The 58696-nt window shown below is 42.8% G+C and overlaps 1 protein-coding gene across 3 annotated transcripts; it reads right to left on the reverse strand.

The window, feature by feature from the left end:
- Window positions 1-990: 990 nt before the first annotated feature.
- Window positions 991-57062, reverse strand: TXLNB (taxilin beta). Of its 3 annotated transcripts, XM_053289609.1 has the most exons (11): window positions 52807-52894; window positions 45857-45889; window positions 41303-41741; window positions 30316-30407; window positions 27555-27725; window positions 23250-23444; window positions 22196-22315; window positions 15537-15611; window positions 6685-6777; window positions 4623-4718; window positions 991-3740 (listed from the first exon to the last, which is right to left on the reverse strand). In XM_053289609.1, the coding sequence occupies exons 3-11, from the start codon at window positions 41736-41738 to the stop codon at window positions 2928-2930; spliced, it is 2091 nt and encodes a 696-aa protein (XP_053145584.1). In that variant the 5' UTR covers window positions 41739-41741; window positions 45857-45889; window positions 52807-52894; the 3' UTR covers window positions 991-2927. The 3 variants fall into 3 exon arrangements, with proteins under 3 accessions (XP_053145584.1, XP_053145594.1, XP_053145574.1); XM_053289619.1 differs by lacking the exons at window positions 45857-45889; window positions 52807-52894 and adding an exon at window positions 56970-57062 and having other exon boundaries at window positions 991-3614; XM_053289599.1 differs by lacking the exon at window positions 45857-45889 and having other exon boundaries at window positions 52807-52918.
- Window positions 57063-58696: the final 1634 nt, after the last annotated feature.

Genomic DNA, 58696 nt, shown 5'->3' on the forward strand with positions numbered 1-58696 from the left:
GAGGCCAGGGATGGAACCTGGGGCTTTCTACATCTTAAGGACCATACTGCCACTGAACCATGGTCCTTCCTTGTTAGTTGTCAGGAAGATGAAGGAGCACAAGTGCATAGTTTACTTAGTTGTCAGGATTTTTCTCAGGAAACATAAATAAACACAAGTCCAACCAGCAGTGTTACGAGTGTAATTGATTACTAGGAACTGCTGTGCTTTAATGGATAAGGGAGTGAGCTGTGAGCCAGAGGTCCTTGGTTCAAATCTCTCCTCAGCCGCGATCTCACAAAATGGCCTTGTGCCTCAGCTACCCATCTGTGACATATGGAAAATAATGCTGGTCTATGTTATTAATGCTGATCTACCTCATTGGTGTTCTTCATTGGCTTGTGTTTTGTGTTTTCACACAGCAGGTGAGTTTACTCCGAGTTCGAAGTTGCTCCAAAAAACCACACAAAAAGTAGATTTATTTTTTACCCTGGTTATAAATCAGGCTACACTCTACCGTGCAATGAAAAACCCAAATCATGTGTGAAGTGCTCCCTGATAGCTTGCAGGGTAAAAGGTAAAGTGTGCTGTTGGGTCTGTGTCAACTCCTGGTGACCACAGAGCCCTGTGGTTGTCTTTGATGGAATAGAGGAGGGGTTTACCATTGCCTTATCCCACACAGTATGAGATGATGCCTTTCAGCATCTTCCTACATCGCTGTTGCCCAATATAGGCGTTTCCCATAGTCTGGGAATACATACCAGCAGGGCTTCAAACCAGCAACCTCTGGCTTGCTAATCAAGTCATTTCCCGGCTGTGCCATTAGGTGGCTAGTTTGCAGGGACTTTGGGGTAAGTTTGGCCGATATGTGAATGCACACCCTCCATTCCGGATTGAGGTAACGTATGTCGTATATTATGAACACTCTAAAGTACTGTATCAATACCGAATAATATTATTAGGCCTGAAGTAAATTTCTTTTCAGAGTCTCTGCAAAAAACCTCTCTAGAGTGGCATGACATTTTTTTTTTAATTTTAGAAAATGAACAGGAGACCAGGAAAGCAAATAAAACATTTTAGTAGATCTAGAAACAAATCCAGTGTTTAAAATATTAGTATTAAGGTAACAACAAGCAAAATAATATTAAATTCAGGCTGGAATTCTACAGTTATAGTTAAGATTTTTTTAAAAAAAATAAGTTTCTATAGGTGAAGTTATGCAGCCCATCATCCAGTATACAGTTACAAGTTTAATGACCATTTGACTGAGTGGGACATAAGGACAAATAACTGTGTGCCGGATTGTGGCTATACATGTTTCAATAATAATAGTAAAGTTATATAGGGCAACGTTATCAGAACAAGCCACATATGTGCATAGTTTGCTTTTTAGTGGAATTACTTACTGTATAATACAAAATATGAATATAAGAGCATAGGTATGCAATTTTAAAATGCCACAACACATATGATAATTCTTCAAAAGAACACCCACTACAAAACAAAAGATAAACACTTCAGCAATTTTGAGGCTTTCCAGTTCCTACCATATTTGTTCTGTTGAGTCTTAAATCTTGGGGTACCAGTGAATTGTCACTTTCTATAATTCTACATGTTGATTTTTCATGTCTTGCTGAATGTGGCTAATAATCTGATCTGACCTAAGAGCAGATTCAGATGCGCCAAAGAAGCACACATAGATCAGTACCACTTCAAAAGCTCCATGAATAATTGCTGCTTTGAAAGTCACCCAACTTCAAAAATTCTTTGTAAATAGAAAGCTAACATGGCAAGGAGGCTTTTTTAAAAAATGAAGTCGATAACAGTTTTTCAAACACACATCTGTAAGGAACCAGCAAAGAATCAAAAGCTGCAACTCTTGTGTCTGAAATGCTAATGCTTTTGTGAATAGGCTATGATTTGAAGCAGAGGTACTCCTCCACACCCCCTGGGGGCCCCAAATAATCTTTAGTCTGTCCTGGGTGGTGTGCTTTGTGCCCTCAAGAACCTAGTGTTAAAAATGATGTTTAACTTGCAGTGGGGGTGGGTGGGGTGCGGGGGGGGGGGCCTGGGGGGCTCCAAAGGACTTTAGGTCCAGGCTCCAAAATTACGTAGGTGCACCTCTGATTTGAAGTGACTTAACACCACAATCCTGAGCACAATTATTTGGAAAGGTACCCTTGATTTCAACGGAACTACTTTTAAGCATCTGATTTTGGTTCCAGTTTAGTGACCTAAACAGTAACCATCCCATTCCCTTAAAAGTATTTTTAACTTTAAATTCTGTCTGGCAAGTTCTGTGTAATACCATGGGGGGTGGGGGGCTGTACGGTACTTAAGCTGCTAGTTTCTGGAGTCTGGGGGTTGTCTTTGGAGGGAATGGCTTGAAGATCTCAGCCTAAACACTGTGTACCTTTTTATTTTCCTACTTTTGATTATATTTGAAGCCCTCCCCCTTACTACTTTACACTTTCTAGTTCTGCCAGCTGCCTTCTCTTCCGACACATATTTCTTCCTGTATTTAAAATGACATTGTGCTATTCTTGCAAACCAAAACAATACTACCCATTTTTGCTTTGAGAATATGCTGAATTGCTGTGTTTTGAGAGTATGCAGAATGGAAATATGGAGTATGCAGAATCTTCAAGTAGGAAGAACTTCCTGCTTAAAGAGCCATTTCCATGCTGCACACTCCCACTGTGCTGAGAGTGGGTGGGGGTGGGGAAGGCTCACCATTCTGTTTTAGGGGAGCACTTTGCTTTGATCAGATGTGCGGAAAGGGCACCTTGCACATCCATTTTTAGTGATGGAGCTTGATGACACAGAGGCGCCCCATGATCTTGAGGAGCAAATCTCAGTGTATGTATTTAAGTTACATCTTTGCTTAAAAAAAATAACATTAGGAGAGAATGAGAGGATGGTGTATTGGAAAGAAATGTCTCATCATGCTAATCGACTCCTTCCATGTCGGCATCAGGCAATTGCAGCACTGGATGCTCTTGAACAGGTTGCCCTAATGTGTCTCCTTGATGCGCCTCTGCTTTTGGCATGGATACTGCTGGCTGCATGGAGGGATTCCCTGATTCTTGATGCAAGGGAGAAGGTAGTGCTGGCTCTGGGGGACAGAGACTCTCATGTGACTCTTCATTCTCTTTGTTGGTAGCTACAAGGGTTTCTGGGGGAAAGATCAGGCCACATGCTTGTAGGTCATGTGACTCTTCATCCTTCTCTTTGCTGGTGGCTAAGAGGGATTCTGGGGAACCAATCAGACTACATGTTTGCAGGTCGTGTGACTCTTTATCACTCTCTTTGTTGGTGGCTATGAGGGGCATTTCCATGTGATGGGTCACCATGAAAGCTGAAGCCAGATCATCCAGAATATTTTCATTAGTTACAGTCACTTTAGCATCAGCTTGGTTAGTAATAGAGGAGCTTGTATCAGCATCAGTGATCAGGCTGTCCTCCTGTCCAGTCTGCTGTTCTTCCTCTTCCTCTTCCTCTTTCTCCCCCGGAAACTGTGCTTCTTTTATTTTTTTGTACAATACATTCCTTTCGTCCTGCAGTGCTCTGCAAAGATTCTCTAGTCTTTGAATTTTCACCACAAAGCACTCATATTCTTTGGCTCTCATGGCTTTCTGTGATAGAACAAGAACAATTTTTTTGTGCAATACATCCCTTTCTTCCTGCAGTGCTTTGCAAAGATTCTCTAGCTTTTTCATTTTCACCACAGACTGCTCAGTTTCTGTGACCCTCCTGGCTTTCTGTGACAGAACAAGAAAGCAAAGGTTGGAGATTGCCAAGCTGATAAATGGCACAGAACCATCTCAGGGGCCAGATTAATTTTCCTTCCCCACTTTGTTCTTTATGTTAAAAACCTTGCTTAAAAAGTAACCCCAAGATCATACCATTGCTTGACCACTTCTGCAAAGTGTGTCTGCTAAGGTCTTTTACAGATATTGGTCTTTTACAGAGATCAGGCTTTTGATGCCCTGGAGCCTTTTTTGCAATGTGTGTATTTCTATGTACCCAGCCAAGTGTTACAGAAATGAACATTTACTGGCATGATGGGGTGGCGGGAGGGAACGACAAGGAAGTTCCAGCTATAGCATGCAGTGTATATCCTCTGATGTTCTCTTCTGCAGTATGTGGCCAGCCCAGCTCCATTAGTTTGCAAGGACTGCATTTAAGGTCAGGAACTGAAATCTTGTCATTCTTTTGTTTGGTTTGTTATTATTTGCTTAACTTGCTCAAAGAAAGTGTGCTGTTTTTGCACACTCAATGTCATATATAAAAATTTATTAGAGTTCATGGCTGTATCCCAGAAGCCACAAAATACCCCAGTAAATATCCCACTTGTTCATCCTTTCAGCTGTACAGTCTCAGAACTAGGACTTACCTTATAGCCTTCTTAAATGCTTCAGCCCCTAGCTTCCCACCTGCAACAGCTATCTTACCCCTCTTTGTCACTCCATTTATTAGGTGTCAAACATTAGCTACAAACAAACATGGATTTACAATTCACTTGCCCAAGACTTTCCACAAGTGACCATCTTTTTACATCTCTAACCATTCTAACCACATCAACAAATGTGGTGATACTCTTGCCTCTTAAGAAAAGAATGTTCAGGGACAGATTTTCTCACCTCTTCAATCATGTCCAATAAAGCTTTATTGCAGTTCTCAAATCTGGATTTCCATGTAGCTGTGTCCTTCTCTAACTTTTTCATCTTCTTTGTCATCTAGAGAAGAGGGAAAATGCGAAGTTCACAGTAGGAATGTCCGGTTTTCACTATAATTATAAAAGTTCAACTTACTTTCCTTGTGTTTATGTCAGTATGGACCTATCTTAATAGTTCTTGTATGGACACCACTTAATAACTGATTGTGCCTAGTAGTCGCAATGAAAAGTTATTGGCATCAAACATGAACATTTTTTTATGTTTAACAGTATAGAAAGGTGTTAGTTAATATTTCAGCAACCCTGAATGTTTGCTGATTTTGATTTGTGGGTTTGAAGCAGTGTTACAGGGTAAACAGAAATATTTACTGAGAACCCACAAATAGTGTGAACAGTCACCTGTTTTCTTTCCTGATTCTGTTGCATGTATAAACTGGCTCTAAAATCTGAGAGCCATTTCCATACTGCAGTGATGAAACTTTGCAGTTTCAGGATTGCAGGATGTCAGTGGCTGGTTTCACAATAGTGTAACTACTACTCCCCTCATTGGGATAGGAAGCAGTTCTCATGGCTGACCTACCACCCAAGAAACTGCAGATCCAAGAACGCACATGCTGCTGTGCAGTACTCTGCAGCCCACCTGTGTTGCTTGCGGAGGCAGGGCTGCTTTGTGCCTACCAAGCTTGCAATTCTCCTCCCACTGGGAATGGTGGGAGTGGCGTCGCAATGGCACTGACACAATGCGTAGCAGGCTTGGAGCAGCCCCGCCTCCACATGCAGCACAGGTGTGTGCTATAGAGTAGCAGTGTGCGCACCCCTCTTTTGGCTCTGCCGATCTTTGTGTGGCATGTCAGCCCATGTTCCTAGCTTGCCTGTCCCCTCAGCTGCTTCACGTGCACACAGTTGCATATAGTGATGCCCACTGAAACTAATGGGTGCCATGTTGCCCAACTCCACGCACAGAGCTCTTCCTGCTGAGCACTGCTGATCTGCAGCGCAGTCCCATCGTTGGCACTAACATGCACACAGAGGCGCAGATGGTGATCCAGCTGCCCTCATTCCCTTGCACAGTATGTCAGCCAGTAATAGTAGATTTCTTAACTATGCTGAATTAAGGAACTGAAGTATTCGGATAGGAAAAATGACTTCCCAATAGATCCTGAATGAGTGCATCCAGTGATCAAAACTCTCCAGTGATCAAGGAATTCAAAGTAGTGTTTTTCCTGAAACTTCTAACCTCTCAAGGAAGTAGAGCATCAGTGATGGAGCCACCACTGGACAAAGGGGGAACAAATGTCCCCAGACCATTGGGGTCTGGGGGCAGCTATGGCACCCCCTCGCCACCCTCCCGCATCCAGCCGGCAAGCGAAGTACTCACCAGCTGGGATCACAATGTGCGGCCCCTCGCCTGCTCTCAACCAACACTTATGTTCTCACTTGCAGTGTGAGAGGGAAAGCAAGCAAGCACCCAGCTGGGAATGGGCAAGAGGCCACACATTCCCTTCTTCCTGGTGCTGCCCATGCCCGCTCATTGGCATGTGTCTGGCACCAATGCAGGGGCCATGGCTAGTGTGGTTGAGCAGCAGTCTGTCCCTGGGCCACGGCCAAGCCCACTATGCTGCTTTGGGACATGCATGTACCAATACAATCCCCCTGTACAATGAGAAGTGATATAGTATGGAAAGTCTCCACAATATGGTGTTTCGACTTATTTGCGCAGGCCAGATGGTTATTGACTAGATCTTAAGCCCCTTGGGTTTAAAAGAAGGAAAAGGCCTCAGTTACTTCAGTTGTGTTACTAAATAAGAATTGGTATCAGTAATATAGAAAATATCAAAACTGTATTTGGTTCCTAATAGATCCCATCATGTTTCACCACAAAATGACTGGTTTCTAGTTGGTTGCGGGAAGCAAATATGTATGTCTTGATAACCAAAACTAAAGGGATCTGCAGAAAATTCAGCATTCTTCAATAACCAAACAGAGAGCATAAAAAATAGATTTTAGAAATGTAAGGCACGACTCACTTTCTCCATCTCCTGCTTGAAGCTGGCAAACACCTCGTTGCTTTTTGTCAGTGTTTTCTGGAATTCTTCAAACCGTTCAGAATAAAGAGTAAGCTGCATTCACAGGGAAAAATTAGATCACTTTCACAAGTCTCATGTACAGTATAGCTTCATGATAATAAAGATGAAGCCCCAAGCCTTCAAATTATTACACAATGATTGCAAAATAAGTATTAGAAAACAATTTGGTTATAGAGTATTTTTTATCTAATGTTCTCAAAACCAAAATTGAAAGACAAAAGTGAGGCAGAGAATTATTATTAGGTCTTTATTTACATGGAATACAGTCAGGCCAGTATTTTCTTTATGTACAATATTTAATAATATTCTGCACTTTCAGTCCCCAAGGGGTCCTCCCGAGGCAGCTTACAAACAAATATTAAGAACAAATGTAAACACAATATAAAAACCACAAATACAAAGAGCCACTACTGCAACATTACAAAAGGAAAGAAAGCATTGCACAAAAACCAGTATTACAGTGCATATGCAGCAGCCGACCAGTACTACTAACTCAGTTGCCAGCTTTTCACCATTCATAAGGTGAGCAGTGATTGGGCAAGGCAGGCCTGCCTTCATGGTCATGGCACTAGGACCAAGAAGGCCTGTCCTTTGTGCCACCACCTTCACTTATGAAAGCAGGGGAACATGGAGCGGGCAGGGGCATAGCTACCATAGAGATGAGAGGAGGATTTTCAGGGACTGTCACCTCCTTCACCTCCCTTTCACTGGGTGATTGGCCCAACTCGTGCCAGTCTCTCTATGGCAGCTGTGTTGATTCAGTGTGCTAACATGGCAGAGCTGCCTTGATCCCATCAAGAACTGGTGGTCCCTTTTAAGATAGGCCTGTTCTTGCTGGTTTAAACCAGCAATAAAGCAGCAGCCCTGGTTTACCAATTAGATGACATCATCAGGCCACATTGGCTTTGCTGGAGAGTGGCTGGTGTGGAGTCGTGGCCAAGAGCAGCCAGAAGCACTTGTGTCCCAACAAGAGGACCCAGTGAAGGAGGGCAGCGAAGGCAGGGTGCCCAGAAGTGCTTCTGGCCATCTTGATGGCTGCACTTGGCCCCAACTCCACAACAGCTACTCTCCCGCCAAGCCAATGTGACCTGATGATGTCAATATGGCCTCAAATCTTGTCCCAGGGTCCCCTCCAACCTTGCTGTGCCACTGGGAACAGAGTCTCATTGACCTGAGCACACATAGGAGCATAAGAAGCTGCCATATACTAAGACCAATTGGTCCATCTAGCTCAGTATTGTCTACACAGACAGGCAGTGGCTTCTCCAAGGTTGCAGGCAGGAATCTCTCTTCACCCTATCTTGGAGATGCCAGGGAGGGAACTTGGGAACCTTCTGCTCTTCCCAGAGCAGCTCCATCCCCTGAGGGGAATATCTTACAGTGTTCACCCATGTATTCTCCCATTCATATGCAACCAGAGTCAACCCTGCTTAGCTAAGGGGACAAGTCATACTTGCTACCACAAGACCAGCTCTCCTCTCTTAGTGTATATACATAAACAGGTATGTATATGTGAGTCAAGGTAGTCTCTTCAGCTATTCTGGCTCCAGATTGATTGGAAAGTGTAATCATTTTCCTTTGCATTTACTAGGTAATTTATTATTATTATCTCTTGTTTACACAGTCAGACAGGTGTTATTGACTGGTTTGTTTTTATCCAGACATCGAGTCCTTCCCAAGGACCTGGGATGGCTGAATTTTATTGTCAATGTTGTTGCTGCAGTTATAGATATCATCGCAGAATATAGGCTGTTCCCAGTAAAGCTGCTTTTTGTAATTGGCTGATGGTGATTTCTGTGGCCCCTATGGTGTTGAGGTGCTCTTCAAGGTCTTTTGGAACTGCACCCAGGGCGCCAATAACCACTGGGATTATTTTGGTCTTTTTCTGCCACAGCCTTTCAATTTCAATTTGTAAATCTTTGTATTTTGTTATTTTTTCTATTTCTTTCTTTTCTATTCTGCTATCCCCTGGTATTGCTGTGTCAGTTATTTTAACTTTTTCTTCTTCTTCTCGGCTACAGTTATATCTGGTGTATTGTGTGGCAGATGTTTGTCTGTTTGTAGTCAGAAGTCCCATAATATTTTTACATCTTCATTTTCTTCAACTTTTTCGATTTTATGGTCCCACCAATTTTTGGCTACAGGTAGCTTGTATTTTTTGCAGATGTTCCAGTGTATCATCCCTGCTACCTTGTCATGCCTTTGTTTGTAGTCAGTCTGTGTGATCTTTTTACAACAGCTGATTAGGTGGTCCACTGTTTCATCTGCTTCTTTACAAAGGCGGCACTTGCTGTTTGTTATGGATTTTTTGACTTTAGCTTATTATTATTTTATTTTATTTTATTTTATTTTTACATTTATATCCTGCTTTTCCTCCAAGGAGCCCAGAGCGGTATACTACATACTTGAGTTTCTCCTCACAACAACCCTGTGAAGTAGGTTAGGCTGAGAGAGAAGTGACTGGCCCAGAGCCACCCAGCTAGTATCATGGTTGAATGGGGATTTGAACTCGGGTCTCCCCGGTCCTAGTACAGCACTCTAACCACTATACCACGCTGGCTTTGAAAAGCACATCCAGGGAGAAATTTGAAAAATTTGAATTTGAAATTTGAATTTGAAAAGCAGATCCAGGGAGGTCTCGCCAGCAACCTTCTGCAATACTGGGGTGTGTACAGGTGCAGTACTTTGCCGTTGCCATATTCCACCCTGCCCCTAGTTTTCACGTTTTAGGAAGATCCCTGTCCACTCCAACGCCCAATGTGCATACCTAGACCATGTGTCAGCTCTTCACTGAGGTGTGATAACAAGAGGAGACAATCATTTATAAGTTGTAAGTAGTAGGAAAGAATAATAATTTCCAATGGGTTATGTTCTTCTGTTACCTCTGGCCCAAGTAAAGCAGGTGTTGAGTTTTTGTTTTTTTTTAAAATAGAAAATCCTGCAAAACCTATTTATCAGAGTTGAAAGTAGGGCAAGTGTACACATCTTGAGCTGCAAACCCTCTTTCAAACCACCTCAGCTTTCTGTAAAAAGCAATCATTTTTCTCCAGCCTGCATATTCTTACCACCCAAGGGAAACATGACTCCTTGTGTGTACAAATAATACAGAGCAGTTGGTTTGTCTGTTCTTGGGGTTATATATGATTTTTGTTGTCCCCCACCCCCTTTCCCTTGCCACTAGGACTCTTCCATTTCAGTACACCTGTTTGTTGCCATTCCTCGTCTTTAAATTGGTCTTGCATTTCATCCTTATGCTTAACGCCATCTTCTGTCTTTGCTTCTCCTATTTACTTCTTTTTTTATTCTCTCCTGAAGCCCCTCTTTTCTATTTATTCATTATTTTAATTGCCTTCTTGTTGCTACTTTTTCTACCCACACCTCCTAATTCTCCTACTCTGGTCTGACCTGATAAGCCCTTTGTCTGTGGACTTGGCATAACACCATAAATAGAAAGATTCCAGTCTGGCAAAGAACTTAATTGCAATATGGTTGGCTGATGGGGAGGGGCCAGAAGAAGGAGAGAAAGATGGAGAACAAAGTAGGAATGCTAACTGACAGGGCCATACTTCCCAGGGAGAGGCCAAAGCACATGCTTCACATGCAAGAAGTCTCAGGGTCAAACAATCTCTGACATCTCCAGTGAAAGGATCTTGGGGAGGAGGGCTAGGAAAGCCTCCCGCCTCTGCCCAAGCTGCTGGGAGAGCTGCTAATCCGAGTAAAGCATATTGAGCTAGATGGACTAATTGTCCGATTCAGTATAAGGCAGCTTCATATGTACTGCATAGTTGTAGTAGTCATGAGGTAGTTCATATAATTTGCCTTCCAGCATGGGATCCAGCACAGCCAGCAGTTTCTTGAAAAATCTGAGCTTTCTGTTTTAAAAAGAGCACATTTTTGGATGTCAGATTGCTGGATATCAGGGTACAGTCCTCCCTCATCAACTGCGAGGGTTCTGTTCCTGGAAAACCTCGCAGTTGGCAAATTCACTGTTGCCAAGCAATAGCAATGCACTGAAAAGAGGGGGGTAGGGGAATCGTGGTCATGAAACAATACAATACAATACAATACAATACAAGAAGTTTCCACAGCAGTTTACACAGATATAAATAAAATGGCCACAAAATACAGTAAAAATTAGGAAAAAATCACCCCTGACCCCCCAAAATCACCCTCTGACCCCTGACCTCTTGAAATCACCCATCTCCCCCCAAATTCCCAAAAACTCCCCCCCTCCTACCAATTTCCAAAAACATCTTGCCAAACCATGGATACTCAGGTCGTGGTTGGCAAGATGGGTCACAATTTCCCTGTCATGGATACTCAAATCCGCAATAGGGAAGCCCGCGCTTGGTACAGGATGACTGTACTAAATCTTAAAGAAGTGATGGCAATATCTGCTGAAGGCTCTGAAATAAGTTCTGGGAGAGACCTATAGAAGTCTGTGTTGGAAGTTAAAGGACTTTGCGCTGTCTCTTGTCTCAGACAGTGGAGGACAGACTAGTAAGTCAGAGGGCTAGAGGGTCAAGACATTGGTCATCCCTTCTCTACTGCTCTGACACTATCCCTTTGGATATATAGATTGCTAATCTCAGGGATTAACTTCCTTCCTCTCTCTCTTCCCTACCTGCTCTTCTACCTTGCAACACGGCAAGCCTCTCTCCCTGCACCATGTGTGCAGAGAAGATGCAGAATACATCTGCATCCAGCTAGATAGATAGATTAGAGATCCTAACTCCTCACTTTCCTATCTAGAATGGAGTTCCTTAATAAATGCCTTATATATTGATTGGAAACTATGAATTGGCTCCAAGTTACTTTACTCTCAGCATATACGCATGCCTAACTAAATGCTGCTGTGTTGTGCCTCTGTGCACTCTGCTATAATGAGAATGGGATTCTCTCACCACAGAGAACTATAGAAGTCTGGCCAAGAGACCTTTCTGTTTCCCCACTTCACCCCATATAGATGGACCATATTTCCAATTCCACTTGCACTCTGCCACTTATTTTTGGAAGCAAGTTTTCAACACAATTTCATAACTTTAAAAAGGGATGTTATGTTTGCTGTAAGTTGATATGCAGCATAATCCTAAGCATTTTACTCAGGAGTAAGTCCTGTTGGTTTTAGTGGGGCTTACTCCTTAATAAATATTTAGGATTACAGCCTGAATGATGCAAAAACAATTACAGTCTTTCTTTGAAACATCAGTCCATGATTGTTTAGGAGGAGCAGCAGAATGCATTCAAAATCTAAACGTGGTTACAGTTTATTTGAGACAAGATTGCCTGCATAAGTTAGCTTTTATGACAAAATAGAAGAAGTGAAAGAAAGAAGTGAAAGAGGAACTGGATTCAAAGACTGTGAGGAATCCCTGGGGGGAACAATGTGCCCAAGGCACTAGAAATCTAGTAAAAAAATTTCTAGTTTAAGATGAGTTATGATGGGCTTACATTTCCACTTGTGCTCTAAAAAGCACGGAAATTCCAAGTTAAGGTGCACATCTTAACTTCTGCACCATAGAAGCTGTAAAGACTGTAGTGTCTGATATATCATGCTGGGGAAGAGTACAGGAGTCAATCCATTCTCAAAATTACCGGACAATCTGCCTTTGCTTTGATGAAGACCAGAGATGCAACTCTACTGATCTCCTTTCCTTACTGAACATCTTTCCCCAGCTAGCAATCATCCATAATCCTGGCTTTGTTTTCCCACACTGCAGGGGAGGGACATGGTCATTAGTACAGATACACATGAGCATTTTGCATTTAAGTACAAAATTAATCTTCATAAAGGAAGCCACAATTTTAATCCTATTACACAATATTCCCAAGGTGCCATCTCTCTTGCTATTGCTCCCCTGCAGCTGGTATGTAGTGGGATCTTGCCTCTGGGGTTGGAAGTAGCCTGTAGCCATCAACCTAGTAGCCACTGATAGACCTGTCCTTCATAAATTTATCTAAGCCCCTATGAAAGCCACCCAGGGGGTGGCCATATCCACATCCTGTGGCAGAGAATTCCATAAGTTAATTATGTGCAGTGTGAAAAGGTGCTTCCTTTTGCCAGTCCTAAGTTTTATGGCATACTGGGGACATACTGGAAGCATTCTGCATGTGCTCACCTGCTTGGTTTAGAAATTTTTGCCGCACCTGAACACATCTTAGCTGTTTCTTCATTGGCCTCCTGCAGGGCCTCCTGCTCTTTGACTTCCCTTTAAATGCTATTGCTCCTCCTCAGATTCTGTTGGACAAAAATCCTTTGCAATTCCAGTTTGATGTGGGCTGCTGGAAAGGAGCAAATGCATATGGTTTCTCTGGCCTGGAAAGGACTCCTCCAGAGCCATCTGTGCAGAGGGCTGGCTACTCTGTACAGCTGTTCGATCTTGGCTGAAAGCAGGGAGCAAACGCACATCTGCTCCCGACCTCCAACCTATCCAGCTGGATGTACAGGCAGGGAGCAAATGCACATGGGTTGGCAGGGCTGGGAAAGGCTACTCTGAGTGGAGGACCCCTCCCCAGTCCAGCCAAAGGCATGCGTTTGCTCTTCCCAGCTCCAGTCAACACGGGCCTTTGCTCTGTGAAAGGGCTGGTGTTGTCTGGAGGCCGGGAGCAAACACAGATGGGTTGGCCAGGCTGGGGAATGCATCTCTGGGCAGAGGAGCCCTTCCCAGTCCAGCCAAGTGGTGCACATCTGTCCCCCCCACCTCCAGGCAACACCAGGCTCTGCACAGACAACCCTGGAGGAGTTCTTCCCAGGCTGGCCAAAGCATTTGCATTTGCTCCCTGCAAGCGCCCACATCAAACTGGCTTTGTAAAGAGCTTTTGAGCAAAAGTAGGAGTGATGGCAGTCAAAACGTATAGCTGGGGAAAGGGAGAGAAAAGAGGGCAGGGAAAGAGATTGAAGGGCTGTACCTGCCGGGGGTTAGAAAGGGAAAGAGCCAGCCACCATGTTGGTTATGGGCAGTGCTGTGGGCACCACGACTTCAAAAATGCTGCTATGGGGCGAAGCAAGGTTGGAGTGGACCTGGAGGCGAGTTTTTAAAATGGGCCTCTCACTGCTGATTAACGAAGGAGACTTTCAACAATGCAATGCGATTCAGTACAGTTTGCTTCCAGGTAAGTGTCTTGAGAATTGGAGCCTCAGGCAGCAAATCTAACCACATTTAGCTGGAAGTACATTTCACTGAAACCTAAAGGACTTTGTAATTTTTTGTCACGCAACAAGCCACTTATAGGACTTTTTTTGGATGGTTTTCTAATTTAAATATTAAAAAGCAACAATTTGTCCGATCCACTTCAATTTAAATTTTCATATTCCTCCTACATCTCTCTGCTCAAAACCAAAGCCCTATGCCCAGTCATTCCGGGTGATCTAAAGGCTGGGGCTGAAATGGGATTGTTTTTTTATGAAAGAAAAGGGCAGATTCTTCCATATCGGGATGGAACTACTTTTTTAAAAATAGTTTTTTAAAATTAAAAAAATAAATAAAACCAGCAAATTCCTCAATATCTGAATTAAATATTCAGAGTCATTTTAATCTGCCCTACATCCCCCCACCTTATATTAAAACTCTATGGCAAGCAATCCCTAAATATTCAAGGGGGGGGGGTTAACCACAAAAAGGAAATTGCATTCTACCTCCATTACTAAGCCTGAGGAGTGAAAAGCTGGGCAGAGCGGTGGTGGGCAAGGACCAGCGCTGGCCACCCTCCCTCCCTCCCTCCCTCCTTCCTTGCTGCCTGCCTGCCAGCACTTGAGTTCAGGCTTCAGGGAGGCCTGCACAGAGGCCTCTCTGGAAGTCCCGGCCACCCACCGTACAGCTGAGAGGCAGAGACTGAAGGGGCTGCAGCAGCTTACAGGCTGCTTCACTCCCCTGGCCAGAGCAGGAGGGCTAGCAGGAGAGGGGGCTAGCAGGCAAGGCAAAAGGGACTGGCTAAAGGGCCTTCGGGGGCCCTCCAGGCCCTGTGGGCCTAGAGCCATTTGTCTCCCCTTGCCCAATGACGCTTACGTACCTGATCATTGCAGACTGTTTTCTGTTCTTAGTGAGAAAGATGCATTTTTTGGCATTTAAAATCACTACTTTTACAAACAATTGTAAAATATTCATTTTTGGGATCCTTGACAAATATATAAAAGGCACTTCTAGGGCATGTAGCCTAACTGCTTAAAGGGACCACAACAGCAATTAAATAGGACATCCTCAGGCCGAAAATATGTCGCCAACATTGTTAGCCCCTATTCAATAGTGAAGAAGTTTAAACTGCTGTATCCAAACCATTTTCTCACAGATTTGTACCAAATTTGCTGGTCTGGTACCTCTTGTCACCTAGTTGATTTGTCCTAATGGGCAGGCAAATTGGACCAGCGGTTTCTATTTTATGAGCAATAAAATGTTCAGGGCTTATAATGGAATGCTGAAACTTCTCTCCGTCTTAACTATACTGGCATGATTGTGCTAGTATAAACAAAAATCGATGTCTGAGATATCGGAATTAAGGGCAATGAAAGAAACTACTAAAGGAGGCTGGGAAATTCTCACTGGTGGAAGGTGAAAATATATAACTGATAACACATTCCTGTTGTGTCATAAATGGTTGCAAGTGTGTTGGTCTTTCAGCGCATGTTATGAAATGCTCCATGCAAATATTTCCAAAGTGTTTTGCATAGTCATGCTTCTGATGTACATTTGCACATTGTTGCATTACTGGGGTGTGAAACACAAGCATATATTACATCTAATGCATGAAATATGGTAAAATAAAGGCACACCATGCTGTCATCTCTTCTACATCACCTGGGCTTGGAGAACTGTCTCTTGTTCCTTCAGCATTTTTGCCTGTAGCTTCCACTCTGCAGCCTGGTTAAGTAGCTATATTTGGAACAAACAACAATGAGAAAGTTGTACTTTGTTTCAGTTAAAAGTCCTTAGAATCCAGCTGCTTGTAAAGCTCTTATTATTGCCTTGCACCTTTCAAAATAACCATTGTAAATCTGAGAGCAATGCAGGTAAACTGTAGACCCAAGTGCTTTTCATGTGGTTTTCAATATGCTGGGTTTCACACCTCCACTTCCTTCATCAAACATCAGAGATTAAAATAAAATCCTGGGGGGAATTACATCTTGGTTATGTTTAATGGTATGAAACAAAACTCTCAATAGCCTGAGGGCCATGACGGTTTTCAGGCTAGTCATTAATCCTGAAAACTGTCTGGGGTTTTGACACTGCTTAAAATTTCATCAGGGCTGGGATGTTGCATAGCCCACCTAGGATGTGCAAAAGGTTTCATGTCACATACCAGAGGTCTCTGCCATAACCAAACAGAACTGATGAGGCAGAAATCATATTTGTATATAGTTTATTGTGGCTTACTAATGTGCCTTTCTCGCCTGTCTTATTGAAGTCTTATAACCAGTGTGTTCAAATTATTCCTAAAAAACCCTTTTAAAAACCAAGGAGTTGCCTTATAATAGGAGCAGGGTGCAAAGCAGCTGTATGAATTAGTAAGGCTTTTAAAGATACCTAACTTGGCAAAGAAGCCCCTGCTAACTTGGCAAAGAGGCACCTTTTAATGTGGTGATTCTCTTTTATTTAGCAGGGGGAGAGTAACTGGCCCTATCCACCCCCAGCACAGCATCCCTCCAGTGACTGTTACTGGTGTCTAACTTATGTTTATTTTTGATTGTGAGCCCTTTGGGGACAGGGATCCATCTTATTTATTTATTATTTATCTGTGTAAACCGCCCTGAGCCATTTTTGGAAGGGCAATATAGAAATCAAATCAAATTTATTATTTATTATTATTATTAATACACACACACACACAGCCTTAGGTATTTTTCAGAAACCAAACTGTTCAGCTGGATATTGACATTGGTATTTTCATTAATAAAATATTAAACATATTTTCAATAATATAATATGAAATATAAAATAATAACATAGAAACAAGGGAGAACTCAAGGCAAAAACCAATTTACAAAGAATACTGAATGCAGTTTTTACCTATGCAGGTTGCTCTTTTATGCTCTTGTATGCTTCTAGAATTACAGAAATGTCCAAAATGTGTTGTTAAGTGTGGTCTGCTTGGAGCTAGGCTTAGTGCAGTCTTGTAGGGACTGTTCTCAGATCCCCCTTTCCTATCCAAACCAGGACTCTAATTAAAGACAAGAAGGTTGTTCACATGACCAAAATCCTTGGTGACTAGGGAGGGCTGGGGAGAAGGCAGGATTATACCTACCTTCCCCCACATGACCCTGGTGATCCTCTCACCACACGACTTGGCCATGCACATGGTTCTCTCTGCAGTGAGGCATTCTGGAGGCTGGAGAAATGCAGCCCAGCCCCAGAAATCCCACAATGCACTGTGTGAGGACTTCCCCACAGTCAGGTGGTCTAGCCATCTGGCTCTGTGTCTGCTCGGGCTGCAGGCAGCCTGAGCAGGCACACACCTGGAGTGGAAGGGTGCATCCGTGCTCTTCTAACTTAGTAATAGCCCAGGGGAAAACCTTGGGCTACCTGGCGCTCCACACAAGCAGCCCTACCTAGGCCTCATTATACAGCCTCATTATACAGTGAGGCAATTCTCATGATCGCCGAAAAGTGGGCTAAGGGAGCCAAGCGTGCTTTTGGGCAATCATGTGTTGCAATGGGAACCGTGTGGCTCCCAGCAGCTAACCGCCATAACTACCCCTCCCCTTAGACAAGGTTAACAGAGCAAGTGCTCTGTTAACCTCTTCTTTTTGCTTGTGTGTTGCCACTGCATGTGGTGACACACGAGTAGACCCTCCCTCCAAGGCTTCTTGGAACCCTACTGCATCCAATAACCTTCTTGGGAGGTCCATTCTAATGGGCCCCTCGCCCCTGCGAAGGTGGGGTGTGACTGTGAGTTCAACCTTAACCAGATGGTGGTCCGTCTGTCCATGACAATGGGGAATAGCCATCCCACAGTCAGTGGACACACCCCCTGTCTCCCCATCCCCAGACAAATCAAGTCACATCTGAAGCACCCAGGATCCAAAAACAACAGAAGCCAAAATAATACCACCTGGCCCTGACCCTCATTGCCCTCCGAAGTGGCTCTCCCAAAGGGCCACAGGGCAGCAGCCCTTTTATAAGCCCAGAAACATGGGTAATCTAGGCAAATAGTCCCCCTGGCCCTGATCCCACACAGACTCACCCACAGTGCAGCAGCCACAGCCCCACACATCATCATCATTATTATTATTATTATTATTATTATTTTATTACATTTATATCCCGCTCTTCCTCCAAGGAGCCCAGAGTGGTGTACTACATACTTAAGTTGTATGTAGGAGAAATAACCTTAACATTAGGGTTAGGTTGAGTTGGATTCTGAAAGCCAGTGCACAAGTCACAAGTCAAGCATGAATGTACAGTCTTATGATGTGACAGCTTTCTTCCCATTGCTTGGGACATGGCATCTTAGCAGGAGTCACAAAGCAACCAGGCTATTGTGAGACTACTGCAGTCATCGTCATGTGAATAATATTAACAGTCTGCATTTGTCTACTGTGACAACTTATTGAAAATCATAGTGTTACTCAAGTTTTTATTTGTCTTGGGGCCTCTGGTGCTCCTGTTATATCAGCCTTTCCTCCTGGTGTTTGTGTTGCCCAAAAGTCATGTGCTGTGAAGGCAAAATCAGATAGGACACTTCCCCCCAAAAAACCCGCACTCCCACCCATTAAAATCAAGGCAGCAAAATGATGCTGAAATTTGCTGCCTGAAGTGGCTACTTCATGCTAGTTTGTGGTAAAGCTGGAGCTGGGTTGGTAGCAGACTTTGCTGGGATCAGCAGCACCTCTCTCTGTGTGCAGTGGCAATGTTAAAACTGCTCCTGCTCCTAGGAACATTATGTAATGCTGACGCAGCACCATCTTCTGCACTGGTGCAAGCATAAGGGCTTTCTATGCTGATGCTTAGGAAGCTACCATATACTGAGTCAGACCATTGGTCTATCTAGCTCAGTATTGTCTACACAGACTGGCAGCGGCTTCTCCAAGGTTGCAGGCAGGAATCTCTCTCAGCCCTATCTTGGAGAAGCCAGGGAGGGAACTTGGAACTTAGATGCTCTTCCCAGAGCGGCTCCATCCCCTAAGGGGAATATCTTACAGCACTCACACTTCTAGTCTCCCTTTCTTATGTAATCAGGGCGGATCCTGCTTAGCTTAAGGGGACAAGTCATGCTTGCTACCACAAGACCAGCTCTCTTCCCTTAACTTAACTGAGCAACGTTCCGGTTACAGAAACCTGGACACTTGGTATTTCCTGATGTGGTGTGTTAGGAACATTTCTCCCTAACCTTCCTGACAATTTGTCTACCTTCATTCCTTCAGCTTTCTCAATAAGTCTGTGGCTGCATCTAGCAGCTAGTCACAGAATTAGAGGGGGCATCCCCGCCTCAGCAACTAAAAGCAGTTTCTAACTGTGAAATGAGAAATTAAAATGGATGGTGCACTAGAAGTCCAGGAAAACAAACAAGGCATGGGATATGTGCATCACTGGAAATGTGTGCTGAAGGTTGTAAGTGTATTGCACTGAACATAATTTGTGATCCAGTGAATATTGTTTCTCCAGTTTTGCCACAGTAAAGCTGTAGAGTCCCTGAAGTAAACAAAAAGGCTTCAAGTTGGGCCACTGGGAGGCAGCAAAGCTATTTCATTTTGTGTACCAAACACAATGGTGCTGACCCTTGCTTTCAATGGTTTGGTAAATTTGTTCTTGGAAAGCAGGAAAGAAGCTGTGCATGGGATTTTGTGTACACTGAAGAACACAAGTCCTAGTGGGGATATGGAGAACTGTATAGTGCTCAAGCGGGCTCTTGAAAACTCATGGTATATCTTGATATCTTTTCTGTACACACATGATACAATAAGGGCCTGTAATACTTATGATGGATCCAGTCCTTGGTTCTACTGCAGCCTGTTTACCAGAAGACCCTGACTGCAGGCTGTTCCTGATGGCACTCTGGGCAAAAGCATTGGGAAGTTCCTTAGTGTATTTTTATATGGAATGAGAGGTATTAAATCTGTCCTGTGTTTATTGGACTTGAAAACTACTACTACTGCTACTATGGATATCTACATACCGCTCTTCAACAAAATTCTCAAAGTGGTTTACATAGAAAAACAAATACATAAATAAGATGTCTCCCTGTCCCCAAAGGGCTCACAATCTAAAAAGAAACATAAGGCAGACACCAGCAACAGCCGCGTGAGGGATGCAGTGTGGGGGATGGACAGGGCCAGCTTCATGCCTCAAAACTTCATGCCTCAACGGATATTATTTCTGAGCATCCGGTGCACAGAGGCATAACTGAGCCAGTGTGCATACAATTCTCGACTTGGGACTACAGAGATATGGATTCAGATTAGTGGTGTGCATGGAACCAGCACCTGCCAGTTTGAAGGGGGGAGATCTCTTTAAGGACAGGGGAGGGTGTTCTTACCCCTCCTGCCGCATTTCTCCTGCTGGTGCTGCCTTTTAAAATGGTCCAGCGGGGCAGCAGTTTACCTCTTTGCCTCCCCGGTGCCTCCTTGGACTGGAAGTGATTGGAAGTTGCGGCTGTGTGTATGTACGTGCAGCAGCAACCAACTTTCAGTCACATCTAGTCCAAGGAGGCATCGGGGTGGCAAGGAATTACGCTGCCACCCTGCCAGATGATTTTAAAAGGGAGCACCAGCAGGAGAAATGCGGCAGGAGGGGTAAGAGCATCCATCCCCCATTCTTAAAGAGATCCCCACCACATTCGAACCGGCCAAACCGCCAGTATTTCGAACTGGTTCAATGTACATCCCTAGTTCAAATTCCCGATCAAACATGAAGCTGCCTGAATGACTTTGCATAAGAGCATAAGAAGCTGCCTTATCCTGAGTCAGACCATCGATCAATCTAACTAGCTCAGTATTGTCTACAGTGATTGGTGGAAGTTATCTAAGGTTTCAGGCAGCCCTACCTGGAGGCTTTACACACATGACCTTTAATTCAAATCCACTCTGGATTTGAGTGTGCCAGTCCACATATTAGTTGTATTTACCCCAATGTATCGTGGACCAGTACAGACATGACTCTGTTTCCCCTTGAAGTGCTGGGCATTCTGGCTTAGCCTGAAGTATGTTTCCAGATGCTTTTGAAGAAAACCCAGTGTTTTCCTTTGATGTCTGGAGGGGCCATTGCCGTCAATTCAGCTTACTTGAACTTTCGTGGGTTGTTTTTTTTTAATGTCTACTGGGTGGGTTTCCGTAAATCCACCCAGGTGTCAGAAAGTAGCGTTTGTTTGCTCAGTCTGGTGTGTTCTTTGTGTGATTTGCAATTGCAAATGCTGTGGGCAGAGGGAGGGGTTGTGACAGATTGATGCAATTCTATGGAGTCCAGAAGGGGAGGGCGGGGGAGGAATTCCTGAGTTAAACACAAGCACACGCAAAATGTGTGTCTTCAAAGTTTGGTCACCATAGCAACACAGTTTACATATGCAGATGTCTGTATATGCAGATGTTTGGAAGCTTAACAATGGAGACTGCAGGTTGAGATTAAGTTCTGTTGCTTTGACTTGTCACTTTTGCAGACATTCAGCTGGCTGTCAAACTTTTTAAAAAAGTAATACTGAAGGGAGGCATTTCGCGCCTCTTCTTGGGATGTGATTGGTTGGAGGCAAAAAACTGAAACAAACAGTGGGAACACACATATGAGAAAGATCTCAGGGAGTGCAGGAGGAGCCTAGAGCTATGTAAACTGTCAATTTAATCCTTTAAACATCTTGCGAATCTGCTGCGAAGCACATTCTCTCTTCAGATACCCTGAGGCATAAAGCCATGTGTGAAAAACCTCCTCTACCACTGAGCTACCACCACATCACTATTCAGCCTCACAGACCTCACAAGGCTGTTGTGAACACGTTAATCAGGTGTCCCCTGAGCTCTTTAAAGGAAAGGTAAGGTTTAAACATGATTAATGCATACTGTTTTGAAGGGAGCTACTGATGCTTTAGTATTGCTGCAAGGTGGACCTGATCAGTGCCGGGACTGAAGACCACTGGGAGTCCCATGTAAATATCTCTCCGTTCATACCAATCTAACGTTAGTTTGGTGGGAACAGGAGATTCCTGAATGAATGTGTTCATGCATAGCGTGTTGTGTGAACTCAGGATTTTTTTGCATAACTTTAGTTGGCAGTGTGTCAACTCAACATGGACCCAATATGAAGTGAGATCCATAATCAGGCTCTGAAGCAGGCTTGACCATGTTGGGTTGACGCGTTGCCCACTGGAGATCAGCAAAAAGATCCTGAATTCACCCAACATGCTCTGCAGGAGTGTGTGGGCAGCAGAAATCTCCAGTTCTTATCAAACTAACATGAACTGGTTCATTGTGTGAACCAGCTAGTTTAGTAATCTGGACTGGATCTGTTCCTAAATAAAGCAAATAGGTAAGTACGTATTCCTTCTCTCGCTGATGCTGCTCCTCTGATTCTTTCATCATTTCCTGCGACTGTTCCAGCTTCGCATCCACCAGCTGCTGCTGAAGTTCTCTGTGCTTAAATATTTTATCAAGGTGCTGGAAGAAGAGAGATCATAATGTACTTTATTTTTAGTAGAAAGATTATCACACCTTCACAGTCAAGTAAATGGCGGGTGGCATCACTTTTTTGGTAGGACCTAATGACACACATAAAATAACAAATGTATTTCTAAATTATTATTGCCTTCTAACCTTAAATACAGTAGAATAAATTTAAAATTTAGAATTAAATTTTTGGGCATCATCCAGACTAAGTTAGACATCAATAAGCCCCAATGAAATTAATTGGACTTAAGTTAGTCATAACTAATGTCACATTTATTTCCGTGGTGCAGAGGCATTACTAACTTTTCAGACTGCTGCTCAACAGATTTTTAAATACTTTACATCACTGCATTGAGCTTACTCCAATTAACCCAGTAAAAATAATCAACCTAATAAGACACAAAATAGTAAGGGGCAAAGGATTCCTGGTTTCCAAATTTTTATATTATATTAGTAGCCAACCTGTAAATTAGCCGCCCTAGAGAGTTGAAAAGTGTTGCTGAATGTATACAAGGCCAGTGTGCCTTCAAGTTAATTTCAACTCCTGGTGCCCACAAAGCCCTGTGGGGTTTTTTTTTGGTACAATACAGGAGGGGTTTACCATTGCCGTCTCCCGCACAGTATGAGATGATGCCTTTCAGCATCTTCCTATATCACTGTTGCCCGGTATAGGTGTTTCCAGCGGGGATTCGAACCGGCAACCTTCTGCTTGTTAGTCAAGCATTTCCCCGCAGCGCCACTTAAGGTGACACCAGTGTTCTTTGCTTTTGTTGCTTTTAAGTCAACATGTTGCTTTTAAGTCAACAAGAGAGTTTGATGGCAAGTCCCAAGGTAATCAATATACTGAGAGTACTGGAGATCATGGTAACAACTCTGGGAGAAGTTGGTCCATGTGCCTTCTGTGTTGGGGTTAATGTGCACTTACCTCCTCTCTGACTTCATACTGATCTATGATGCTTTTTAGTTTCTCTGCCAGCTCAGTATTCTCCTGACACAACTTCACGTTCCTTTCGCTTTGCTGCTCAATCTGTGCCTGGATATCATTCAGTGTGCCCTGGAAATGATTGGTGATCTCCTTTCTTTTTTCTTCTTCCTCTCTTGCTCGCTGAAGAGTCTCCTCCTAGAAGAAGCAAAATGTATTTGGGACATGGTTGAGAAAGACCTTTTAGAACCTTCAGTTTACCCTGATCTGAGGGCATGGAAAGTGCAGCAGGATTTCATTCATTCCCTCTCTCACACACACATGAATTGACAGCTGTCCTACAGACCTTTAAATGAGAAGCAGTAGTCCCTATCACAATATACTGAGGGCGAGAATCTAAGGGGTATACTCGTGGGTCAAATGGGCCATAACCCAAAATTTGGCTTTTAAAAAGCCAAATCTGGCAACAGAGGACAGAGTAAGATTCAGATTACTTTATTTACGGTCAATGACCAAAAGAGAGATATACAATGGCAAATGACATAAAATAGCATAATATCCTTAAAATAAGCATATACATATATCTAAAAATGGCAATTTTAAAATACACTCATAACTTTGAGACTCTTATTTTAAAAACCACATAACAGTACTTAGCAACTGTTCTAGAAATTACTGAATCTTCATCAGCTAATAAATACTTTACGAGGAAATCCCCAGTTTTTCTCTTCAGATTATTTAGCAGGGGATTAATTAATTGCTGTCTTACATCCTGGTAAAGTGGGCACTTTAAAAGAATATGGGCCATTGACTCAATCTCCTGGGCGCAAGGACATATGCGCTTTTCATAGTGCAATTTGGTATACTTCCCGTGTAATAGTGCTGATGGAAAGGCATTAAACCTCGCCCTAGAGAAGGCCCATCTATGGTTACAATGAGTAATCATAAACAAATAAGTAGCTGGACTTAAATCTGTCTTAAACTGTACAGATTTGTAAAATTGTGGTAAAATAGCCTTCTCATTTTGTATTTCTATGTCGACCAGTCTTTGCTGCACCAATTTGCGTGCTGTAGTCGCACCAGCCTCCAACAAAAAAGTGGGAGATAATCCGCAGCTGGAAAGCTTATGCATTATTTCCTTGCACCAGGATGCTTGTGGTTCTGCTGCCAGTAATTTGGGGATTAATCCTGTCAGGAAAAGATGCAGTTTTATCCAATAGTTTATCGATAACATCCAGAAGGACAGAGTAACTAGATAGCAGGTTTGGAAGGGTTACATCTGGTAGGGTGACACAAATAGGTTTTACAGGTATTGCAAAGGTAGTAACGGAATGAAGTCTTCTTAGACTTCTAGCCAAATACCTTAAGCTCAAGATTATTTTCTTCACACATAACAGCTACCACAATGGAGAAAAGAGTACTTTAAAATTATTTATTTGATTTGATTTGATTTGATTTGATTTCTATACCACCCTTCCATAAACAGCTCAGGGTGGTTTACACAGAGGAATAAATAAATAAATAAATAAATATAAGAAGATGGATCCCTGTCCCCAAAGGGCCCACCATCTAAAATGAGACATAAGATAGACACCAGCAACAGTCACTGGAGATATTGTGCTGGGGTGGATAGTATCTTTTCCTGCAATGGACAATTTCATTTGTGCTAACTGAAAGCACAAACCTGGATATAAGCTATTAAGGCTGATCTGCTATACACACAATTAGAAGTACAACATATTGAATTCAGCAAGGCTTCTTTCTGAGTAGGCATGCAGAACAAAGGGCTTCATGAACTCTCCCCCTCACCAAGAAATACCTTTCTTGACACTATTGGGGGTGGGTGGGTGGGTGGATAAAGAAAACCTGTTGATATGGCATGCTATGGCTATTTGGGGGCTATTTAATTTGAATCATCTGGTAGATATATATTTTCTTATTCCTGTGAACAAAGTGATTCTTTAAGACGTGCATTCTCAGCTGTTTGTTGCCACTTTTGCTGCAGAAAAACATGGAGCAATAGAGCAACAACGCATGTGCTTTCCTTGTAGGACACCATCATTTTTGTGGACAAAATGTGTTTGTAGCATTACAAAGAGTGTGAAATCTAGACAGGGGAAGGGAAACCACTTTGCCATGAGTGGCTCGGCATGATGCTGGGGACTGTCTACATTATGAATTAAGCTATTGATCCCAGTCTGTTATGTTTTTTAAAATGCCTATCACCATGTCAGCTGGAAAAATGGCAAAGGTACCAGCCAGGGTTGAGGATGATGGTTGGTGTCAGGCCTTTGCATGTTACAGCAGTGCTATGGGATGCACCCAGGGAACAGCTGCTCCCATGCCACTGCTGTAACATCTATGGGCCCCCACCATTAGCATATGAACATGTATAATATGGTTGGAATGCTGCCATCACGGTGGGAAATACAAAACATCCTGAATTGTCTCTTGTCAAAGATTCTTACCAGAGCCCAACTGTTTCCCTTCCCACCCCCATTATGATTCATTAAACACACCTGCTATTTCCCAATCACAGGGGCATAGCAAGGTTGGAGTGGGCCCAGAGACAAGATTTTAAAACGCCCCCCCCCCCCCGAAGCTCAGCTCATGAAGTAAATCTTAAATGAGGCTGAATAGTGGTAACAAAAAGCATAGTAAAATTTATTATTTATATCTAACTGTCTGTCTGTCTCCTATGTGCCACAATAGAACATCATCCTAAATTATTTTTTTAAAGGTTTTGTAAATTGTGGACGATGCAAGTCATTTCATGGTACTAGAGAAAGACATGCTGTTCTGGTAGCTCCAGGTCTTAACACTCGCATCAATTTCAGAGGATGAATACAACTGAAGGAAGCCGGGGCGGGTGCGCGGCTGGGGGAGTCAGTCATGTGACTTGCCTCTGGGGGGCCCCCCCAAGGCAGTGGGCCCTCAGACAACTGTCTCCCCTTGCCCTATTATAGTTACACCTCTGCTCAATTAGCAGGGCGATCCTGTGATGTTGAAGCAGTGTAATCTTATTTAATGCCTGTTTCTGCTTACTGTGGCTGATCTAAGAAGAGAAGGCCATTCTGTTTATTTGCATTTTAAAGAAAGTGCTTTGGTGTTAAAATGTTGCTAACAATTTAAAAAGGAAGGCACACGGAAGAGAGTTAATGTCAAACCTCCAGGCAGAGATCAGAATGGTAATTGCATGTGAATACCATGTGTCTGATGACATTAACCATAACTGACTTCTAGAAAAGAGAATGGAATATACACTTTAGCATAACCACAATGCAAATAGTTTCTGTCACTTGCTGTGCTGGTAGGGCCTGGTATTGAGCTGAGCAGAGAACCCAACATCCCTAAGTGATTCATGCCTTGCTCTGCACATGTTTAAAACACAGTGAGCTGAAGTGGGAGAGGAGAAAGCTACGACTTCAGCCATGCAATTACAACCACTTTCACTTGGCACCAGTTCCCATCCGTTTTTATTGGAGAACCTATGGAGCGCTTCACAGAAATTGGAGTAAATCTACCACATGCTAAACCTGGGATATATCGCTGTGCTTTTGGTTCACTCTTTTTAAAGCAGAGAACTGGAAATGCAGGAAATGGTACTCGAGGAAAGAAGGGTCCTCAAAGGGAAGTTGGTGTAGAGTGGCTGAATGTTTTGTGCAGCGACTGTGTTCCTTTGCCTTTGCAGTACAGCCTATGTGGCACATTTCAGTATTTCCTTCATCTGTGATGCATGCATAAATATAATGGAAGCCCCAAAGAGCCCTGTGTGAGTATATCCTTGCACATAAACAAATCTCTATATTGCTTTTAGATGGCAGCTTTGCCTATGACGGATTTAGTGCTGAAGTGGAGGTGAGGTGAAAGTTACTGCAAGGGGGGAAAAAGATGTCAACCAGTGTGGAGGGTGTTGGTGTTGTTTTTAAATTACAGTTGTCATTTTGCACTGTGCCATCCACATTTACTCGATTAAATCCCAGTCTGCCATTTGGACCAGCAGCAATCACCAGTCAACAGGGGATCAGATCAGTCCTCATGTGATCTGTGGGAATCAGGTGTACTCAATCAGCATGCCTATCACTCCATCAGGAAGTTTCTTGAGTACACATCTATACCATTAAATGAGTTTGAAATAGGTATAACTGCCATCATTGAGCATTGTAGTAGTTTCTTGAGAAGTTGATAATTTTGTTACTAGAGAACTTCAGCTCCTTTATAGGCCACAATTTCTTGACTGGGAGCCAGGAGAACAACTAAATGTTTGAAAACAGGTTAGTACTCAAGGCATGCCTTTATTAGCTTCACCTTTAGGGTTTTGTTGTGTCTTTGGAGTTCTCTACAGAGACTCTCCAGTTTGCTTCGGGCAAGGATGGCTCTACTGTGTTCACTCTGCAACTGGTCCTTCTCCTTTATGAGCTGTGCCTGCCTTTTCTGAAGATATTTTAGTTTCTTCTGTTCAGTACGATGTTCTTCCAACTAAACAGATGTGGAGAGAGAGAGAGAGAGAGAGAGAAGGGAAAAAAGAAGGCAAAACAACAACTATTTATTTAGAAGGAAAATTAACTCTGGTTTGCAACAGAAACACTTTATCCCCCTTTTTATGACTTCTCAGAAGCATTTTTGGTTGTATAGCAAAGAGTTTTGTATTTGTTACTTGAGCTTTTTAGTTATTTAATTGAGAGAATTATTTGCAAAAGCATCCCATGAAGAATCTCTAATGAAACCCTCATCATCTGGATGCAAGGGAGTACTTTTCTTCCTTAGACTTCTGGGCCCATGTTTATGTTTACTGCTGCATTTCAAAATTATGGTTTTACAATATTTTTTAAGCTGGAGTAATCATTGGAATGCAATGGAATTATTCCCAAAATTACTAATCTGTGATGAAATCCAGCAGTTCTTCATTCACTAATGTAAAATTAAGAAAAGGCAAACTAATATTTCACATAAAATGTTTTCATGTACCCCATGCCAATTTTCACTCCCACAACAAAAAAGATATTTAAAAGAATGTATACAAAAGCACACACACACACACACACACACACACACACCCCTGCTTCCCATTACTCTTATCTACTAATAAATATTCTCTTCTGGATGAAAAATAATAATGTTTTCATTTACCTCATTCTAACTGAATAGTTAAATGTAAAATGTGGATTTATTTACATTTTAGCTGTTTTGGAGCATAAATTGTAGGAGATGAACTTCCAGTGCATCAACCTTTTGTACCAACTGTCCTAATGACCACACATGGGAGTAGAGACACATGGCATTGGGAGTAAAGACAGTGAGTAAGGATCTCCCTATCTGTCCCTACTCTATGACCCCTGAACTGACTCTGCAGCACTTCCTGTGCTGAGTCACAATTCTTCCTTTCCTCTTAGAGAGCAGATGGAAACATCTATCTCTCCTTACCTATCCACTATGTAGTCCAAGATAGGTCTTTCCTGTCTAAGTGTATTTAACCAATAAATGTTTAGTGTATAGTCACACAAGGATCTCCATGTGTTTTCTCTAAATAGCTGCAATATCCAAACCATCCTCTGCTACCTACTCTGTAACTGGAGTGTGTGCTTATTCCTTAGTGCTCTGCTGTTTTACCTATTGTGGGGAAAAATCAACAACCTCTAACATAAATTGTATCCTAATCCTTTTTAAAGACTTCACATTGAGTCAGACTTTTGTTATGTATTGTCTAAGGCCTTTCCAGATACTCACCTTTCTCCCAGGTGGACCATGCAGATCGCATACATCCACCTAGATAATGTTGCACCAGCAATTACTCTGGTTCTAGAAGGCAAACCTGACCACTAACTAGCCCTCAAAAACAAAACAAACAGCCCTCATCTACTCTTGTGCCTTTAGCTTGGTATACAGAAATCAACAGTTGCCGTTTCCATATCATGGAGATGAGTATTATCATCTATGTATTCCTGTGTATACCAAGCTGCTGTTAAAGGCACAGGTCAGAAACGTGTTTAAAAATTGTTGGCAACTCTACCCATGAATCACTGCTGGGTGCTTAATTAACTTCCTTGAGCTCATCCACCTCAGCTCAGGCACAGGGCCACTGAGGGGTTGTTCTCCCCATTCATGATAAAAATGACAATGCAGAATAAAGCAATAGTTCCAAAGAAAATTAAATAAATATCGACCCAGGAAATATGATGTCAGATCCAAGTAATTATAACTTGATGGTGAAACAGTCATTTCAGAAAAGGTGCTTTGAGACTCATTGCTTGCTTTTAAAAATAAAAATATCAAGTAATTTCAACTTGTGTTGAAAAGAATCTCACATGTGGTCATCTCCACCTACCCCCTGGCAAAGCTGAAAAGCTCAGCGTTGATTGTCAAAACAAGTTTCTCCAATCATTACTGTCCAAGTTTACCAAATTAGGTTGGACATATACACTATTTGCAATCACGTACATTGCAAATGTTCTGCCACATCAATTCTTCACCTCTTCTTCATTTCTTCTGAAACATTCTTCCCACTTAATATTTCCCTCCCCCATCTCAGTTTAGCCCTAAAAAGTATTCTGGATACAAGGCAACATGAGGATGTAGTCAAGCTAGGGTGGCCGGGTTGCAACCCAGAGATAAATGCTTTGTGTTCAAGGTTCCTGATGAGCAGGAGAAAGAGGCAGCTGAAGATTCTCCTCCTGAATCCACAGTCTCGCCTTCAGAGCTGCTGGCCTACACACAAAGTGAGGAAGGGGCACAGATGACAGGGCCAGATGGGACAGCCATGGTTATTGCTTATCTTGCTTCAACAAGGACCATAAAGGTATAAAGTCAATTTCTAGGCTGCAAGTCTGGAAATATGGGATATACAGCCAGAGTGATATATGGGTTAATAAGTCTGACTAGCACTCGGGAGGGCCTGAGTTCAAATCCCCATTCACCTATCAAGTACACTGGACCTGTCACAATCTTTCACCCTAACCTACCCCCCCCACACACACACTGTGTGTGTGTGTGTGTGTGTGTGTGTGTGTGTGTAATCCTTTTCACACAGAGCTTTTTCCTTCCCCACCAAATCTCTATAATCGCTACTAACCAGCTCAGCATACTTCTTAAATAAAATGTCCAGCTTCTCTTCTGGTGTATTCAGCTTGTTCAAATGTTGCATCAGCAGCGTAGCTTCTTTCCCTGATGAAACAAATAAAGGAAGAAAGAATATAAAGGCCATCTTTGCAGGATTTACTTAGATAGTTAAAAATCAGTATTTACACTTTTTGGAACAACTCAAATATTTATTTTTTACTGTTCCATTTCTATACCGCCTTTCATTAAAATAATCCCAAAGCAGTTTACAGTATGATTAAAACAATGTACAATTAAAGTACAAATTAAAAGTACAATTATTAAATTTATAAAAATAGCTTTATTGAAATGTTTAAAAACCTATATAAAACAGTAACACACAAAGCAGCAACACTAAACAACAGCAACAAACAGTTCTCTCATATAAAAGCCTGGGTGAAGAACCACATTTTTACTTGTTTTCTCAAAACTGTGATGGAGACTGAGGAGCTTTGTATCACTTGTTTGTTTTTATTTCTCTGTTTTGAAAGGTAGGTGGTAATCTGTATGCAACATTTCTTTTCAAATTGATACCAAGTGCTTGTGAAGTGAAGTTTGAGGTGGCCTTCTGTTATATATTGCTGCTATTCTTCTATTTCTGGAGTAATTATTGATGTGATATTGTGCCCAAAGTGTAATAATTATGATGTAACTATTTTACTTGTAAGTTCTACCATTGCATTTTCAGAGATCAAATGGCATAGAACTAAAGGGTTAAACAACCCCTTATCTGTGTGCCACAGTCCTGATCCAAATTGAAGAAACACACTACTGTTACTTGTGAGTAAACCTAAGCCCCAAACTAGATGATTATGCATTTCATGTCACATCTAGTTGGCCCTCAGATCAGCCTCTCATAACTCCCAAACTGCATTGTGTATTACAGAGACAACTAAACATATTAGGTGGAATATATTGAATGCTGATATGAACATCGTTAGTTACTGTCATGTACTTCCATTAATGTACCAATGATGTTTCTGTATAACCAATGATGTTTCTGTATAAGCTTTTAACTTGCCACTGATGAAAGCAGATTCTGTGCAATCTATGTCAAACACTGCAGAGACAACAGTGGTGCCAGCATGGTGTAGTGGTTAAAATACTGGACTAGGACCGGGGAGACCCGAGTTCAAATCCCCATTCAGCCATGAAACTAGCTAGGTGACTGTGGGCCAGTCACTTCTCTCTCAGCCTAACCTACTTCACAGGGTTGTTGTGAAAGAGAAACTCAAGTATGTAGTACACTGCTCTGGGCTCCTTGGAGGAAGAGCGGGATATAAATGTAATAATAATAATAATAATAATAATAAATAATATTTAGCCAATGAGTTACATTAAGTTCTGCATTCCAGTTACACAAGTCATGGGTGTGTGCTTGGTGCAAGGAGCTCCTGGCTCTCAGTGAACAAACTCATTCTCTCCAAACCTAGATGGCGGATCTGGAGAAGCTCAGAGAGACAGAGAGGAATGCGGATAAGACCTTCATGAACGTGGTAGAGGCATCCCACTACAGGGCTGATAGCTCCTCTCCTGTAATGAAGGTGTTGGGGAAGTAGGACATCTGAGGAAGAGGGAAATGCTCCTTTAGAAGGAACCCCATCGGTGGAAGATGAGCCCATATCCTCTCACAAAGGGGATACTCCTCTGGGGGGTGGGGGCCTCTTTGTAGTGGGCAATTCAATCATTAAGGTATAGAGAGAGATGGGTTTGTGACCTGCGTGTTGACCACACGGTGATCTGCCTGCCTGGTGCAAAGGTTGTGGACATCACACAGCATCTAGATAGACTGTTAGGCAGTGCTGTGGAGGAGACAGCTGTCATGGTGCATGTCGGCATCAATGATGTGGGGAAATGTAGTTGGGAGGTCCTGGAAGCCAAATTTAGGCTGATAGGTAGTGTATTGAAGTCCAGGACCCTCAAGGTAGCAATCTCATAAATGCTACCAGTTCCAAGCACAGGTACAGTGAGACAGGCAGAGCTGAGGGGTTTCAATGCGTGGATGAGATGTTGGTGCCAGGACGAGGGGTTTAGATTTGTGAGGCACTGGTATACATTTTGGGGTAAACAAGGCCTGTACAAAAAGGATGGGTTGCACTTGAACGAAGATGGAACCAGACTGCTGGCGTTTAAAATCAAAAAGGTTGCAGAGCAACTTTTAAAATGACACCTGGGGAATAGCCATCAGGAGCTCGACAGTATCCACTTTGGCAAATGCCATCCTTTAAAAGTTTCAGATAAAACAGAAGGGGACAGAGCAGAACCACATAAAGAGCAGACAGAAGGCTGCGCCAGCTGGTCAAAGAGTCAAAAGCAAGATAGCATACACCAGGTGAGAGATTCAGCGTATAGGTGCTCATATGCCAGTGCCAGAAGCCTCCGAGCCAAAATGGGTGAGCTGGAGTTCTTGGTTGCTAACACAGAAATAGATATATTGGGCATAACAGAACCATGGTGAAATAGTGAGAACCAGTCGAACACTGTTATCCTTGGATATAAACACTATAGAAAGAACAGGGAGGGGCACCTTGGAGGTGGAATAGCACTGTATGTTAAAGAAGGGATAGAATCTAATAAGCTAGAAAGCCTAGGAGGACCGGAGTCCTTCACAGAAACCCTGTGGGTGACAATACAAAGCCTGAAAGGAAATCTGCTACTGGGGATGTGCTATCGCCCTCCAGATCAAAACGCTGACAGTGACTGGGAGTTGCAGGAGGAAATCAGGGAGGCGTCAAGGAGAGGCAGGGCTGTAATAATGGGTGACTTCAATTACCCACACATAGACTGGGTAAATTCACAGTCAGGTCATGACAAAGAGGTCAAATTTCTAGATACGCTGAATGACTGTGCCCTAGAACAGTTGGTCTTGGAACCAACCAGAGTTAAGGTGACCTAGGACTTAATCCTGAGTGGCACTCATGACCTGGTGTATGATGTCAATGTCATTGATCCTTTAGGCAACAGTGACCATAGTGCAATCAAATTCAGCATTCATGTGGGGAGAGAATCACCAAGGAAGTCTAACACAGACACTTTGAATTTTAGAAGAGGAAACTTCTCCAAAACGAGGAGTATGGTGAAAAGAAAGCTGAAAGGGAAAAATCAGGGGAGTCACTTCGCTCCAGAGTGCATGGAGTTTACTCAAATCCACAATACTAGAAGCCCAGTTAGATTGTATACCCAAAAGGAACATAGGAAGCTGCCATACACTGAGTCAGACCATTGCTCTATCTAGCTCAGTATTGTCTTCACAGACTGGCAGTGGCTTCTCCAAGGTTGCAGGCAGGAATCTCTCTCAGCCCTATCTTGGAGAAGCCAGAGAGGGAACTTATGCTCTTCCCAGAGCGGCTTCATCCCCTGAGGGGAATATCTTGCAGTGCTCACACATCAAGTCTCCCATTCATATGCAACCAGGGCAGACCCTGCTTAGCTATGGGGAAAAGTCATGCTTGCTACCACAAGATCAGCTCTCCTCTCTGGAGGAAAGGTACCTTCCTCCAGAGAGGAGAGCTGGACTTGTGGTAACAAGCATTCACTAAGTTCAAGAGGATGCCAGCATGGCTAACAGGTAAAGTCAAGGAAGCCATAAAAGGGAAGATGACTTCTTTCCGAAATTGGAAGGCCTGTCCAAATGAAGAAAACAGAAAGGAACACAAACTCTGGCAAAAGAAATACAAAGTCCCAATAAGGGAGGCAAACTAAAAGCATCAAGGGGAATAACAAAAACTTCTTTAAATACATCAGATGCAGGAAACCTGCCAGGGAGGTGGTTGGATCATTAGACAATGAGGGAGTGAAAGGGAATATTAAGGAGGATATGGAGATTGCAGAGAAGCTAAATGAGTTCTTTGGTTCGTCTTCACGGCAGAGGCTATTGAGCATATTGAACAAGGCTTTTTGGGGAAGAAGGTTAAAGAACTGAGTCAGGTAGAAGTGACAAAAGATGATAAAAACATTTTAAACTAGCAAATTGCCAGGGCCGGATGACATCCATCCAAGAGTATTCAAAGAACTCAAATGTGAAATTGCCAACCATTTTGCTAAAATATATAACTTATCCCTGCAATCAGGCTCTGTACTGGAGGACTGGAAAACAGCAAATGCAACACCGATTATCAAAAAGGTATCCAAGGGTGATCTGGGAAATTACAGGCTAGTTAGTTTAACGTTTGTTCCAGATAAATTGATAGAAAGCATCCTCAAGGATGAAATTGTAAATCACCTAGAAGAACAGGCCCTGCTGGGAGAGAACCAGCATGGGTTCTGCAAAGGTAAATCTTGCCTCACAAACCTTTTAGAGTTCTTTGAGAGTATCAACAAGTGTGTAGAACAAGGTGATCCAGTTCACATAGTATACCAGGACTTCCAAAAAGCTTTTGACAAAGTTCCTCATCAAAGTCTCCTGTGAAAATTCAGCAGTCATGGGATAAGGGGACAAGTACATGTGTGGATTGCTAACTGGTTGAAGGACAGGAAACAGAGGGTAGGTATAAATGGAGAGTTTTCACAATGGAGGGAAGTAAGAAATGGGGTCCCCCAGGGATCTGTACTGGGACTGGTGCTTTTTAATTTATTCATAAAAGATCTAGAAGTAGGGGTAAGCAGCGAGGTGGTCATATTTGCAGATGATACCAAACACTTTTGGGTTGTGAAATCCAAAACGGATTGTGAGGAGCTCCAAAAGGATCTCTACAAACTGGGGGAGTGGGTGACAAAAAGGCAAATGCGGTTCAATGTTGGCAAGTGTAAAGTGATGCGCATTGGGATGAAAAACCCCAACTTCAAGTATACGTTGATGGGATCTGAGCTGTCAGTGACTGACCAAGAGAGGGATCTTGGTGTTGTGGTGGACAGCTCATTGAAAGTGTCCACTCAATGTGCGGCAGCTGTGAAAAAGGCCAGTTCCATGCTAGGGATAATTATGAAGGGGACTGAAAATAAACTGCCAATATTATAATGCCCTTATACAAAACTATGGTGCGTCCGCACCTGGAGTATTGCATACAATTCTGGTCACCACATCTACTGGCCATGAAGGAGGATTTATGGCTGCTTAATGGCTCAGTTCCTTCGGAATATACGCATTGGGTGGGGGCCAAACCATCTTTAATCGATTATGTTGCCGTTTCCTCCAGTATGTTGTCCAGGGTTTTGAATTTCCAGATTATCCCCAGACTTAAAAGCGATCATCACCCTATGCTTTTGAAGTTTTGGTTGGGTGTTGGCTCAAGAGGTGCAGCTGGACCGGTGGTACAAGATTTTAGGAACACTAGTTGCCAAAGATTGAGGTGGTCTGAGGAACTTGTCACACAAGTTGCTAATGTGCTTGGGTCAGTAGAGGCGTGTAGTTTATGGGAAGCAATTATAACATGATCTATTGGCTCCCAGAGGTGTTCAATGTTAGATCATTTTTCTTCAGTCTTAGCACTGTTGTGCCCAGTTTTTGTCACCTCAGTATATCCAAGTAAAAATCCAAATCACGCCAAGTCCTTTTCTATATATATAATCTTTATTACGGTCGTTGACCAGCACAATTCCTTTTCTCATTCCTGGTTTGATTGGGATTGTTGCATTGCCAAAAATAACACACTTAAGGCTTTTTTTAACTTATAGAACAGCACCCTCTTTGGAAAATAGGCAAAGGGCGCTCTCGATGAAATCCGCCTGTAAGAGGTTGCTTAGGGAGAAGAAGGCACAAGCTGTTAATAAAAACCAGCTTAATTTAGTTGAGGCCGCTAAATCTAACAATCAGTCTAAGTTTTGGAGGCTTGTTTCACCTGTTCTGTCGAAAATACTTCCAGCTTCTGTGATTCCAGCTCAGGTTTGGGAACAACATTTCCTAAAGCTTTATAGTAAGGCTGATAATATGGTTTATAATGCTGAACAACTAAGTGGAGATACTCTTAGGTGGAACACAGTCTCCTGTTCAGAGATTGAAAAACTTATTCAGAAATTTAGTAATGGCAAAGCCCCTGGTAGTGATAACATTTCTATTGAGGCTATCAGAGCGAATCTTGTTTGGTGGGTCCCCGTTTTAGCCTCACTATTTACCTATATAGATACAACTGCTAACATTCCCAGCAATTGGGGCCTTGCTATAATAATTCCTCTTTATAAAAAAGGTAGGCGTGAGGACCCAGCCAACTATCGTCCCATTAGCCTACTTAATGTTATCAGTAAAATTTATGCGAGGCATCTTTTGATAAAACTTCTAGACTGGATTGAGGCAAATAACATTTTAGCTATCGAGTAGGCAGGCTTTTGGGAGGGTCGTTCCACCACGGAACATAGCAATAGCAATAGCAATAGCACTTACATTTATATACCGCTCTATAGCCGGAGCTCTCTAAGCGGTTTACAATGATTTAGCATATTGCCCCCAACATTCTGGGTACTCATTTTACCGACCTCGGAAGGATGGAAGGCTGAGTCAACCTTGAGCCCCTGGTCAGGATTAAACTTGTAACCTTCTGGTTACAGGGCGGCAGTTTTACCACTGCGCCACCAGGGGCTCTGTGCTTTTACCCTTCAATTTCTGGCAGAGAAGTATTCTAGGTTCCCAGGTTCAGCTCTTTATGTAGCATTCATTGATCTTAAAGCTGCATTTGATTCAGTTTCTAGAGAGAGCCTGTGGTCTAAACTGGAAGCTCTTGGAATAGATAAAAGATTACTCAAACTTATTGTTAGTCTGCATAAGCATACTTGTTTGAAAGTTTGTTATGGCCCAACTGGACAGTTAACATCGGAAATTCCAACTTTTAGAGGAGTACATCAGGGCTGTATACTTGCTCCTATTTTGTTCAACATCTATGTTAATTCTGTGGTTACTTGTCTGTCCACCCTCTCTATTCATCCACCAAAGTTAGCCGATAGGCAAGTCTCCATATTATTATATGCGGATGACATAGCTATTATGTCGCAGACACCTGTAGGCCTTAAGCATGCCCTAAGACTCTTCTCATCATTTTGTAACCAAGAGTCTATTGAAATAAATTATAGTAAGACTAAAGTCTTAGTGTTTGCCAAGCGAGCTAGGCGTTATAATTGGTCCATACAAGGAAACATGATTGAGCAGGTTAATTCCTTTAAATATCTAGGAATTACGTTTCACTCTGTTGGCTCTAGAAATGCCCATTTTAACTCCATCAGGCAGTCAGCTCAAATGGTTGTAAATAAGATCAGATCTTATCATTTTACACATGGTGCTGCTTTTATACCTGCGACAGTGAGACTTTATACAGCCAAAGTACTGCCTTTGCTCTTATATGGAGCCCAACTGCGACCTGCAAGTAATTTTGCCCTACTGGAGGCTATCCAGACTAAGTTTATTAGATGCATTTTGCAAGTTCTGTGTTGTGCTCCGAATGCTGTCATCAGAAGAGAAGTTGGTCTTATTAGGTTGGAATCCTTATACTGGTGCTGTATTTTTCGATTTTGGTTAAAACTGAGTTTTGGACAGGTGGGTTTAGTGGGGTTTCCCCACTGCTTTTTATACTGGTTCTAGAAGTGCTTTGTAGAAGTATCAGAGAAGATGACAAATTACATGGTCCCAAAATTGGGAAACAAGACTACAAGTTGAGAGCCTTTGCAGATGATGTTGTGCTCTTCTTAGAAAATCCAATGAACAAGATTGAAAGGCTTTTGGATAAAATACAACAATTTGGCCTATTGGCTAGATTTTATATAAATAAGACTAAAACAAAAGTTTTGACTAAAAATATGGATCAGAAATCCAAGGACAGATTCTCCGAAATAAGTGAGTTGAAAGTGGAGAAGAAAATTAAATATTTGGGGGTCTGGTTATCAAATAACAATTCTCTGTTGTTCACAAACAATTATGTTAAAATATGGAATACAGTGAAAATTGATCTACAAAGATGGTCCAAAATGAATTTGTCTTTAATGGGAAGAATTTCAGTGGTGAAAATGAATGTTTTGCCTAAAATGTTATTTCTCTTTCAGACTATTCCCATAATTAACACTTTAACTTGCTTTAAGCAATGGCAGAAGGACATAACTAAGTTTGTTTGGCAAGGGAAAAGACCAAGAATTAATTTTAAGAATTTAACAGATGCAAAGGAAAGAGGTGGTCTTACCCTGCCAGACTTAAGGTTGTACTTTGATGCTGTTTGCTTGACATGGCTAAAAGAATGGATAACATTATGAAACCCTAGAATCCTGGACTTGGAAGGATTTGATAGAAGGTTTGGATGGCATCTGTGGTATGAAAAAAGTAAAATACACAAAGACTTTTTGAATCACTATGTGAGAAGGAGTTTAATGAGGGTGTGGTTAAAATATAAAAATTGGTTGGAACCTAAAACTCTGTTATGGATATCTCAGATTGAAGCTTTATCATGCAAAGAAGTAAATATGCAAATGTGTTGGGGTTTTGTTACATTTTCAAGACAAGGATTGTAAGTTAAAAAGTTTAACTGAAATACAAAATTTGGTTAGAGATTGGTTTCAGTATCATCAGTTAAATGAGATATATAAGAAAGACTTTAATGTTGGATTTGAGGATCAGATTTCAAGTCTTGAGAAGGAATTATGTCAAAATGCTGAAAAATTAGTTTCTAAAATGTTTAAACTGTTACTTCTGGAGGAGACAAGAGAGGAAGTGGTTAAAACGACCATGATAAAGTGGGCTCAAGATGTGGGACGTAATATAGAAATGGCAGCCTGGGAAAAGTTATGGAAAACTGATTTAAATTTTCTTTTTTTGGCCTGTCCATAGAGGATTTGCATACTGTAGGAATTGAGCAAGCCAGGAAGTTAGCTAAGCAATGAGTCCTGGATATAGAAGTTCAACAAGAAGGTGCATGGCTCAAGCAGGGTTTATACTTAGGGAGTCAAGCTATTAATCTTAAACCAGGTAAGTACTTTGATGTGGTGCTTGTCCCTAAATTTAGATGAGCCCTCACTTTAGCATGCTTAAATGTTCTTCCTACAGCAGTATTGGATGGCAGGTTTAAGGGGGTTCCGCTATTTTTATGACTTTGCCCATGTGGCAAAGGGGTTATAGAATCCACCTCGCACATTATTCTTTATTGTGATTTTTATAGGGAACCCCATTTAAGACTTTTATCTCCTATGTTAGACAATTTGCCTGGCCGGTCTGATGAATTTTATTTAAATTATCTTTTAACTAATGAGGACACTGATATTATTTCTGTTACGGCCAGGTTTTGTTATATTATTTGTAAAATACGTACTGGTTTATTGTAAATGTTTGCTGGTCAATGACCGCAAACATTTATAAAAGATATAAAACTATCTATAAAAGGACATTGTACAACTGAGAAAGGTGCAGAAGAGGGCAACCAAGATGATCAGGGGCCTAGAGCACCTTTCTTATGAGGCAAGGCTACAACACCTGGGGCATTTTAGTTTAGAAAAAAGACAACTGCTGGGAGACATGATAAAGGTCTATAAAATCATGCATGGTGTGGAGAAAGTGGATAGAGAAAAATTCTTCTCCTTCTCATACATCACTGGAACCAGGGGTCATCCCATGAAATTGATTGTCAGGAAATTTAGTTCCCACATACAGAGGTACTTTTTCACACAACACATAATCAACTTGTGGAATTCTCTGCCATAAGATGTGGTGACAGCCAACAACCTGGCTTACTTCAAGAGAGGTTTGGATAACTTCATGGTCTATCAATGGCTACTAGTCGGAGGGCTATAAACCACCACCAGCCTCAAAGGCAGGATGCCTCTGAGTACCAGTTGCAGGGGAATAATGCAGGGGTGTATCTAGGGTGGGGCAGGCAGGGCACATGCCCCAGGCGCCACTTGAAGGGGGGGCGCCATTTTCTAAAATTTAAAAAAAAATTCTAAATGGCTGCTGAAAACACAATGGCCACTGCACATGCTCAAATGGCCTCTGTGAGGCCCTAGGCCAGGCAAGGCCTCGCAGAGGCCATTTAAGCATGCACGGTGGCCATTTTGTTTTTAGAGGCCATTTTAAAAAATAATTTTAAAAATGGCCACGACACATGCTAAAATGGTCCCTGCGAGGCCCTAGAAGCCAGCGGGTGGAGGGGGAACCTTTGCAGACCCCCCCCACAGTCTTTAGGATGGCCCCCAAAGGGACTACAGGTATTATTTTTAATTCAATATAATATAAATCACTGTACACATATTCAGTTTGGCAGTATGTACAGAGAATCAGGGCTTGTGAATAATGAGCTGAAGCTTATGAGCTAGGATTGTATTCATTTGCTCTTACTTTGCGTCTTGTGATAAGTGAGTTAAATGTGATGTCTTAATAATATGGCTATTAATGGTGAGTTTGTCTTTGAATCAGTGTGAAATCCTTAGTACTAAGGCCCACTGGAAGTTTCTTGCTCTCTTTCTCTCATTGTAACTGTCTTTCTGAAATACTAGAATATATTCCAAGCAGTGACACAGTTTACTCTGCATATCCTTTCATTATTTTCAGAGTATCTGGGAAAAGTCAAATTCTCAATTTATTTTTAAAACGTATGTAACAGTGATGCTACAATGCATAGTAGAAAATTAGACAGGCCCTTCTGTTTAGTTTTCCAAGTACACCTCCACATAGTATTTGAGTATTTCATGAGCCCCATCATATTGAAATTTGTAGTTTTCCAGCATGTTTTGGTCTGGCTATGTCCACTGCTAAATAATTTTTGAAAGATTAAAAGATTAATGAGCTTGACTTGTATTTTTCAGCTGATATTATGGTGAAGTTATCTGAAAGATGGGTGTCATATGTTTGGACAGGGGGCGCAATTTCAGTGCTTGCCCTAGGCGCTATTTTCCCTAGATACGCCACTGGAGTAACAGCAGGAGAGAGGGCATGCCCTCAACTCCTGCTGTAGGCTTCCAGTGGCATCTGGTGGGCTACTCTGTGAAACAGGATGCTGGACTAGATGGGCCTTGGGCCTGATCCAGCAGGGCTGTTCTTATGTTTTAAAGTAGTTACTTGCCTAGTCCCTTCAAGATTTTCTTTTCCAGTTTCTGTTCTTTTTGAACACCGGACTCCTTTGATCCAGAAGCATCCCCAGAAGTTATCTGCTCTTTCTCAGCCTCATCAGTGGCATCTTCATATTCTCCATCCTCATTATTAAATGATTCTCCCTTCTCAGCTTTGTCTGCTACTTTAGTACTTCTTTCTTCTACCAGGCTGGCAGCTGACCCATAGGTTTTAATAATGTCCTCCAGCTGTCGGCTCAGCTCCTCAGATATATCACAGAGCTTTATTTTAGGTGGAGAATGTGCTGTATTCTCAGGGGACAGAGGCCGTGGAGGTGACTTTTCACTTTGCTTCTCTAAGCCATACTCAGCAGGTGGGGTTTCAGAGCTGCTTATGGGAAGTGCTGGTTGCTGTCCAGGTTGTTGATTGGCAGCCTGGTTCTCCTCCATTGCCTGGAAGCAAGCAAAGTTTGGGTTTTAGACAAACACACTGGTGATCAAGGATAGAATAAAATAGCATGTGAAGGGCTGCTGCTGATTATATTTATATAATATGACATCTTATTCTCAGACAAGCTATGAACATGTGAAATGGCAGTGCACCAAATCAGACCATTGGCCCATCTAGCCCAGTCCTGTCTGCAGCTCTCCAAGGTCTCAGGCAGAGGTTTTCCCCAACCCAGCTCTCTAAAATCGGTTTAAACTGGATATGCCAAAAACTGAATCTGGGATCCTATATGCAAGGCATGTCATTTACCACTCAGTGATGACCCTGGCATAGAGTTTCTGTGTGAGCTGGGACTTTGTTCAAGCTCCTGCTTACTTTCGCTTTACACTCTCTTATTCCCTATGTGGTTTGTGTGCATGTGGATTCAGTGCAATGAGATCTCTGGCAGCGATTGGTCTATGCCTTTGCCTTGTATGGTTGCCGTAGTATTGTTGTTCGTGTTCATGTGTTAGGGGGTTATTCGGGCTATGGGCACCTGTACATTTTAATGTTAATTCTTCCATTTTGTGCTCCCTGTCTTGCTGATGAGGCCCCCTGCCTGCCAACAAAGAACATAAGAAAAGCCCTGCTGGAACAGGCTCAGCCAGCATCCTGTTTCACACAGTGGTGCACCAGATGCCTCTGGGAAGTCCACAGGCAAAAGCTGAGGGCTTGCCCTCTTTCCTACTGCTATTCCTCTGCAACTGGTATTTAGAGGCATCTTGCCTCTAATGCATACCTCTGAGTGCCGCTAAACTGGCACTGTTGCACATGCAGAGTTTATTTATTTAGCATATTTTGATATCGCCCGCAACCTACTTTTCTTGGTGGTTTACAGTTTAATTTCCATAATCTGGGGTGGTATTCTGGATGTTTTGCGGCACTAGGACAATGCCATGGCTTACAATAAAAAGGAGTGTGATAACCCTTGCACCCAGTCCTATTAATGGCCCACATATTCCTCAGTATTATGCTGGGATTTCTAATAGGTCTGAGCTGTTGTGGGCATCTAAGAAAGAGCTGGCAGTCCTGTGGAAATATTCAAGCTCTCAAATATTCAAGGCACAAGCCCACACTTTTGGGAGTGCAACTTACATTGGAAATAAGAGGCTGGCATCAGTGTATCTCTCTAATTCTTTTCATCTCTGTGCAGAATGAATTTTGTTCTGGATGGCAGTATCAAGGCAGTGCGCGTGCATGTGCATTCAGAGTGGGGCCTTCCTGATTCAACCTGAGCAGGATCTAAGAAAGACTGAGCGAACATCAAAAAATGTGTGAGCCTGCACACATGTGCATGCCTTAGAGGGACCACTGGTTGGCATGATAGGCAATAATCCGTTGACAGCATCAGAGCTGCATCAAGGCAGAGAGCTTTCAGAGTTGCCCTGTAGGCTTGATGGTCAGGGCAGCGTATGAGGGGGGAGATTGGGAAGTGATTTCACTTCTTTCCCCTCCCAGCAAAAGTGCATTTCACTACCAGAAATATAGCCATGAGCACAGTGAAGAGTTCAAAAAGGCAGACCAATTTCTCACTAAGAAATCAAAGCAGTGATGTTAACGGAGAGATGCAAAATGTAGTACAGAGCCGCAAAGAAGGAACTTTTAGCCAAACCTGGTACTGGAAACTTGCTTTATGCTCTGATAACCAGTTACGAGGAACTGGTCTTATACTACTAAGAACTATAATAGACATTTCACCCAAGTATGAAGAGGAAAAGGTCCTTTGAACTGTGGTTGATTCTAGAATAATTAAAAAAACAAAAACCAACCCTTCAGCAATGGGATACAATCAATCAACTACCACTAGCTAACTGAGCGTAGAGACACCTTTTAAACTGTTTATTCTCTTATATTTGGCAGGGGAAGAGCAATTCACCCTATCCAAACCCAGAACAGCATCCCTCCAGTGGCTGTTGCTGGTATGTGCCTTATGGGATAAGGGGACAAGTACATATATGGATTGCTAACTGGCTGGAAGACAGGAACCAGAGGGTAGGTATAGATGGAGAATTTTCACAATGGAGGAAATAAAGAAGTGGGGTCCCCCAGGGATCTGTACTGGCACCAGTGCTTTTTAATTTATTCATAAATGATCTAGAAGCAGGGGTAAGCAGCAAGGTGGCCAAATTTGCAGATGATACCGAACTCTTTTGGGTAATGAAATCCAAAACAGATTGTAAGGAGCTTCAAAAGAATCTCTACAAACTGGGGGAGTGGGTGACAAAATGGCAAATGTGGTTCAATGTTGGCAAGTGTAAAGTGATGCACATTGGGACAAAAAACCCCAACTTCAAGTATACATTGATGGGATCTGAGCTGTTGGTGACTGACCAGGACAGGGATCTTGGGGTTGTGGTGGACAGTTCATTGAAAGTGTCAACTCAATGTGCAGCAGCTGTGAAAAAGGCCAATTCCATTCTAGGGATCGTTAGGAAGGGGACTGAAAATAAAACTGCCAATATTATAATGTCCTTATACAAAACTATGGTGCGTCCACACCTGAAGTAATCTGTACAATTCTGGTCACATCATCTAAAAGGGACATTGTAGAACTGGGAAAGGTGCAGAAGAAGGCAACCAAGATGATCAGGAGTCTAGAGCATATTTCTTATGAGGCAAGGCTACAACACCTGGGACTATTTAGTTTAAAAAAAAAAAGACGACTGTGGGGAGACATGATAGAGGTCTATAAAATCATGCATGGAGTGGAGAAAATGGATAGAGAAAAATTCTTCTCCCTCTCACATAACACTAGAACCAGGGGTCATCTCATGAAATTGATTGCTGGGAAATTTAGGACCAGCAAATGGAAGTATTTTTTCACTCAACACATAATCAACTTCTGGAATTCTCTGCCACAAGATGTGGTGACACCCAACAACCTGGATGGCTTTAAGAGGGGCTTGGATAACTTCATGGAAGAATGGCTTCTAGTTGGAGGGCCAACTCCAGCCTCAAAGGCAGGATGCCTCTGAGTACCAGTTGCAGGGGAGTAACAGCAGGAGAGAGGGCATGCCCTCAACTCCTGCCTGTGGCTTCCAGTGGCATCTGGTGGGCCACTGTGTGAAACAGGATGCTGGTCTAGATGGGCCTTGGGCCTGATCCAGCAGGGCTGTTCTTATGTTTATTTTTAGATTGTGAGCCATTTGGGAATAGGGAACCATCTTATTTATGTATTTCCCCCCCATGTAAGCCGCTTTCAGAACTTTGGTTGAAGAGTGGTGTATAAACATTTGTTGTTGCTGTAGTAGCTAGTTTGCTGTCCAAGATGGCCCTCACCTGTTTCCCCTTCGTTTCTCATCTCTGCCTATGCCTCATTTAGGAAAGAGTGGAGCTAGGGCAAACAAGTCAGTTTCATGGTTTTTAACCATGGATTCTAACCATTTCTGGGCAAATGCCAAAACATCCATTTAACAGTGTTTGAGATATCATTGGTAATGATGAGCAAGACAATACTCCCCACCCCCCAAGTAGGTGCCATTTTATGAAACTTACATGTTCTGTTTTATAACTTTTTTTTAAAGTTAGAGCACTCTCTACTGTAATAATCAAGTGTAAAAGCATGCAGCCCTTCCATCACAGCAGGGTCCTACTTTCATTTCTTCATTCTGGTTCAAAAGTAGTTGAAGTAGTAGGCCACATGCTCCTTCTCTTTTTCTGTACACTGAGGTCTGAACTCGCACATTGGAGAGGAGCACACAGTCCTCTGCAAAACAACAACAATCCTTGATTTTTTAAAAAAAATTCTGTTCTTGAATGGCTGTGAGCTCTCCCCTCCAGAGTTTATAAGGTCTCAGAATTTCTAAGGTACTTTGGCTTAAGCTGTCACTGGACTACACAGTGAGGAGAATTATGCACTCTCTCTCTCTGCTGATTGGCAGTGACAGAAATGCAAAACTACAAAACAGAACCTGTAACTTGAAGAACTCACAGACTTTCAAGAACAGAAATTAATGAAGGTTCCCCTAGTCTACAAGCTAAGTGGCAGATATGCATTGATGGGAAGACTTTTATATGCATTTCTGAGACAAAGGACCTGTTGTCACCTTGTCTTAGATGGAGAACTACCAGCCCATCCTACCTTCTAGGATGAGGAAGTTCAGAACAGTTCAGTCTGCAAAACAAAATACAATGAGTATTTTTAGGCTAAGACTAATCATGTTGACATGCAGCAACTGAAATATGACTAATTCCCTAAACTCTTTATGTAAACTAAAATAGAAACAACATATAGGTTTGGTTCTTACCAAGATGGTAACTCTGAGTCTGGATCTGAACTGTACCATTTCACTCACATAATTGATACAGAAAACCAGAATCAAGTGAAAAAGGTCCTAGCCTTGCTTTCCCTGTGACATGCTAGCTTTCCATGTATTTTTGAATATATGATAGAGAAGAGAGGAAGAGACATGGAAACCAGAAAAAAACAAGACAGATTGCTCAGTGTTAGAATTGGACTTCCAAAGTTCTCTGTAGAAAGGTGAAAAGCCGGCATATTCATTATATTGTGTAGAGTGAGACTGACATTAGCAAGCTTCTGTCCTTTCCCTTGAGTAAATTTAGGGACGAAAACACAATTACTATCACCCTTCACTTATCACAGAGAAATGTCGGACACTCTCGCTGAGATGCTATTACTTGAACAGTCTTCATGTCAGTGTCTGCCTGGCATATGCAACAATTGTGTAGATGAGGTGACATTCCCCTGCAAGCTGCTTACACACATTGCAACTGTGTGATCCACACGTACACGTTGAAGTGCCCCAATGCACAATGTAGCTGTCTCATTGCATCCTCCAACCAATTTCAGGCAGTGCGGCATCATAGGGCTAGGTCTTGACTCTGAGTTGGCACTGGCAGGCCTGGCAGCCTGCCCCCTTCAAAGGGCTGGACTTAGTCCCAGGTGTTGTTAGTTGCTGGCTTCTATTGCGCAGGCTGTGAAATGCGGATGCAAACTCCATCTGTCACTGTCATCTTTTGATGAGAGTCACCCCCAAAGAGGCTGAACACTGCTTAAAGCACTGATTCTTATACTGTGGCCCACAGACCACCAGCGGCCCTAATGATTTCCAGGACCACGGCAGAAAACCTTTTCCAAGGCAAACAGTGAGTCCATGAACTGAACCACAGTCTAGCTCTCTCTGCACTCTGGTTCAGCTGACCTAAACTGGAGTGGTGAAGGGCAAGGAAGAGCATTATTAGGTTTGTGCATAACTTTGAGTCGCATCATCTTGGCTGAGACATGCCGCAGAGAGTGTGAGCATGCACAAATATAGCCACTTCCCAAGCACCACTTACCCTTTCTTGCACCTCATGCATTCAGTACAGCTGTGTCAGAGTGTTGAGGGAGCTGGTTTAATTTGGCAGTTTGGTAGTCCTCAAAAAACAAACAAACCAGAACAGTGGATAGATACATATCATAACCATGCTTCCTTTGGGGAATAGGAGGATGAGTGGCCTTCATGACCCCTAGAAAGATACTGGAAGGTAAACTTTTAATAGAATTTTAGAGTTGGAAGGAACCTTGGAGATGTTCTAGTCCAACCTCTCACTCAGAGCAGCAACCTGCTACAGCACTTGTGCCAAATGGTGGCGTCCAGAACAGAACAGAGCTGATGTATCAGCATGACAGTTTCCTATGCCCAGATTATTCACTAACAATTTAATGACTGACATGATACTCGGATACTCAGTGATACAGAGCCACGGAACACTGTGTTGGGGCTGTTGCAGACTCAAAAGGCAGACACGACACTGCAGAGAATGGGCAGTTGCACAATCAGTGTCAGTGCTACCGCAGTTACTCCCACTGGCATGAATGGGAGTAAGTGTGGTAGCACTGATTGCACAACCCCTCATTCTTTGCAGAATAGGGGCGGCCTTCTGCGCCTGCAACAGCCCTGATGTGGTGTGCAGCTGTGCTGTTGTGATACACATCATGTCAGCCAATAGCCAGGAGATGGCAGAAAAAGTATCTGGATAAACCGCTCCCACCCAGCCAAACCTCACCTCAAAGTGAGTTCTTAGCCAAGCTCAAGGGAGCGAGAGCTCCCTTAACCTGGCTGCTGGGATTGTGTGTCTCCTCGGGCTGCACACAGCCTGAGGAGACACAGAGATGGGCGCCTAGAGTGCCCGTCTGACAGGTGAATGCCCCAATGGACTGCACTCAGTGTGCGGTGCACTGAGGAATACCCAGAGGCCGGGAGGCATCATCCTGACCTCTGGAGTTCCATGTTGCCTGGTTCAGCGCTGCTCTTCTGGGAGCACAGTGAGCACTCCTAGCAACATTCTAAGGATCTTATGTAGGAAGGTAAGTTTTTGCAGCCTTCCCCCAACTGTCCTTCTGCTCTTCCAAATGGTCATGTGAATAGCTTCATATTATTTTTAAAAATTATTTCAATTTGTATACTGCCCTTTGTCCTAGGACCTCAAGCCAGTGAACAACACATAAGAACAATCACAAAAATCATCACTAAAACATTACCAAAACATAAAACCAATCTAAAAGAGCAGTCATTAATCTGCCATTCACTGATCAAAAGTTGGAAATATAAAAAGCCACCTTCAAATATCCACGGAAAATTGGGAGAGAGGGAGTAGTATAGATTTCAGTCAAGAACCTAGGGGCAATCACAACCCATGGGCATTCACTGAGAAGGTCTTGTTCTGCATGCACAAACAATGAGTTTCAACAGGCATCAGCACATGGAATACAGCCCTCCTAGTTGCATGGGTAGGTTCAGCCAGGAGCAGCCAATCCTTAAGGAACCTGGGATGAGCATAATTGCTTGTTATTACTTGTAAAGTGCAAACAGTTTGAGATTATCATCAAGTGGCCCCTGATGATAATCTAGCTGCTGCATTCTGCACCATCTATAGTTTCCAAAGACTTGTCAATCGCAGCCCCACACACAGAGCGACTGCAATAATAAAACTGCAATGTAACTAAGGCTTAAGTGACAGTGGTCAGATCAGCTGTCTCTAGGGGAAAAAATCGCTGCTGGGACACAAGCCAAAGAGGCCACCACTGCCATCTAGCTCTCCAGGAGCAGTACCTGATGCAGGAAAGTTCTTTCAGAGGGAGTGCAATCCCATCCACAACAGGTTAAAACCACCCTCCCTGATTGGCTCTCTTACTGACCACTATAACGCCTCTGTCTTGTCCGGATGAAGCTTCAGATAGATTGCTCACATCACGGTGATGTGAAGCTTCAGATAGTTTTGTCCATCACTGCCTCCAGCCCTGCCCAGAATATCCATTGTATCAGATGATGTAGGGAGATAAAGCTAAGTGACATCTGCATATTGATGGCATTGCAGCCCAAATCTCTGGATGGCCTTGCTGGTTGAATAACATAACGGACAAGAATGAATCCTGCAGGACCTCATAGGCCAACAGTCATGGGGTCAAACAGTAGTCTCCCAGTGACACATTCTGAACCTAACCTATCAAATAAGGTCACAACTAGTGCAAAATTGACCCATCCAATTTCAGTTTGGAATGGATGACCAGAAGGATGCCATGGTAGATGGTACTGAAAGCTGCTAAGAGGTCCAGTAGAACCAGCACTGACCCTGCCCATCTCCCAGAAGAGATTGTTCAAAACAGCAAGGTGGTTTCACTTCCAAAAACAAGGCAAATGCCAGATTGGAATGGGTCTAAATAATCTGTGTCATCCAAGACCTCCTGTAGTTGGATTGCTGACATGAAGATGACATACCTCTGATGGTCAGGCAATTGGTAGCAGTGAAATTACAGGCAAATGTGATGAACATCCCTTCAAAATGACTATGCAGGTACACCTTCAGCTATCTTACATGTATTGGCTTCAGAATTATGAAACTGAATTCTGGTTCTGTGGCCTGAGTTCAGAGTGCTGCTATAGCAAATAAGACAAGTCTGTTCTCATAACCATAAAAGGAGTGGAGAGGGGAGGCAGGGTTGGACCTACCATCCTCACAGATGAGCAAGGAGCTCCTCTTCATCATGTTGTTGCGTTGCACATGATCCACACTGCTTCTGGCTGTAGGCCAGGAAAATGGAGTACCGGCCTCCAGGAATCTCATAATGCACTATGTGACTAGCATAGTGCATTGGCAGATTTCCTCATGCAGTCCAACCACACACATGATCCCAAACCTGGGGTTAAAGGTGTACTCACGCCATCTAACCCCAGTTAAGGGCCAGAGTTGAAAGTTGGGCTGGGGGGGGGGCAGAAACACCGGAATCAGATTTGATCCCAGTGCTCTACACGAACAGCCCAACCCAGGCTGGGCTGCCTTAGGGCTGGCTCATGTGAACAGCCTCAATGTGTACAAGATTATCAGGTTTGTATCTAAAACACAAAATCTTTCCCTTTCACAGTAAAAACTAACCCTATTTTTTCACTGGAAATCTGATGAAAAGTGCTGAAAAGGTTTACTTGGTACTCTCAGACTGCATTTTGATAAACTGAAGGCAAAATACAGAAGTTGCTTTCATCAGACTGTAGGCATTGTGATTAAGACATAAGGAAGGAAAGAGTTTGTATGGTATTGAGAGGATCCAAGTCATTAAGGAGTAAAGGCAAGGCACCATGTGCTGCAACAGATGCAGATTCCAAGAAGTCATTGGCACCCTATATAGATAGTATATATAGTATTCTAACCTCAAGATAAATGTCAGGTGTCAGATCTGAATCTGGAGCAGGGAGATGGGGAGGGGGGAGTTGTAGCCTCCATACAAGGTAGTGGGACCAGGCAGGGTCATTGACAAAAAAGTTGAAATGCTAGATCATAGAATAGACTGCATATTTGTAAATCCCACCAGTGATTAGCATAACTTCCCCACCTCCAGACTGCAGGGCCTGCTGACCATTAGGCAGAAAGGCAACACATACATACATAGGCAATAGTGCTATTCAGACATTATATGTGTGTATATATGCCTCTACACCCCCCCCTTTTTGTGTGAATGATTGTATATTTATATCTGTGTAAACCACTTTGGGAACTTTTGATGGAGCCCTTGTACCTAGCTGCTGTTTAACAGACAATCTCTGTTGGTGACTCCAACCATGTTTTTTTACTCTCACACAAACAGAAAATGGTAGCACTCATGGATTCCGAAAGTGGGTAGGTCACTTGTCCTACCCAGTTAATGATAGTGTGAACTGCCTGTTTCAATAGCGCTTGTATGTATGCACAGATTTGGGCATGTGTATACTATTCACAGTTTGTATGTCCATTGAACATAACATGTCAGGAGTGTATGGAGGCTGACAGCAGTCCGTGTGTGGCTGCTGCCACAGCCCCCTTGGCCTGCCCCCCACGTCTGATGTAGCCCTGCCCAAACATCTGACATAGCGTAGCCATGTCCACGCATCTGGGACAACATGGGCAGGAGCGACTCTCCCTGCCTTCAAGGCTGCGCTGCCAATGCAGCATGAGCTAATCTCTCTCCTCCCGTTTGGGAGAGAGATCGATCGGTCCCGCTGCAGCGAGACCACTCTGGCCGCACTGCTAACACAGCGCAGGCTGATTTCGGCTTCAAATGGAGCTGACATCAGATGCAGGGAGTGTGTCTGGGGCCACGCTCATGGCCCCTGATTGGTGGCGACGTGGGTTCCTTGAACCTGTTTGCCCAATGGTGGCTCCACCCCGTAATGTGTGAATAATGCTTAAGTTCAGCTTCAATCTATTCCCACAGAGCTCCTCACTGCCCACAGCCTAGTAGTATACCCCATGTGCTGTTGTGGGAATTTGAAACCAGTATTTGTTTAGGCATTGGGAAGTGAACAATAGTGCTTTTGGTCAGTATTCGACACATTTCAAAAGTCTATAGCTGCATCTGGCTGTTTACCACCAATAAAACAGTCAGCATCCATTTAAAACATTCCTAAACAGTTAAGAGTGTTCTGATTTAACTAAGGTGATAATTCTCTCCCAGTCAGGCAGTAATATAACACACTCATACTGTACAATTTATTATACTCCGCAAACATGAGTAGTTTTTGAACAACAGGTCAACCACAAAAGTAAGCATTTTGGTTCTTGTTCTTTGTTGTGAAGACGGGTTACAAGAAATTCAATTTTCCTTGTCACAAGCACTTTGTATTTTTCAGCAAGATGGTTCAAGAGTTTGAACCTGTCTATTTTTAGTTGTTAGCTCCCCCCTGCCAAATTCAACAGAATGACACATGGCACCTGCTCTGAAGTCACAAGTTATTTTAAGCAAAAAGAAGGATGATAGTGATTACCCTTGATCTGACTCTATTCAGCAGGCAAATCAACACAAAACTCCACCATGCTATCTCACCACAAAAACATTTCAGTTACTGATTTTGATTAAAATACAAACTTGATGAGAACAACCTCAGGCCTGAATTATATAGCTCATGCTCAGAAGGGGAAGCAAACTTGACAGTTGCTGACATCCAGACAAAGTTACTCAATAGTACTTCTTAAGACTTACTCTAAAGGACAATTAATTTCAGCTGGGTAATTTAATCAGAATGTCAGCCAGTGTCCTGTCTCAATTGTTCTGTACAAAAATGTGTGATATTTTAAAATCATTAGGCACTGAACTTCATTTCAAACATTGCCAAAATAAACCTTAGACATGTCACTCCATATCAATAATGAAATCTATCTATCTATCTATCTGTTAAATTCATAGAGAAACACAAGACATGAGCTCAATATGTTTTCCTAGAAAAGTTTCCCCCCCTAGAAAAACATGTTAGGTTTCTATGTTTATTTGAGCCTAGATTGTTTGTTCGATTTTGTTTAGTAAAAGCACTATATTATAGTTTGTTTTAAGCAACTTCATCCCCTTACAAGACAACTTCACTTGTCCATTTTAATAGATGTGCCAGTAAGATTGTCGATGCTCTACATTCCATCTTTCCCCACAACTCACATGTCCACAGCTGCTAGGTATTTAAAGCTTATGGAATGAGATGAACCATTAAAAACTAAACAAAAACACTTCCATTGTAATTTCCCAACCATGCTACCAACTATCAACCACAAGGGAAGTGCAACACTTACCTGGGAAAGAAAGAAAAGAGAAGAAAATGGTAAGAGGCGGCCTTAAAAAAGGACAGAGATGCAGAATCAACAGTAAAAGGAGACTTGCCCTGTGTTCCTGCCACAGGGAAAAGGAGGGACTCCGGGACCAAGGGAGGGGGAGGAGTGGATGACACAGCAGGCAAGAATACTCCAGTGTTGGAATGTAAGCTTCCCGGACAGGGGGATGAAATGGAAAAAAGAGAACAAGGCTCTTCTTGGATCTTTACTAGTTGTGTACACCAAAGGAAGAGTTTCAGTAGGTGCAGTAGGAGTGAGGAAAGCTGTGCCTCTGGACATTCCTTTTTCATTAAAGACCCCTATCTTTCTTTGGACCTGGTTTTCATATTCCTAGAGGGCTGGCTTTGAAGGGCAAAGTAAATGCAAAACTGCTTACCACAAGGCATGCAGGCAGACTTGCCGTATTTTCATGAAATCTACAGCCTTGGGGCAAATGACATGTTGCACACAGAGTCATATAGCAAGGGCCCCAGACTGCTGTTTGGAAAGGAATGTGGCTCTGGAAAGAGGAAGGTGTGTGCAGAAAAATGGGAGGGGCCAAATTGCCTGTGGCCATTTTTCCATTCCATATTGCTTTGCTTTCTACCATGCCAGGCCTGTGTTTACCTTGCAAACTAGACTGGAATCCTGTGTGTGTGTGTGTGTGTGTGTGTGTGTGTGTGTGTGTGAGAGAGAGAGAGAGGCTAAATTAGATGCTATTTGAGCACTTTATTATTTCAACTCCAACATCATCTTCCTTATTTCAGAAGATACCCACAGGCAGCTCCCATTTGGATGGGGCTATGGCTGAAGGGAGGTGGTTTACCCCTTTGTGTCCATGCCAACCCTTTGACCTCAATCACCCTGAAAGCTGCCATGAGCCACAGGGGAGAAAACTTACAGTCACCATTTTGTGCCTGGGACTTTCCCCCACATTGAATGATAACAGCTTTGCGTGAGGCAACTTGGGTGGGGGCTGTGGGGATCAGGGGCTGTGTGGTCCCCGGAAGGTCCAGGATGCCCCATGCAAATACGTGGGGCATCCTGGAGAGACCCCCGAGTCCCAGTCAGGGGTCTACTCATGTGTTGCCACGCACCGCAGCAACACATGAGCAATGAAATGAGGTTAAATGGAGCGCTTGGTTAATCTCAATTAAGGGGAGGGTGTCTTAGGTGGACTAGCTGCCTTGGGAGCACCGGGCTTGCCCACGAGCCCAGTGGTTCCCACAATCCATGGAAAGCAGGCTAAGCTCCCTTAGCCCGCTTTCCATGGATCGTGGGAATAGCCTCTGTGGGTGTGCTGGCACAACCAGGGCTTAAATGACAGTTCGAGCTCATCCCTTGTGGCCCTTCATAGGACTATATGAAGCTTTAAAGGCCTATGCAGCCCAAATGTGAACAGACCCCATTTGACACAATTGGTCTTGGTTTGACCCAAAGTGAAACACTGTGCTTTTCAAGTCTTATTGGGCTTGAGCCAAAAATGCAACAAACCAAATAGGCCCGGGAGAACAGGGCAACTTCTGCAACTGTAGTGCTGCCTTCTATAAGTCTATTTTCCTTAAGGAAAGTAAGCTTATGAGATCGCCTGACATTCTGTCTGTATCCATCCATGTGTCTCTGTGTGTCCATTCACTTTGCAATGCCTGGACCAATATGAACCAAATTGGATACAGTTGTAGGGGCACGTCAATGGCATAATTTGTGACAATGTCATCCATCCCAGTTCAATAGGTACATATGGGATAACTCTTGGATCCCCCAACCAATTTGGACCGAATTTGGTGCACTTGTAGCGAGTGACACAAAGGGACATCTCAGTGGTATAGTTTGATTATATCATCCACTTCAGTTCAAGATAGCGGACATGTGAAGGCTAAATCACTTAGGTTAACTTGTGAACCGCCTAACCAATTTGAACAAAATTTGCTACAGTTGTAGGGACACCTCATTGGCATAGTTTGATGTCATCCACCCTGATTCAAGATGGCAGATGCATGAACATTTGAGGTGCAAGTGGGCTAATTTGTGAACTTTCTAATCTATTTGGATCAAAATTAGTCCAGTTGTAGAGATAGTGAAAGGAAAGCAGGCAGCTTAGTTCTTACCAGAACAACTTGTCTTTGCTAAACTTGTAGTGTTTCTCCCTCCCAACCCTCATTCAGAGCTTGGCAGATCAGAGTTGTTGTTGCAGTAATGCATTGTTAGGGAGGCAAAATTACAACAAAGCTTTCCTCTTAATATTGAGCACAGTAATCCCTCCATATAGCAAGAAGAGGTGTTTTTTTAAAAAAGCAATTCCAAATGGGGGGAAATGGGGGGAGGATTAAAAATGCTTTCAGAATGAACACTTCTGTTTGCTGGTGACACAAAACCACAGGAAATTAAAGTGTGATTGTAAATCTACCATCCTGCATGGCCATCAATCAGGTTTTTTAAAAAAATCAGATAGAAACAATCTAACAATTTAATACTGCTTTTCTGGAGAGAGGCTAAAAAATGTTTTAAGTTACATATTTAAAATCAGTCTTAAGTAGTACATTATAACCCCCCCTCCCCCAGAGAATTATATTACAGATCACGCTATAAACAAATATCCAAACGGCAGAGCATGAGCAACATCTAGTGGTTGCAGGCTGGTCACTGCAAGTTTCCCACAGGCATAGTCAAGGCTTTACATTTGTTATATGAGAAAATCTCCTTAACATATCGGTATCATTATTTAAACACTATTTAAAAGTTTGTAATGCTTGACTGAAAAATTTAGACACGGGATTTGTGTTAAGAGACACAAATGTGTTAAGATAATGCAATATTATATTGTAGTTTAGGACATAAAATGCTGTTCTGCAGCATCCTGGATTAGTTTGTTTCTGAGCCAAGTGGAATATCTTCAGGGTCTGTGTTCCCTCTAAGGCATGTGCATGCTCACATGTTTTTTGATGTCCGCTCAATTAATTTTAGATCCCACTCAGGTTTAATCAGGAAGGTCCCTCTCTGAATGCTTGTGCATTCACACTGTCTTGATACTGCCGCCCAGAACAAAACTCATTCCGCATAGAGATGAAAAGAATTAGAGAGAACACTGCTCAAGATGTAAGGAGATATACATGATGAGGCACCGCTTCAAATACTTTGGCCCCAGACTGTTAATTGCTCTAAAATAGGGGTCCTAATGGGATCTGCTTCTGCCTCTCTGAATACTGGTGTTTTTTACTTTACTGGAAATATTTCCTGGAGCAAATCCAAACAATATCAGTATAGGTGGTTCTTCCAGAATCCTGGAATTGTGTTTCTAGAATTTTGATTGATTGTTTAAGTGCCGTCAAGTCGGTGTTGACTCTTGGCGATAAAACAAAAAGGTACATTGCTACCTATGCCACCTACATCAAATAGGAGTACTGGCTCCAGAAAACCTCTAAGCTGTGAGCCCAGATGTGATCACATCCAAGCCAACCACTTACCCCCAGATCCAATGGATTGCCCACTCTCAACGACAACTTGTTATCTTGACTGAGCTTCAGTTTATTATTCCTCATCCATCCCAAAGACAGCTAATGATCTCAGGAAGAGAATTCAAGGAAAATGATATAATTTAGTGTCATATATATATATTGGTGACACTAATCTCTAAATCCTCTCCCAATCTCTCCCAGCAGCCCCATGTAGATGTTAACATGGAATCAAGATGGGAACTTGTAGTATGCCACAAGACAACTTCAATGCAATGGAGCAGTAGTGCTACATCAATTGAAGCCAGACCGAAATAGGTCTACGTAATTGGTTTAATCTTAGAAACCCTAGAATTGGCTCTCTACTACATACTCTATAACCTTGACCAAATACAGATCTGAGACTGGTCAGCAATTCCCAGAATCTGCAGAATCCAGTGTGGGCCTGAGAGAGAGAGTGCCTCTTTTAATGAAGCAGGGGCCACTCCTCCCTCGAAGAAGGCATAGCTTAAGCAGTCCCTTCCAGCATTCTGAAGCCAACCAAGTAGAGCATATGTCTTGAGCACATACAGTAGACTGCATGCCACACCGTGCTTTCTCCACCAGCTGGCTGGGATGTGGGGAGGTAGCAGCTTGTCTGTATATTTTCTCAGCAGCCTCTGTTGAAAATTGCAGAGTCTGCTGTGTACTCACCAGGGACTGGGCTTCTTTCCACCCTGTCTGCATCCTCTCCACAGTCAGCCTTAGTGTGAATGCCAAATATTCTTCTAAGCAGTGCACATCACAGGACCTCAGACAACTTTGTAGCAATGACTGAGGAAGAAAGGAGCAAGGCAGTTCTATCAGCAGAGGCAAGGACATGGACACCTTCTGGATTCAACCCTCTAGACAGGACCAGTCTAAAACAGAGAAATGGTCCAGAAGGATACCATGGTCAATGGTATCAGATGCAGCCGAGAGGAAGCTTTTGGTTTCAGCAGAACTAAGAGATGCACTACTTTATCTAGTTCCTGGTGTAGGTCATCCACTAAGGCAGGTCTGCTCAACTGTGGCTCCCCAGCTGTTGTTGGACTACAACTCCCAAAATCCCCAGCCACAGTGGCCAATAGCCAGGGATTATGGGTGTTGTAGGCCAACATCTGCAGGAGGGCCAAAGTTAAGAAGGCCTGCACTAGGGCAACCAAGGTGATTTTAGTTTCAACCTGAACAAAAGCCAGATTGGAATGGGTCCAGATAATCCATATCATCCAAAACTCTCTGCAGCTGAGTCACTCCCACATCCTCTATCACCTTGCCCAAAAAGGGGAGATTAGAAACCAGTCAATAGTTATTGAGGTTGGAGGCACCCCGAGAAAGCCTTTTCAATAAAAAGCCTCACCTTTTTTTTTGAGAACATGTGGAAATTTGTCCTCCCTTAAGGCATTAATCATAATTTACAACCATCTGGCCATTCCCCCTTTGGCACTTCAATGAGCCAAGATGTGCAAGGATCAAGAGTGCATGGCAATCCCCTCACACTATTTGTCCACATCCTCAGGCTGCACAAGCTGAAAACCATCCAATCCAACTGGGCAAGATGATACCCAAGGCAGATCACTACATGTTGCACATAATCTGGAGTCTGTCAGAGTGGATATGAATGACTTTATCTTAAATGGCCAAGTTCCTACACTTTTCCTCACTGGAAAGGATGAGAAGTTTTTGGCCAGAATACAGGGGACACTGTAGGAAGGACAACAACAGGACGACATTGGCTTCAAGTACCTTATGAAGTCATGATTAAAGGAGATGTTGAGTTGTTTATTGAAACTCCAATGCAATGGTGATGAGAAGTAAGAAAGCTTCCTTTTATTCACTGCTGCCACCATCAGTCTAGTCCAAGTTTAAGTGAAGTCTTGTCCCCTGTACTTCACACTTGTTGCCCTTGGAGTTTAATTGCCCAACAGTCACATTTTAATAAAGGGGCACTCTGGGCACCGCTCTAGTTCATAGAAGATGTTCAAGAGTGATCATGCAATGGATCTGATCATTTCTCTGTTTCAAAAATCAACTAAGGTATCAGTGGAATAGGAAAAACTAGAAGGGCATTTTCAAGATCAATTTGGATCATTCACCTCCAAGGCTAAACCAGTCTCCTGCAGGATTTGTGAGCAGCTACAGAAACTCTCTCTGTAATATACCGTTGAAGAGTGGTATATACATATTTGATGTTGTAATAGTCATTTTAATATTGTTTTATATTTGAAAGCTGCCTTCATATTTTTTAATATAAAAGTGGGCTAAAAATAAATCATATAAAGGCAGCAAGCAAGGAACCTATTTCTGAGCAAACATACTTAGGACAAGCATGCACATAGATCCTTACGCACTTATTTGATGGCAAGGAATGAACACCACCTTGGTCTCAGGTAAATTCCTTC

Source organism: Hemicordylus capensis, chromosome 1 (genome assembly GCF_027244095.1).
Source record: "Hemicordylus capensis ecotype Gifberg chromosome 1, rHemCap1.1.pri, whole genome shotgun sequence".
NCBI classification, from domain to species: Eukaryota; Metazoa; Chordata; class Lepidosauria; order Squamata; family Cordylidae; genus Hemicordylus; species Hemicordylus capensis.

What these genes read in the sequence shown, in the direction of transcription:
- TXLNB (XM_053289599.1), bottom strand. Translation starts at nt 41,738, where the DNA reads ATGGAGGAGAACCAGGCTGCCAATCAACAACCTGGACAGCAACCAGCA. An exon ending in ATCAGCGAGAGAAGGAATAC is followed by an intron (nt 15,612 to 22,195) that starts GTACTTACCTAT and finishes TTCCAAATATAG; the next exon opens with CTACTTAACCAGGCTGCAGA. An exon ending in TCAAGCAGGAGATGGAGAAA is followed by an intron (nt 4,719 to 6,684) that starts GTGAGTCGTGCC and finishes CCTCTTCTCTAG; the next exon opens with ATGACAAAGAAGATGAAAAA.